The 68,894-nt window shown below is 54.0% G+C and overlaps 4 protein-coding genes and 1 long non-coding RNA gene across 7 annotated transcripts in view; 1 reads left to right on the forward strand and 4 right to left on the reverse strand.

Annotated features, from left to right (window-relative positions):
• Positions 1-1,513, reverse strand: part of LOC116575952 — a 4,915-nt gene extending 3,402 nt beyond the window's left edge. The window contains exon 1 of the mRNA XM_032317569.1: positions 1,456-1,513. Coding sequence (XP_032173460.1) covers positions 1,456-1,513 — 58 coding nt within the window. The remainder of the gene's footprint in view (positions 1-1,455) is intronic.
• A 3,892-nt stretch (positions 1,514-5,405) lies between these two features.
• Positions 5,406-16,751, reverse strand: SLAMF8 (SLAM family member 8). 3 transcript variants are annotated; one of them, XR_004280169.1, is made up of 6 exons: positions 15,709-16,749; positions 13,074-13,382; positions 9,641-9,946; positions 9,456-9,560; positions 7,532-8,624; positions 5,406-7,405 (listed from the first exon to the last, which is right to left on the reverse strand). XR_004280169.1 is itself a non-coding variant. In XM_032318665.1 (5 exons), exons 1-5 carry the CDS (start codon positions 15,797-15,799, stop codon positions 8,560-8,562), a joined length of 876 nt encoding a protein of 291 aa, XP_032174556.1. In that variant the 5' UTR covers positions 15,800-16,749; the 3' UTR covers positions 5,406-8,559. The 3 variants fall into 3 exon arrangements, 2 of the variants coding, with proteins under 2 accessions (XP_032174556.1, XP_032174555.1); XM_032318665.1 differs by having other exon boundaries at positions 5,406-8,624; XM_032318664.1 differs by lacking the exons at positions 5,406-7,405; positions 7,532-8,624 and adding an exon at positions 8,641-9,394 and having other exon boundaries at positions 9,437-9,560; positions 15,709-16,751.
• Positions 16,752-25,458: 8,707 nt separating this feature from the next.
• FCRL6 (Fc receptor like 6) lies at positions 25,459-26,607 on the reverse strand. Its single transcript, XM_032317570.1, is given in 6 exon segments — positions 25,459-25,785; positions 25,787-25,934; positions 26,036-26,080; positions 26,083-26,193; positions 26,196-26,318; positions 26,433-26,607. Coding segments are annotated over 6 exon segments (801 nt in total). The 3' UTR covers positions 25,459-25,586.
• A 23,974-nt stretch (positions 26,608-50,581) lies between these two features.
• DUSP23 (dual specificity phosphatase 23) lies at positions 50,582-55,798 on the reverse strand. The gene is made up of 2 exons (XM_032318917.1): positions 55,416-55,798; positions 50,582-54,871 (listed from the first exon to the last, which is right to left on the reverse strand). The coding sequence occupies exons 1-2, from the start codon at positions 55,680-55,682 to the stop codon at positions 54,686-54,688; spliced, it is 453 nt and encodes a 150-aa protein (XP_032174808.1). The 5' UTR covers positions 55,683-55,798; the 3' UTR covers positions 50,582-54,685.
• Positions 55,799-60,640: 4,842 nt separating this feature from the next.
• Positions 60,641-68,894, forward strand: part of LOC116576612 — a 9,191-nt gene continuing 937 nt past the window's right edge. The window contains exon 1 of the long non-coding RNA XR_004280224.1: positions 60,641-61,150. This is a non-coding gene — a long non-coding RNA (uncharacterized LOC116576612). The remainder of the gene's footprint in view (positions 61,151-68,894) is intronic.

The following is a 68,894-nucleotide window of genomic DNA, read 5'->3' on the forward strand; positions in this document are numbered from 1 at the left end:
CCCGAGCAGCTCTGAGCTCCCTCAGGCCCAGAAGGCTGCCTGAGCCCGGCCGCGGGCGGGTGGCACCACGGGAAGGGTGCCGTCCAGACATAAAACCTCCCGGCCCGAGACTCCTGGCTTCCCCAGCGGAGGGCATGTCTGGAGAACAACCCCTCACTGTCCGCCCGCACCACAGCCCACCCCCTGGGAAAATTCCAGAATTATGCTTGTGACCCTCGATTTCGTTCCCTGCAAGGCTGAGGTGGGGGTGCTCTGAGGTCCGAGGAGGGAAAGGTCCTGGGGATGGGGGTCCCTGGGGTCGGCTTCAGAGCTTGGGTAGGAGGGCAGGGTGGATAGCGGGCCGTATTCTCCCTGGGAGGGGCAGGAGGAGCCTGGAGAAAGGGGAGGAGTGCATGACGGGCTCGGGGTCAGGGGGCAGCCGGCTACCTGGGACGGAAGGTGCGGGTCGGGCTGCTGGTGGATGAGTCGTTTCCCCCATAAGGCCTTGCTGGGGAGAGGCCAGGCACGTGTCCTCTTGGATGCTGGCCAGAGAGGGGTAGGGGTGCGGGTGAGGAGGGTGTTCCCGCCTCCACCTTCAGGCTGAAGAACCGCATTTCTTCTGCTGAAAATCGTCCAGTGAGGCCTCATCCCTCCGGGACTGCAGCTTCCTCTCCACCTTACCCTGCCTCCCGACCCGGTCAGCATAGGACCCTTCCTCTTCTGGGTAGGGTGGCGGACCAGGAGGGAGGCACCGGTCTCATGGCCCGGCTGAGGATTTGCTGGTCCCTCAGGCAAAGAGGCAGCTTGGTGATGGGCTGTTTGCGTGCCCTTCAAACTGTGTGGTTGGACAGCCTCACGGGAGGCTGAGTGTGAGGGGTCAGGATGTCCACTAGGGCCAGTGGCGGCCAGGTGGCCACGGCTCCAAGGGATGGGCCACAGCAGACCGCCAGTCCCCTCCTCTGCCCACCTAAGAACACCCGTACCCCAGAGCCCTGACTCCTGCACCCCTGACTCTCTGCCCTCCCCTCCCCGCCCCCCTCCCCCAGGCACTCACTGACCCCTCAGGAGAATATGGGACATTTCCGGCCCGGAGTGGCCGTGTAACACAGATATTCCCTGTGTTGCCCACTCCAGCTCGTGGTTGAGACCCCCAGGCAGGCAGGGGCTGGCCTCCATTCAGGGGGGCTGCACCCTCCCTACCATTTGCCGAGGCACTCCAGAGCCTTCTCTCACCAGCCAGCCTGACCCTGAGGTGTCGGTGTCGTTTGCTCCCCGTGGCCTTGACCCGGCTAGAGCAGAGCAGCTTAACCCACGCTGGACGGTTGCGGTGACTGTCGCTTCCCGGAGGTGTCTGAGCGTGCCTGGGGCCCCTCGCCCGGGAAAACTCTCCGGAGCAGCCCCGGGGGCTCCACGTGGGCGGTCCACGTGGGACTCAGGACGCCTGGGCCCTGGGTAGGGGAGAGCGTCTTCCCTGACCCCTGTCCGCAGCCAGGCTGTCCCAGCGTCCGTCTCCGTCAGCTTCCCGCGCGGCCATTCTTCACGAGGCCGCCCGAGGGAGCTTTTAAACATGCAGGTCTGGTCCTGTCCTTTCCCTTCTTAAAACTCTTCAGTGGCCTCCTTTCACGTGAGAATTAAATTTTAAATCCGACCGTGTCCTACCAGACCCTGCACGGGCTCGCCTCTGCCCTTGCCTCCTCCCTGCGCGCCCCTCCTCACTGCCCTCTGGCCTGGGGGTGGAGGCTGCAGACACCCTGCTGAGCCAGGAGCTTTCCAGAGGGCCTTTCAGGGGGCCGGTCCTCAGCACGGCAGGCCTCCCCGCTCTGCTCGGTGACACTCGGTGACTCCTGTCCCCGCGGGGCTCTGCGTGGGCCGGTCCTCGGAGACACCTGTGTATCGCCCTGTGCCAGAACCAACTTTCTCCCTCGTCATTCTTGCTTGCTGTTTTCTCTTCTTCTCTGTGGAGCTTAACACAGTTTTAATTAAACATTGTGTGTAGTTGTATTTTTTAAAGGTTTTACTTATGAGGGCACCTCGTGGCTCAGTCAGTTGAACCTCTGCCTGCAGCTCAGGTCCTGGTCCTGCCCCGGGTAGGGCTCCTGGCTCAGCGAGAGAGCATCTGCTCCATGTCTAAGCTCCACACTGAGACCCACAGATCCAGGATTCTGGATTCCTGGAGCGTGTTCTAGAAAAGCAAGAGAGAGCTCCAGGTGGAGGGGGCTCAGCTCCATGCCCGTGGGGGAGCGTCCCGGCACTGTGCGCCCAGGGCAGTGACCCCCTTGCCTGGGTGCCAGGGGGTTACTCTCTGTGCTCACGGCCTCTGGGAACAACTGGACAGAGCTGGGACCGGCAGACAGCCTGCTCTACCTGTTCTTGTCACACACAAGCCCCAGAAGAAGGGACTGTCCCGGAACAGCTGCCCCGAGTCGGCTGCGGCTCTAGCGGCTGACTCCTGCCTTCCTTCGGTGTGCAGCTCCCTCTTGTGTGAGTCCTAGGTGAGCGCTCTGCGTCCCTTTTGTGTTCTACCAGGAGGGGAGCCTAGGGACAGACACCTGCCAGCCTGGGAACACTGGGAGCCCACACCCTGATGCCGTGCTAGGACACCTGCCCAGGAATCCCCCGGCCTTATCTTCTTCAATCCCTGCTCAGTGAAGCTTTGCTCCCAGCCAGAGTCTCCGTCCCTTCCTTGGCTTCCTTCGGGGACCTGCCTGGCCTTCCCTGGGCACAAAGTTCTCATAGGCCAGGAGATGACTTTGGGCACAGGCTGGGGGCCGTATTACCGTTGTTGGCACATTGCTTCCCCCATCGGCTGTGAGCTCTTTGGGGGCGGAGGTGGGGGGAGATTCCAGTATTCAGACTTCTTGGAAACCCAGTGAGTGCTGGGGCGCCGGGGGGCAGCGGGTGAGTGGACAGCACTGACTGAACGGACACCAACGCACATTTCCTTCCCTACCTATGCCAGTTCATACTTTTATCCTTGATTTTGTTAAACCAACCCCCCTCTGACAAGATGTTTTCAACCCTCCTCCATCCCCTAGAGGGAGGATTCTTGACCCCAGCTAAGCTGATCAACCTAGATCTGTTTGTTGGGAATTTTAACCTCCAGGGAGCCATCAGGGAACAGAAACAGAACATATTTATTCCATGGTGGCCCTGAGGAGGTTGCCCCTAAGCCACCTGGCTGTGTCCTGGTTCCTTGGTGTTTTCTTTGGTTCTTGAACATGATGCCCTGAATGTTTGTGTCCCCCTCAAGTTCATAGGCTGAAAACTCATTCCCAAAGTGATGGTATTTGGAGGTGGGACCTTTGGGAGGAGACGAGGTCCCGAGGTGGAGCCCCATGAGTGGGGGGAGTGCCCTTAGAAAAGAGACCCTGGAGAGCTCCTCACCCCTTCTGCCCCGTGAGGACATAGTGGGAAGCTGGGTGTCTGTCCGTGAACCAGGAAACAGGCTCTCACCAGACCCCGAACCAGCCAGCGCCTTGACCCTGGGCTTCCCAGCCTCCAGAACCACCAGCAATAAGCGTCTGTGGTTTTTAATGTGCCCAGACGACGGTATTCTTTTACAGCAGCCTGAACTGACAAGGACCCTGGGCTACTACAACTTTCTGAACATTTCCTTCTCCTGCTTTAGTTAAAACCAGAGCTGGTTTCTGTTCCTTGCATCCGAAGAACCCCGATGCCAGGATTTTTCACTTTATTCTTAGATATTCCGAAGAACAGGATCGTTCCAGCGGCCAAAGGTGTAATACTGACTTATTTGGCTGAAGTCGTGCTGTTCGGCGCGTCCTTGGCCGTGACATCCCTCCTTTCTGCCGACCTCGCCTTCTTTTCGGCTCCGATGCCTCCCCCGAGCCGCACGCTGTGGGCAGGGCAGAGGAAAGGAGGCCGGAAGGAGTCTCGGTTGCAGGAAGCTGGCGTGTTTCCCACACACGAGTCGACTCCGTTCATTGGCCTCCTTTATTCCATGCGCCACTCATTCTCTCCATCCGCCCTTTATAATTCGTTTGTGACGTGGGGAGGAGCTTAGGGTTGTCTACGGCAGGAATGGCTAATAGGTTTCGTCTTGACTCCCAACCTCAATTAATTGGCCCGAGTCACTTGAGCGTCGTGCTGCCTGTGGACTCCGCGGGAAGAATGTGTCCCCACTACTCCTGCATGCCCGACAGGGTCCCGGAGGGCGGGAGTCTGTGTGCACGTACCGCACGTTTGTCCTTCCTGAGCTAATGCAACTCCCCACCTGATGGGAAAAGTCTCTCGTCTGCCACTGCTCTGAGATGGTTTCAGCTTCAGCACGTTCACGGAAGCCGCTGGCCTCGTGTGGGGCTTCCTCCGTTTGTCGGAAGTCCTCCCTGGCGGTATAGGGTGCAGGGGGCAGGGCTGGGCGGACGAGATAAACCTCCCCCTAATTCCGCTTCTGCCACCGACCAGTTACGTAATTATGAGGAAAAACAGTTTCTCTGGACCTCGGCTTCCCGCCTGAGAAATGAAGAACTTGAACTGAGAAACCACAAGATTCCCTTCCAGTTGTAAGATCCTATTACTCATGTGAGTCATCGTCTGCTCTCGGGGGCCCTATCCAGGGGCCTCTGTTGTACATCCTGGCGGTGCGAGAGCCGTTCAGACCACAGGGGGACCTTCCGAGTCCTTTGTCGTAGGCTCCGTAGGACCAGTTTCTTTAATCGTTTTTTCACAGGGTGAGGTCTCTAGACTTTTCTCCATGTGGGTCATTCTCTTCTCGACCCTGGAGCTTGAGTATCCCTGCCACTTGCCACATGCTCGGCCTGCTCCCCCGTCCCTGGCAGACGGGACCCACGCAGACCACGGCACAGCCCGAGGGGAGGCACCCGCTGAAACCTTCCCGGGTCTGGGGGTGGGGGCGCGGCGCGGCTCCCCTCATGCTGCAGCGGCAAAGCTGTGGGGAGCCGCAGAGTCAGAGCCGGAAGGAGACGGTGCTTGCCCTGAAGGCCACTTACTGACCAAGTGTTGATTAACCGAACAGGTGCTGCTTCTGAGCCAAGATGGGAGGAGGGTTTCCCAGAGATGTCGTTTGCCAAAAAAGTTTTTAAAAAGATTATTTATTTATTTGAGAGAGATCGTGTGAGCAGAAGCAGGGGGAGGGGCCGAGGGAGAAGCAGACACCCTGCCGGGCAGGGAGCCTGATGCGAGGCTCCATCCCAGGACCCTGAGATCATGACCTGAGCTGAAGGCAGACGCGTCACCAACTGAGTCACCCAGATGTCCCTATGAAAAAAACGTTTTTAAACAAGGCCCTGGGTATTCCTGTCTCTACTGATGAGAACAAACGCGTCTGTCTCACCCTTGCCTTTTGCTACGCCCCCTCTCCATTCTCGCTGACGTCACGTCTCGTGACCCCGACGCCCTAGCTGCTCTTGCTTTCAAGCTTTGCACAGAAGGACAGGTACAAAGGCTCGTGTTCAAGGAAAATTTAACGAAAACAGAGAAAAGCAAAAACAGAGGGACAGGGTTCTGGTCTGACCGTGAGCCAACTGGAAACAATGGTGGAAAGGTTGTCACGGGAGGAATCTGACTCCCAAACAGACAGGGGTGCTCCCGGCTACGCTAAGCCGAGGGACGTGTGCTGTGAAGCCCCCAGGGTCCCACGTGCGGTGGCCCCAGGCCCCCACTTGGATCTTTCCCATTCCACTCTCCCCCACCACGCCCTCTCTGTTTTCACCAGCCAGCCTGGCCTCCACTCTATTTTTTTTTTTAAATTTTTTATTAAGATATACTGTATTATTAGCTGCAGGAGTACAGGTCCACTCTATCTTTTGAAAACAGTAACCGCGCTCCCCCTCCGGGGCCTTCGCACCTTCTGGCCTCCAGGCTAGTCCCGCCACCCACGCCACGGTTCTCTCCACTGCCTTTATGAGACGGGCTCCCTCTCCCCGACGCATTAGTCTCTAGACTCTTACTCTGCTTTCTCTCCTTACGAGAACCCGTCAAATCTGACACACACTTCCTTGCCTATTGCGTTCCCAGCGTATAAACTCCATGAAGGAAGGACCTTGCCTCACTCACTTCTGGTTCCAGGGCCTCAAGCTGGACCCAGCGCACGCCGAACCGTCCATCGGTCCTCGCTCTGTGCGAACGTCGCACCATCAATCCCAATGCTTGCCGCACAGACCCTGCTCTCTCAGAAGCATTCTGAGTTTTCTGGTGGGGGGGGGGTTCATCGTCTAGTCCTTGACAAGTGAATCACGAGGGGTGGGAAGAGCCACGTATTCCAGCAGCACGGATCCACTTAAAAAGCCCGGGTGTGCCGCGCCATCAAACCACTTAATAAAGTCACTAAGAGGGAAGTCGTGGAGGGAGCACTGTAGGCCCCAGAACTGCTCTGATCTGACGCGGGGCCCAGGGGACGAAGGGAAGGAAGGAAGGAGTCAGCGTGTGTGTGTGTTTGCCCAGAGTCCCCACGGCTCCTGGCCGGGTCCCCGGCTTTCTCTTTCACATCATTTTGAGGGACCGAGGACAGCTTTGCCTACGAAGCCAGTGGCCACAGGGACAGCCTCCAGGTGACAGGAGAAGGCAACACTGGTTGCCAGGTTGGGGGGTCCGGTGCACAGGACAGGAGGACTTGGGGGAAGGTGAGGGGAGAAAGCGGGCACAGGTAAGGCAGGAGGAAAAGACGAAGCCTGGAGACCAGTTGTGGACTGAGCAGAGCCAGAAGGTAGGGAGATCGCAGAATGAGTTGAGTAGGTGAGGGGGGTTGTGAATCTAGAGGCCGACTGACCATTTGATGAAGGTGAAGTGACTGCCCAGCTCCTGGGGGACGGAGGGGAGACCCTTGCCCAGGACTGACCTCCCGGGCGGAGCGATGGGAACTGTTCTGGGAACACACCTCACTCCCTGCCTCTGTTTCTTCAAGGCCGCCTTCCTCTCTAGTACCAAGCCTTGAGGGAGGTCCCAGAAAAGAATCGGGGTGCACCTGGGTGGGAGTAACGTGAACTCGCCAGCCACGAACCCCCAAGTCCAAGTTTCCAAAGGCGAAGTCCCAGAGTTTTCCCAGACAGAACCACTTATTGGCAGATGCTGTTTCAGCCTCAGCACCTTCACTGAAGCCGGGATGGCCACGATCACAGCTTCCGTCCCACATGCTGCTCTGAGACAGGGACCTTGGCCGGCTTTGCACGGAGGGGTGGGCCTTTGTCTCTTCCCCGTGAGCACGAGGGCATCTTCGGCTGGTGCATCTGAAAATAGTGTAGCAGATTCTACCAGGCCTCCGTCCCTGCTCCCTCCGCACTTGTTTTCCGCTCAGCTGTTCTGGCTCCTCACCCTCTTGGCCTCAGGCAGAGGCCCTCAGGCTGAGCTGCTTTTCTTGAAGCCGTGCAAGAGCTTTCTGTTGGCTGCGGAAAATTTAATACCTCTTTCGTGGTCGCTGTGCTGGACAGAGCAGAGAGGACCTCAGGTCCTGCAGGAGGCACAGTGGTCGGCAGAGATGGTGAAAATGTCATTCGCGAGGTGTTACCTGCAAAATGGCCCCCACCCCAACCAGGCTATGTCAACCATCTCTTGATTGTCTCCACCTGTGAATTACCTTTGAGGGGCCACAAGGTCAGACGACCTCATAGTCCTTCATGCTGGAAAGAGAATCCTGTCCCCTGCCTCTCACCTTCATCCCTTTCTAGATCTTTTCTTACGAGAGTGTCTCAGGCATCAAGAAACATCAGGGTCTCAAACTACAGGGGCTGGGCTGGGGCCAGAGCTGGAAGCGGGTGGTTCAGAGTTTCTCTGTTAGTTCAGATGTCTAGTGTCTTTTAGCGTCTGGGACCCAGACTGGAGGCAATCCTTTGGTGCCAGTTAGTTAACACTTGCTGTGGTCTGCGAGGGCTGCCGTAACAGGATATCACAGAATGAGTGGCTTCAACAACAAAAATTTATTTTCTCATAGTCTTGGATGCTCAAAGCACAAGACCAGGGTGTTAGCAGGTTAAGTTTCTTCTGAGGCCTCTCTCCTGGGCTTGTAGATGTCTTCCTTCTCTCTTTGTCCTTCCGTGGCCTGTTCTCTGTGTGTGCATCCCTAGTGTCTCTTCCTGCTTTACAAGGACTCCAGTCATAAGGGATTAGGGCCCAACCCAATGACTTCATGTAATTTTAATCTTCTCTTTGAAGTCCGATTTCCAAATACAGTCCTATTCTGAGAGATTGGGGATTAGGACTTCAACAAATGGACTTTGAGGAGACAACTTCTGTCTGCAACAATACTTCGTGAACCATGGTGGGGGTGGTGAATGCTTAGGACCATCAACGTCCCTGTGGATCCTGGAGAACTTCACGTGTCTTGGAGGGCATGGTCTGTTATCTTGCCCGAAGCAGAGCCAGGAGCAGGATGGAAGCGGGGATGGGGTTGGGGGGGATGTGGAAGGTTGTGCTAGTGTTTTCTGTTGGGCAGCTCCCAGTGTAGTAGCTGTCTAGGCTGCTCCCAGAGGTGGGACAGAAGTCTCAGTAGAAGCACAAGGCCCATGGTGGATTCCAGATACCAACGTGTTCCAGAGCATCATGGGCTTGGGCAGTGCGCTTCCTGATGGTCCAGGCAACAGTTTATGTCCGCCTTCATCCAGAACCCTACACAAGGGGGTTCTCTGTCTCTGGAGTCACTCTGTCATTACAGACGTCCTTCTGCTTTTTCCCTGGCAAAGAGATCAGAAAGTTACCCAATGATATCTGGACTCTTAGCATGCTTGGCTTGGCCTGAAGCCATCCCAGACAGCCTAGGGTGGACATCTCCACAGAGCCCAGGTCTGTGGGGTGTTTCTGTCAGGGGCAGGACATCCTGAGGTTGAGGGAAGGGCTAAGCAGGAGGGCCAGTTCAGAATCCAGCCACACCTCTGAGTTTCCCTGCTCTCTTCTCCTTGAGAAGGAGGCCTCATTAACCCCTAGCCAGAAAGTTTCTTCCTTCAGAGGCATTCCCTAGGAATGGTAGGCAAGAGTGGGTTGGGATTCATCTAGACTTCCACTCAGCAAACCTTTATCTGTACCAGCGTTGTTCCAGGAACCATTGCTAGTTGCCTGGTGGGGTGGTAAGGCAGCCTCTAAGGGGCGGAGAATTCAGTGGGTGAGTTAAGTGCAGTGAGGCAATGGAGATTAAAGGAAGAACACCCACTCTGCCCAGACCAGGGGAGGAGGTCAGGAAGGCTTCCTGGAGCCGGTGTCCCTTGGAGATTGTGGAGGACAGAGTCACATGAAGGGGGGGGGGATTGGGTGGGAAACCATGGACAGGGTGTTCCAGACAGAGATAATGGCATGTGCAAAAGCCTGAAGAAATACACAAGACAAGAGTTCATTTGAAGAACTGCAAATGAGGCTTCACGTAGATGGATGTGATTGGACACCAGAGTAGGAGTCAGGAGATGTGTCGGCAGAGGTGAGGAGAGCAGACCATCTGAAGGAGGAGGTCCAGCGTGTTCTCCTCCTCCGCAGACCCCTCCTCCACACACCTCTGGCACCGGCAGGACTCCTACCTGAGTAGCAGGGGTGCCAGGCAGAGAGGAGACCAGCCAGGGTCAAGAGCAGGGAGACGGGCACCACCACCAGCAGCACATCTTTGTAGGAGGAATTTCCTGGGGCTGGATATGAAGGGGGCAGGTCAGAGAGGGGCTTGATTCTTCACAATCCCTCCACCACTGGCCCCAGGCCTTTGGCATACCTGCCTCATGATGGCAGCTCTCCCAAGGGGTGACGGTGGCCAAGTCCCAGCTGACAGGGTTAGAGACAATGCAGGAATAGGTCGTGCTCTTGTCTCCTGGTCCCAGTGAAACCCTCAGCACCTGTCCGTCCTTGAAGAGGTCGCTTGGCTCCATACCAAAGTCAATGGTCCCTTCCCGTCGCCAGCTATAGGTTATGTCACTGATGTTGGGGGCCCAACAGGACAGGAACACCTGGCAGGTCTTGGGTGGCTGAGTCTCTCCTGGCACAGCGATGAATACTTGTACTACGGGTCTGGGCACCACATCTAGGCAAGAACAGTGGAGTGGGCATGGGTTACAGTGATGCTGGGGAGGGCATATCGTGCCAGCCCTGGGATCCATGCAGTTAGAGGTCACCTCTGACCAGCCCACTCTTGCTCCAGAACATAGTCTGGCTTCCCATTGCCCACAGGACAGAGGCTGAATTCCTTAATCTGGTATTCAAAATCCTTCATGACATAGTTGATGTCAACCTCTGTAGCTGTAACCTCCTGCTGGTCTTACTCACCTACCCTGATTAATTTCCTGTTCTCCCAAGCACACCATACTTTCCCATATCCTGGGCGCATTCATCTGGCTCAGCTGTGCACGTATGTCTTTGTCTTCTCTTCCTCCTAGGAAACTCCTACCAACCCTTCAAGACCCAGCTTGAGCACATAGCTTGCTTTTCAGATCCTGAAGCCTTCCCTGACACCGCAGGCTCGGAAGACTCCAAAACTCTGTCTGTCCTTTGTCTTAGCACTTTCCTCATGACATATCAGGCAGACAGGTGATAGGCACCTATTAAATCAGGCAAGAAGACAAACACATTCCTGGACTATTAGAGCTTACAGTTTGGTGAAGAAGACAGGTGCTGACAAGTGACTGAATAATTAAGGAAATAATTACAAGGGTGCAAACTGCGGGGGAGACCAGGGGGTGGGGGGTTCTGTTTCGTTATGTTCATAACCCAGCTCTCTAGGTGCTCAGACACCTGGACCGGTGAACACATTGGAGTTTCGGCCTCCCTGGCAGAGGCTCGCCTTTTCTGTGTAGGTTGATGAGTAAATCTCGAGTCTCCGTGGCAATGGGGGCCAGCGGGAGAGCATTCTGGTGACAACGGGAGGGCTCTGTCTCTGACAGCATTCCAGAGTCAAGCAGAGTAAAACCTCATTAATGCCAGCTCAAGCTGGTGGGATTTGTGATATGGAAAAGGAAAGATTTGCTGGGCACCCTAATAGTATAAACAAAGATTACCGTGTGTGTATGTGGGGGGGATATTTACACTACTTAGGAGGACAAGCTGCTTCCAAACACTATCAGGCACAGTAGAAACACCCATTGACATTTGTAGTAACTGATCTGCTAATTCAAATCATTCTTATCTATTGTCAAAGCAGAGCTCCCAAGGACGGCGGCTGGCAGCGTCGTGCAATTAGTTCTAATCATGCTATGTATTTGGAAGCAATAAAACAGCAATTTCCTTAAAATCTGTAATTCAGATGCTGAGAACAAGGCATTTGAGAGCTTAGTGGTGTGGGTGCTGCGTGTGTTATCCCATTCAATGTCCTCATTTCACACGTGCAGCAGCTGAGACTCAGAGCAGGAAGAGGCTCCAGGGCTGCCTGTATGGTTGTGGAGGTTATTCACTGCACAAGGGCCCTGGGCTAAGGGGATAACCAGTGAGGGTGGGGCTGCTGAAATCCAGCCAGTGCTCTGCCTGCCAAGCCGTGCAACTGGGTTCCGGGCTGCGTGCATCCAGAACACACGAATAATGGCGTGCTGGCATCCTGAGTGGCTCACAGACAACCTGCTAGCTGTCCCTGGGCTAGTGGTGGGGGTGGTTGGGGTCCTCTCTCCTTCCCGGTTTCCTGAATTTCTCTTCCTCACTGTCTTCCTCTTCCTAGCTGTCACCCCGACTTTTCATTCTTAACACTAGACCTTTTTCTCCCTATTGCCCTACCAAATTTCTGAGGTTTTACTGAAATAGTGATTTGGGGTACCTCGCATTCTTTTTCCAAGCCATTAGGCAGATAAATGAGAGCTAAAAGGCCATTTTTTTCCCTTGATCAGCAATAAATATGGTGGAAGGGGAGGCAGTAGACGTGGAGATAGAGGTGGTGATGGTGGAGGTGGTAGACATAGACGTGATGGTGGTAAAGATGATGGTGGAGAAAGTGAAGGTTATGGTGAAGGTGGTGGAGGAGGTGATGGTGGAGTTGGCAGTGATCGTGGAGAAGGTGGAGGTGATGGTGAAGTGGTGGAGGTGATGGAGAAGGTGGAGGTGATGGTAGTGTTGGAGGTGATACTGGAGAAGGAGGTAATGGAGAAGTTGGAGGTGATGGAGAAGTTGGAAGTGATGGTGATGGTGGTAGAGCTGATGGTGAAGGTGATGGTGGAGGTGATGGTGAAGAAGGTGGAGGTGAAGGTGTTGGTGGGGAAGGAGATGGTGGTGGAAGTGGAGGTGGTGGAGGTGGAGGTGATGGTGGAGGTTATGGTGGTAGAGGTGATGGAGAAGGTGGAGATGATGGTGATGATGGTGGAGGTGATGGTGAAGAGGGTGGAGGTGAAGGTGATAGTGGAGGTGATGGTGATGGTGATGGAGGAGGTGGAGATTGTGGAGGTGAAGTTGCTGGAAAAATTAGCTCGCCCAGTGCCCGGTGAAGCCAGCCACCCCAGCTGAGGTGTTGACTGGCTGCATGGACGAGTCTGGCAAACCACGGGGAGCAGAAGACCACTCCCACTGAGCCCCGCCACCCTGCAGGTGGTGAGAAATTAAAATAGCTGTTTTCAGGCAGTAAGTTTTGGGGTGGTTTGTTTTGCAACAATGAATAATTGAGAGCACCCATGAATGTCATATAGTTAAAAGTCTCTACGTCTAAAGAACTCTTCAAAGCAATATGAAATAAACATTCCATGCTTCAATTATGTTTTAATTTTTAGTAAAAAAACATTGTGCTATAGTTTGATTGGAAATACGTTTTTTCTTGTTAGTGTTTTGTCTAACAATGGCACATCTGATAACCTTAGCATTCTGGAGTGTAGGCCAGACCTCCGTCTTGGATGTGTTCCCAGATGCAGTGTATCCTGCCTTTGTGGGCAGCTATGTGTACTACCACTCACGACGCCCATTTGATCAATGAGAAAGGTGAATGCTCGGGAAGCTTTGCATCGTGTCCAAGGCCACGGAGCCTAGAAAGGACCCCGCTGGGATTCGGGCAAGATCAGTGGGTTGGCAAAGCTGGGCTGCCTCACAGAAGAGGGCACCTGGGAGTCCCTGAGGAGCTTTCTCAGATGTGTCCCAAATCAGCTGCAAGGCCTGAGGCCAGAGGTCTCCCCAGCTCTCGGGACACAGGACCCCTTTCAGGAACTTTCTTTGTGGGCAGCACACAGTCCAGTGTGGGGCGTACTCACCGTACACCTTGAGCTGCAGGACCTGGGTCTGGGACCGACCGCCCGTGTCCACCAGCAGCACGGAGAAGTTGCCACTGTCTCCAGACTCCAGCGGCTGGAGCTCCAGGCTGAAGTTGCTGTGCAGCTGGGCTCGGCCCAGGAAGCGGGAGTGGTACAGAGTCTCTGGGGTGCCCCGGAAAAATGTGGCCAGAAGCTCCTCGGAAGGCCAGAGAGATCTCCAGATGGCCTCTCGGACTTGGAAGCCGGAAGGGCGCTCTGCCACCAGCAGCACGGAGCCCCCAACCTGGCCATGCACTTGTGCGCTGGAGGCTGCAGGTGGGAAGAAATGCTGGAAGAACGGAGCCCCGTTGCTGCCTGGCCAAGGTTCCTCACCCCTCCCGGGCCACGCTCAGGCACCCAGCTAAGCGGCTGCGAAGCACACTCCCTCCACCTGAGCAAGGTACACTGCGCTGGGGGCTGGGAATAAAAGCACAAGGGACAGAAGCCTGCGTCTGTGCTCCGGGCTCACAGAGGAAGCCCGACTCGAAGCATATTATTTAGGTCCCACGATGGGGAAGAAGCGATGCCCTGGGAGAACACACGTGCGGCAACGGCCTTGGGGGCTCCGAGAAGTGGTGAAGCTGAGACCAGGAGGAGGAGAGGGACCAGACAGGTCGGGTGGAGGAGGGCTGTGCGGGGCAGGGATGGGGAAGTGTCGCGGACCGGGGAGGGAAGCCAGCGGGCAAGGGCCTGGAGAGCATCCGGAGCTCCTGGTTCTGGGGACTGAAAGCAGCTCTCTGCAGGGGAGGAAGACGCTGGCCTGCGGAGTGGGTGGGAGTCAGCTCCTGCAGCACCTGGGCTTCGCACTAGAGCCCTGGGGGGGGGCCTCGCACAGGGTTTAAAGTGAGGGAGTAAGAGGGCGAGATGCCGGTTGGAGAGCCGCACCAGCAGGGGTGTGGGGGCACTGGGGCAGGCCGGCCTTCTCCTGGGCCTCCGCCTGCGCCTGCGCAGTGATGGGGGCGGCTGAGATGGGGAGGAGCGGGAGGACTTGTGCAGCCGGTGCGGTCTGGTCCTAGGTGTGGTCTGGGGAGGGACGGCGAAGGCCAGGGAGGGCACCAGGGACCCACAGAGCGCTGTTCACCGTGGTCCAGAGCAGGAGGAGAAGCAGGCTGGCAGTCGGGGGGATGCTGACTTTGAGGGCTCTGGGCGGTGCCTTTGCGGTAGGGAGGCCCGACTCCCTCGCTGTCCAATGCTGCTCATCGTTGAACACCCCCTGCCTCTCTTGGCTTCCCCATCTCGCAGGGGCGGGGGTCCGCACTGTTTCTCTGCGTGGCCTGCAGCCGGGGGTGCTGGGTCCCTCTGCCGTGATTGCCTGTGGCTGCGGCAGGGGCTGCCACGCGGGACCACGGGTTCCTCTTGTCTTCTTCCTACCCCCACGCCCACACCAGCAGGAGCGTGGAGGAGACACTCAGCGCATTGTACTGGGTGAAAGACAGGAGTCCCCGAGGAGTCGCCGGGCCCGCGGCACGGGGGACGCAGGGGCCGAAAGCAGCACACAGCTCGTGTGGAACGTGCCCAGGCCCTGGGAGTGGGCTCGAACAGCTGCGTGCTGGGGGGTCACTCAGCCAGCCCCCCGCCTGTCTCACTGCCCTCCAGGTCCGGCTGCAGCAGTTACTGCGGGGGGAGACCTGGCCTGCACAGAGCACAGAGCCGGATGCTGGTCAAGGCTCCTCGGTCTGTCCTGCCTGAAGTCTGCCGCAGACCTGCTCTGTGACATCAGCCCCTGGCCCTGGTCCCTTCTGTGGTCTCAGCCCCGAAACAAGAGGGCGCAGCCAAACGGTGGGACGCATCCGGTTTACCGTTAAGGGGCCTTTTTGCCTTCCATATCCCAGGATTTGAAAGATTTGTGCACCACACAGGTTCTTTTTCCTTTGTGAGGATTTCCCACACGTGCTTGGATAGGCCCAGGTGAGGGACATTGGCCGAAGTCATCTCCAAGTCCCTTGGAGTCCCTGGTGGGAATCTGGGCTCCTTTGACTCCTGCCCCCTGGCCCTGCAGTGCTGGTCCCTGTCACGTGTGCTGCTTGCTAACCGCGGGGGGAGGTCAGGCAGCAGACAGGAAGGGGGATCGCGGGGGGTCGCCCTTCCCACAGCGCACCCTTCCCACCTGCCAAGTCCATGTGCTCTGTGTGGCTCGCTCTCCCTTGTCGCCCTCCCCAATATCCCCCTCCCTTACACAGACCTGCGGGGAGCAGCCTTGGCTTCCCCCAGGCTGAGGGAAAGGCACCCATCCTTGTCCGAGCCTGCTCCGCCCTAACCTCCTTCTTCTCAGACTGTATAGAATTCCTTCACCCTTCCCACAACTGAGACTTTCCAAACCACCGGGACCACCAGCCTTAGTTTTGAACGGCCCAGGGCCACGGAAGAGCTCGTGTCCCCCGGACGTGGACGCTGCTACGGCCTCCACTGCCTTCCACCCAAGGAGCTGCAGAGCTTGGCTGGGTCCATCCTCTAAGAACATTCTTCAGTCTTCCCTGTCCCTCCCCAGCCCCTGGGCTCTCGCTGGGGATGGGGTCCCTGCCCAGACGGCAGGCAAAGGGCCCTGGGGGGAGACACCCAACTCTCTGAGGACAGGCCACACACTGGCCCCCCTTACCTTCCCAGAGAAGCAGGCTCCACAGGGACCACAGGGCCATCCTTCTCCCGAGAGGCCAGCAGACTCCTTCAACAACCCAAATCCAGAACATCTGGGGTCAAGTGGGTGTGCGGAAAAGGCTGTGGTCCTTCTGGAAAGTCCCATGTTCCAAAGGAGGAATCTTTGACTCAGAACTGGATGCCCCGAAAATGAAAGTCTCCAGAGGAAAGTGGAAGTTGGCCCCGGCCTGGCTGGGCTTTTTCAGGAGTGGATTCTTGTAAGTCAGCCTCTTCCATGTGCCCGTGGTTGGCCAAGGCCGTCGCCGGCAACAGATGCCTCAACACAAGCCCACATCCTCCGTTTGGACCCGCCAGCCTTCCCTGCATCCCACCGGCCCCACGGCCGGCTGCTTTCCTGCCGTAGCCACAGAGAACCCTCTAGATTGCAGTTCCCTGTGTTACTTCTCTAAAATTCTTCTGCACCTCCCACTGCCCTCAGAAAACAAAAGACAAAACCCTCAGCTTGGTGTACAAGGCACTCCTAAGTTCAACTCCAGTCTGCTGGCCCGAGCTGGGCTCCCCAGCCCGCTCTCTGGCCATGCGAAGGCAGGACGGCCTCTCCGGGGAGCACCCACGACACCCCACGCTCTGTGCTCGCTCTTCCGGCAGGTGCACTGCTCCATCCGGTCCTCAGGACCAGGGACCAGGCATGCCGCGGCCGGCCAGCTCCCACTCAAGCCATCCCGAGCCCCATGCCGGCCGGCTCTCCGCCCTCGGCACACTGTCTCGTGGTGGTTTTCTGGTCTCCACGGACTGCTTGCCAGCAAGGTCTTCACCTACCTGTGCCTGTGTTCCCCGTGGTGCTCGGCATACCGTGGGTGTTTCCTAAACATTTGCAAACAAGATCGTGAATTCTAGACTTCTTGAGGGTCTTACTGATTTGAACCCGGAGCGAGGTTAGCCCCTTGCAGAGGTCATGAGCGAGAGCTGGGGCGGGAGACTCGCCCCGGGGAGCCTGGGCCCCTTTGCCAGCGCTGCCCCTCCTCACCCTGCGCCTCTTCTCACTCCCAGTTACACGGGCCTGCTTGAGTCGGGGGAGACTCTGCAGCAAGACCAGGGGAACCCCCAAGAGACACGCCAGGCTCATGAGGTCTCGTCCCGCGGAACTCCTGACCTCGGCTTGGGACCCGGCCAAGAGCGAGGCAGGCACAGTGGCAGGAGAGCCGGGGGACCCTGGGTTAGACTTCCTGCTCTCCAGGGCCTCACAGCCCACGTGTAGAAACAGGATATGCCTGGAAGGAAGGTCCCCGGCAGACAAGCACGGCTCTGGCAATGGGCAGCGGGGTCTTCTCGCTGCAGAGGGGGTGGGGGAGAGGTTCCTGTGGATGTGGGCGGGGGGCACATCCCCCAAAGTGGGCTTTGAGCTGCACCTTGATGGTAGGCATGAATCGGACAGGCCGAGAGAAGGGGAGAGCCAGGGGCTGGGGCAGGTTCTGAGTAGGAAGTAGAACCGAGTGGGCACAGCCAGATGGGGGCGTGTCCCAGGTGGGCTTCTGGGGTGATGAAGGAGCGAGGGGAGGAGCCCCTAGGGCTGCAGTGGGTAGGAGTGGAAAGGGAGGTTGAGGGTTTGCTCATAGAGGCCTGGAATACTGGCCTAGGGACTAGGCTTTTGTTCTGGGGGCAGCAGCTCTCCGCCTTGCGGGACTCAGCCTTGGAGACTCTGGTTCCGTGGGGCTGGGACAGGGCCCGGTAATCTAGTCTGGCCCGTGCGCCGCTCCAGGTGACTGTGCAGCTGGTGGGCCGAGGGAAGGCTCTGAGAAGGTCTGCTCAAAGGGAGGGGCTGTGGCCCGCTGCGAGCTGAGCGTAGCCGGCTGGAGGAAGGACAGCGTGCAGGGCAGGTTGGCCGAGAGAGAAGAGGCAGGAAAGCCTGGGTAGCGGCTGTTGGGATGGTCTGACTGGAAGAGGAAGTAACTATTCAGAGTAGAGAGGAAGGGACAGAGCGGAGTCAGGGGCAAAACTGGGAGCCATCTGGCTTCACGGTGGGAGGCCGGGGGGCGGGGATCCCATCCGTGACCCCGCTGTGAATCCCGTCCTTCTTGCGTCACGTGTTTATTGAGCATCTACTTCTGTGCCAGGGGCTGGGGACCCAGAGATGAAAGGCCTGGCCCTGCCCTCAGGGAGTCTGCAGTTTGGGTGAGGAGACGGAGAAGGTAACCTGCTAATTACAGTCCGTGGGGCAAGAGTGCAGGTAAGGGTTTATTTAGGATGGGGTCTGGCGCATAGTCAGCTTTTAAAAAACCCTTAACCATTGGGACTAACTGGCCAGAGAGGGAAGAGCGGAGGGCAGGTCCATGCAGAGCAAGGGGGCTCGGGTGGGAGCAGCCCCCTCCCAGACTGTCCCAGACCGGAAGCTCGTGAGGGCACGTCTGCACCCCGCCTGGAGCCAAGGACAGGCTTCCCAATGGGGGAGCCCTCCAAGCCCGCGGAGAGGCGGATGGCGTGATGCTGGGCTGGCAGGCCTGGGACCGGGAGGGTGTGGAGGCAGGAGCTGGGCCCTTGGGGGGGAATGTGGGCAATATAGACGCGGAGTTCCCGCAGAGAAGACAGTGGGGGGCCACACTCCCTCCTAGTGGACTGGACCTGCGTAGGGTCCATCCAAGCAGGGGCGGAGTTGCCATCGTCCCAGCCTCGCATCCCACCTCACGCCCTTCTCCTGGAGGGGGATTCCGGGGACCTGGGGAAGGGGGAGGAGGAGGTTGGTGAGGGTCCACAGACATCCGCCCTCCGCGAAGGGAAGAACTCCAGGCTGTGGCAGCTGGAGAGAGACAAACAGGGCAGCTCAGGATGGACAAGTCGCGGGGACAGCTCCCCCCGCTGCGGATCACTGGCTCGGAGCAGGATAATTACCCCGCCACCGGACGATGCGCTGGAGTCACTGGGCTGGGAGTTCAAAGGCACCACTCCCACATTCCTTAATGAAGAGAGCAGCCGGCAGCTGGGCCCTTCTGGAAGCCAGGGAGTCGCCGTGGTTCGGGGCTCTGGCTGCCTCGGCCCCTCTCCCCTAGCCCCCCCTCCGCCATGGGCAGGGGCGGGAGCAGGTGTGCCCGGAGGTCACGTGTGCTGCCTGCGCTCCATTCGGGGCCAGTGGAATCGGGGTGTCCTGCCCACTCACGCTTGTCCTTGATTCTTGGACTGGCTTGGGGACAGGCTAGGGCCACACCAAAAGACAGGAGAGATGCAGGAGGGACAAAAAGTGAGACGGGAGAGAAGGGGGAGAGAGAGAGCAGGCAGAGCTTCCAACAGGAAGGGAGGGCACCCAGCAGGCTTCCTGGGAGGAAAGGGGGCTCCTCTGAAGGGTGGTAAGGGGTGGGGGCTGAGAGGCCAGGGGGACCACCGAAGCCACATCTTTATGTCTACATTTATGTCCTCGGTTCACACAGAGAGAACCACCTGCCCGCACGGTCTGTTGCCAGACGCCAGGCCACCGGGCACCAGCTGGCCCCAAAGGCTGCCCTTGGTGCGGCAGCCCGTGCACACCACTTCCCCATCGGCCCGCTCTGGCAGCAGAGGTAGCTCCCACATGCGTGAAAACAGGGAGCCCGACCTCCCCTGAGATGCCACTCTCATGCCTGCACTCATGGCCCTGAGCCCGAGTGCCCACAGCACCTGCCGTGCCCGCCCTTGTCCTGGCCTTGCTGGGGATGCAGAGAGAGAGGAGCGCTTGATCTTTGATGCGTGAGACCAAGGTGCTCCCAGCAGGAGAGGGGAAGAAGGAGACAAGAAACAGCCCTGTAGAGGCTGGGTGGGATGGTCCGAGGCTTCGTAGGGTCTGCATTTGAGGCAAAGATACACTTTGCCAGGGAGCTGAAGGCAGGCTGCGTACAGGAGGCAGACCACCACCACCGAGCCCCACAGAGGTAGGGAGGGAGGAGCTGGCGTCTCCCTCACTCGCTCAGCAAACCTCTGAGGAACCTGCCCCCTGGGCCCCTTCGGCTGCGAGCAGGTGCAGCGTGGGAGGGGCCTGCTCAGCCCGGGAGCGCGGGAGCGCAGCAGTGGCGCGGGTCTGTGCCAGCAGTGCGGACGGCGATGGGAACCTGCGTTCAGGGCGCAAGACATCCCGGTGTTGGATGAGAAAGCCTGGGTCTGCCTTGTCCTGTGCGTCTCGTCTGTGGTGCCTGCCCCCAAGGTCCGTACCAGTGGATGCTGGTTTAGGTAAAAATGTCAAAGACCTCATTTTCTAGCCAAATCTCAAATAAACCTAGAATGGAAAGAAATCCCAACCTCTGCAAACTGCCTGGCGCATGCTCCATTTTTGTGGTGTGTCTCTGAGGTGTTGGGCCAAGGACAGGTGTCCAAGGGCACCTTCGGACGCCGCGGTCCTATGGATGGTCAGACCCAAGGCGGCCAGCAGAGGGCAGCCGTGAGCCCCCGGTGTGCGCCCCCCTCTCCCCACAGGCGCAGCAGCACGCATGGCCGGCCGGGCTCTCAACCCTGCACAGAGCCCTTTCTGTCCTGTTTACCTAGGAAGTGATGTGGACCCCCACAGCCCCGGTCCCTGCGTCCCTAGAGCAGGCTGACAACTGGGCGCTGCTGGAGGAGCGTCTGCTTTTGCTCTGACTTGGAGAGGAACTAAGAGTGCGGAACCTTTCGGGCGGTGGGGTCTGCAGGGTCTGTCCCTGGGGCCCCGGGAGAGTCTGTTTTCTTCGCCACCAGCGTCCTAGCGTCCTCCAGGACCAGCAGCGGGTTCCTGCTCTGAGCACCGGCGAGGGCCCTGGGACCCGCTGTGCTGCTGTCAGGCCGGCGGTGGAGAGTCTGGGGAATTCTCTGAAACCTCTGCTTTCTCTACTTGCTTTTTGCGGTTTTTCTTTTTCTTCCATTTTCTTAGTTACTGTTCATTTAAAAAAATCATAGCCCATTCTTTTTTAAGCTAAGGGGAAAGGATACTTTGGCTGTGCAAATAGACGCAGAGGTGGGGGAGGGATTCTGGGGAAGACACAAAGAGGAGAGGCCAGACACAGGTGTGCACGTGTGTGTGCGCACGTGTGTGTGCGAGCGTGTGTGCAAGACTGTGAGTCGGTGTGTGAGAGGATGACTTCTCACCTGTGTCAAAGGAACTGTTTTTCTTTATTTTGAATCCATTGTGGAACTACTCTTTTGTAGAATATGATAAAAGCCATTTACTAAAAGAAGAAATAAAAAGAGACATCCAAAGGATGAGCCCTACTTTTTACGATTGTATTAAACAAACAAAATCACTCTGTGAGATTGCTATAAAATCCACTTATCCTGCCCTGCATTGGTAAGCACCATCCACAGACAGACCCCAGTGTCACTGGTGTGGGGCAGGGGGCAGGTGGTGCGAATGCTCCGGGAAGAGCTGGTCGGGGGGAAAGACTGGCAGGGCCAGCTCCTTCCCGCTCCCCATCATCGCTGTCTCCTTCAGGAGCGGTCCTGCCTTTGACTTGACTCTTTATAAGGGGCCAGCCTGTTTACAGAGGGCGTGGCCAGGCTTGGCTTCAGCAGGTGCTTCCTGATGGACCAGTGAGGACCCTGGGCTTCTACATGATCTGGCCTGTGCTCCCCAGCCTGACAGAGGAGGTGGAGGGGAGGGGCCCTGATGTTTTCTGTACCCGGACTGGACCAGTCCGGTGATGAGAGAGTGGGGAGGAAGCCGAAGCCGAAGAGGCTGGGGAGGAGGCAGGTCTGATGGCGGGTGGGAAGCTGGGAAATGCCAGCACGGGTTGTCTTAGCAAGTTCTCTGGGTCCTCTGTCCTATCCCGTGATGTTCCCAAAGGCGAGTGGATGAAGGTAATCCCATGAAGTGTCTTTTGGAGGCAGACCAGGCTTTCTAAACTTTAATGTGTTTATAGAGCAAACACAAGCAGGGCGAACTGCAGGCCGAGGGAGATGCAGGTTCCCCACGGAGCTGGGAGCCCGATGCACTGCGGGACTCCATCCCAAGACCCTGAGCTGATGGCAGGTGGCTAATGCCTGAGCCACCCAGGTGTCCCTTACAGATCTTCTTTAAATGTGGATCATGAACAGACACTTCTCCAAAGGAGACATCCAAATGGCTATCAGACACATGAAAAAATGTTCATCATCACTAGCCATCAGGGAGATGCAAATAAAACCACATTGAGACATCACCCTACACCAGTTAGAATGGCCAGAATTAGCAAGACAGGGAACAACATGTGTTGGAGAGGATGTGGAGAAAGGGAACCCTCTTACACTGTTGGTGGGAATGCAAGTTGGTGCAGCCTTTTTGGAGAACAGTGTGGAGATTCCTCAAGAAATTAAAAATAGAGCTTCCCTATGACCCTGCAATTGCACTACTGGGTATTTACCCCAAAGATACAGACGTCGTGAAAAGAAGGGCCCTGGGAGATGCAAAGGCACAATTCTGAGTTCCCTCCGAGAGCAGGCTGGACAGTGGGGGTAGAGAGTCTGAGAGAAAGTCAGTGGAGGCTGCCGGAGGTCTCAGGCTGGTGTTTTTACGAGGCTAATTCACAGGTCTGGACAGGGCTGATTGTTAGAGGATGTTTCCTTTGAAAAATATCCCGGAGGGTAGGTAGGGTGGCCCCACGGGAATCACAAACTCGGAGGAAGCAGGGTCAGAAAGGAGGAGAGGGCCCAGACTCACCAGTCAGGCTGCTTTTCAGGAGAAGGAAAAGCTGGTAACTTTGGCCACACGCTGTGCCAGACGCCGGGCCGGGGAATTCAAACACGACGTCGACTTGACAGCGCAGTGCCGAGCCCAGCGACCAGCGTGTAGCTGGATGACCAAAAATCCTCCTCCCTAACTCTTTGGTGTCCGACATTCTTTGCGACCGTCCTGCAAGGGCTGATGCTATGACGTCATAGTATCATATATAGATGAGGTGACTGAGGCTGGAGAGGGGACTTCTCCAAGGTCACACAAGGTAAGGGGTAGGGACCGATTCTTAATCCAGGTTTACCTGCTTTTTCTTGGGCATGCTGCCTCTTGGAAAGCAGGTGCTTCCAGAACATTAAAAATTAGCTCCTAGGATAGGGATTGGGTCATGGGGTTGATGCCTGGCGCCTAAGAAATGTTCATTATCTCTGACAGCAAGAAGGCAGCAGGATCACTGGCGGGATTGGCGGGAAGGGAGCTTCCTATAAAACCAGCAGGGCATTTACGGAAATTCCGAGAGGCTCCTGGTTGTTAAACACCCCCCTCCCCCCCACCCCGTGCTCACTCGTCAGGGCTGTGTTTCTGGGCCGCCATGTGCCGAAGAGCTCCGGGAATTCGACGGACCTCTGTTTCACGTGGGGTGTGACAACGGGTCGTAAAAAGGACGAACTGCCGTGGCACACCTAGGCGAGTGCTCCTTGGACGTGGGCCCCTTGCATGACGATACACGGGGCTAGTGACACCATCGTTGGCCCAGATGTTTTGAAAATTGCCTTTGGAGATACAGCCTGTTACGTATCTTTGGTGGCGGCACGTGTTTTGTTTGTGGGGGGAGTGGACATGCTCTCCGGGGGTGGTTAAGCGTCGTCCAGACCTGGGTGTGCAGAACGGAGCGGCTGATCTCCTGTTTTTCTTGTGAAGCTTTGGAAAGGGGCCTGAAGGTTGTTTTCTGTGTGACATTCTCAAGGTTCTGTGCCTCGGAGTTTCGGAGAGAAGCGGCCCAGGAATGCCCACCAGGAGACCAACTTTCCTGAGAGACAGGCTCCTTACTACAGGGGAGCCCCGCTGCTCCCAGGTTGGCAGTGGGCGTTGGGCCGGGGAGCGTGGGCCGGGCAGCGGCAGAGCCTCTCCACGAAGAGGGATGTTCTTTCCCTGCGAGAGGCTGCTTCCTCTTGAGGATCTTTCCCCAGCGACTGCTCCCCACCACCCTGTCTGCGGCTGGGAGGGAGACAGCTCTGCTGTGCTGCTCTGTCTTGAACGCTCTGACCCGGGAACAGACACAGCCGTGTTCCTGAGGCCAGGTGAACGGCTGGGCCAGGAGGAGGCGGCTTTACTGCAGGTGCAGGGATGGTGGCGGTCACACACCTTCGGCTCCTGGTCTGCGGCTCCGGCTGCCTCTCCGCCTAGCCGCGGACCTGCCTCCGTCTTTCTCCTACTGTGCAGATACGCCTTGAAGCAAGGCAGCCGGCAGGGACACCCCCTCCCCACACCCGCTGAAAACTAGAGGGAAGGTTTGTTGCCCAAAGACAGCTAGAAGGGGACAGGAAGTTGGAGGCTGGCGCGAGCCCTAAGTGGGGGCTGGTAAAGCAGGGCAGGGGTCCAGGGCTGGGAAGGCTGGCCAGGCCTTTCAGGTAGCCCGGCTAGGGAGGAGCACTTGGACTGCGTGGCGGGGTGGTCTTTCTCACAGAGTAGCCGGGCCCAGCTCCTGAAAGACTCATCACACCGTCCTTAACGGAAGGAGCTGCCGACTTGAATAAGTAAACGTAGCTTTGGCGGTCTACGACAGCAACCACTTTCTCCCCTGGCAGGTGGAAAGTAAGAATGAGACCCCTGGGTGGGCGGAGGGGAGAGGCTGGGGCTGGCTTGAGTCTCTGTCGGTGGGTTTGGAGAATCAGCTGGCACCAGAAAGCTTCGGCATCGGCAGCCCTGAAACGTGGCCCGAGGTGAAGCAAGGTTCGAATAGGAGCACGTGGAGGGCTATCCAAGGTGACTGCTGTGAGAGCCCCCCACCCCCCATTCCTGCTTCATCGTCATGGCCGGACGGGAGCGCGGGAGGGTCCGGAATCCGTGTAGACCAGAGGGAGAATGTCCCGAGCCCCACGAGGTATCAGCCCAACACGTTAGTAGCACGTGGATGTCGTCTCCTTCACTGAAAGACAGTGACCCCAGGAGGGAGACACTTGATGACTCTTAGAGTGAACGGGCCCAAGTCACAGAATTAGGAGACAGCAGTGCTGGGAGAAGCCATCGCTCCGTCCTCTCCGCCGTGTTTCCTTTCTGAGGAGGGAATGTCCACCGAGCCCTCCTTGGTCCCAGGACCGGACAAGAGGGTGCGTGCTCACGGCACAGAGACGGGCACTGGGTTTTCTTCCTTCCTTCCCTCTGCTCAGCAGAGCTCTGGTCCGACTGAGCTGGTGGCCTGGGGTTGTCCTGGCATAGTCGACAGCCACAGAGTGTCTCGCAGACATGAAGGACTCCGATGTGCACCACATTTGGCTGCTGAGAGTTCCCGTGTTTGATCTTCCTTTCAGGCCCGGGTGTGCGGTCGTGGCTTTGTGCATCTCTGCGTGCCTGTGGGTGTGAGACAGTGTGTGTCCGTGTGTGTGTGTTTTGGAAGCGGTTAGAGTCCCTCCATGGGCTCCTTTGTGTGACACCCGAAGAGAAGTTCCTCCTCCTACCCAGCACCCGAAGAGGAAGCAGCTGGTCCTCTGAGATGCTCTTTAGAGGCTGGGCTGCCTGGCATAGGGACTCAGCCGCTAAGAAAGTCACAGAGGTCACTGATCGGTTTTTCCCCAGGGTCTGAGGTACGCCACAAGTGCAGTGGTGGCGACCAGCACACCAGGCAGGCTCGCAGATAGACAAGGAGCCAGCCAGGGGCTGCTGGTGATGGCAGACAAGCCCCGAGGACCCAGGGGTGAGGTGGGGTGACCACGAGCACTGAGGACGGAATTCAGAAATGCACCCCAGACGGGCACGGAGGAGGCAGGATGGCCGGCATCAGGGGGAACGGCGTGGCCCAAAGGAAGCTTGTAGACAGAATGAGGGTGGTCCAGGGGACACCAGCTCGGGCAGGCAACACCGCTGAGGACCATGGACCCACCCCTGCCCCCCGTGGAGCTCTCCCTTCCCCTCTAGGTTCAGTGCACAGATACCCAAGCAGGGTCCATGCTCCCTCGCACAGTGCAGGGGGTGGGGGGTGGGGCACAGAGCGGGAGACCTGACCCCTGCCTGCTTCCTGGGGCTCAGAGCCCGGGTGGGGGACAAGACATACCATTCAGGGAGAGTGTCCTGGGCTCACTTGTCTCATTGGAGACATCGTTCTCGGCCTGGCAAGAGTAGCTCGCTGCATCCTGCTCTGACGTCACAGTGAAGGGGAAGGGGGCGGCTCTTCCGTGGGGAGCCCCCTGGCTCCCCAGGATCTCCCCGTTCGGGTGGAATGACTAGGATCGGAGGGGAGCCATTCTGGGTCTCACAGAGGAGCTCCCCTGCGTCCCCCACAGTGAGGCCTGTGGACCTGGGTCTCAGGATGAGCCGAGGCCACAGGAATTGGGCAGCACATGGGGTGGGAGGCTCAGCTCTACTTACCCAAGCTCCTGGCCCCTCCTCCCCGGGACCCCTTTCTACGGGCCCTGGGTTCCCATTACCTGAAGCTCAGATCCCTGGGGAGTGTCTCCCTTTCCTCCGCACTTACCTTGTTCCCTCACCTCCAGCTGGGGGCTCTGTTTCTGGACCTGCTACCCTCTGCGGTGGCCTGATACCAGTAAAGCCCAGAGGCTCCCTCCCAGGTTTCTGGGAGGCAGAGCTCTGAGTGGGGACCCTGGTTCTGCGAGGTGCAGCCATCTTTGTGAAGGAGAAGAGGAGTCCCCAGGCCGACCTCCGGGGGTGCAGCTCCGTCTGGCATCTCAGGGTCAGTGGGCTCCCCTCACGGCGCTTGTCCTGAGGTGGGAACAGCTCTGGGGAGAAGCAGGCCCAGGCTCAGCGGGGACTCCTGAGTCCTGAGTCACCAGGGGCAGGGGTGTAAGTTGGGACATGTCCCAGGCCACAGCCCCGTGTCCCATGGGACACTGTCCTTGTCCCCCAGGACCCACCTCTCAGCTGTACCCCACACCACCAGAACCAGAGCCAGAGGGTCTTGTCGGTCATCCGGTCCCCAGAGGGCAGGGTCTGGCCCAGGGTCTCTAGGACTGAGTGGCTGGGCTGGTTCGGGGTGCTTCCACGGCCCAGGGCATCCCCCTGCTTCCCTGGGTTCCAGATGTGCCCCATGGGGGTGGGCATTTGGACAGCGTGGTGGACATCTCAGGGCTCTGTGATTGGCCCAGCATTCCGGGCCGGCAGGAGAGCTGCTGGCCTCTAGGGACCAGATCCCTGAGCAGCACCCCAGCCCCCACTCTCCCGACCCCCGGAAGCTGGTGACTCACCTTGGACTTGAAACGTGGTCGTCTCTGACCTTTGTGTGCCTAGGTGCAGGAGGAAGCTTGCCTTCCCAGCGCAGCTGTACTGGCCGTTGCTGTCCCGTGTCGCTGTCCCCATGGGCAGAACCTGTTTGGCCTTTGGGTCACGGAGAGATTCCCCGTCTTTGTAGAACGCGGCCGGGGACAGAGCTCCATTCCTCCATCTTGGCACTGCAGACTCAGGGTGTTGCCCTCAAACATGGGGTTGGCAAGGTTCGGAGGTACAACCAGCCTGTGAGACACAGGAGCGGGGACCCATCAGCCCATTTTCTCCCTCCGTCCCCAGCCTCAGGCCTCCCCTGGGGACAGACGTTCCCGGACAGCACGTGCACGGCCGGCCGCTCCGTGCCGGGCCTTCGCGCCAGACCGCGGCAGGGTCTGCACTGTCCTTCCCCTCCTCGTCCCGCCTTCCTCTTCCCTGCTCTTCTAGACCCTCCCCTCCCCTCCCCTCCCCCACTCTGGTCTTCCCTCCTACCTCCTCCGCGGCTCCTTTCCAGCGGCCCTTCCAGCACCGCCCAGCTTGGGTTCACTTAAATCCTTTCCGCCCCTTGTTCTACCTCCTTCCTTCTGACCCAGGTCTCTCCCCGCGGACGGGCTCCTCGCCGCCGGGCTGCCCCATGGCCACTCTGTGCATCTTCCCCTTCCGAGCACAGCTGCACACAGCCCACCGGCCGGAGGCCGGAGCGGGGGACGTGGGGCGTTCCCCTGCCTGGGCTCGCTCCTGCTTCCCTGGTCCGCGCCCCCAGGCCAGGCTCCGGTCCCTGCTCGGGGTTTCACTTCCACCACCGTCCTGGGGAGGGGCCTGTCCTGTCTGTCCTCCTTCCTAAATGCATTCTATGGCCTGATGTGGACAAGAGACAAGCTCCCAGGGGCCCAGCACCCTCTGCAGGGCAGTCCCAGGCCGGCCTGTCCCCAGGCCATACTTCTTTGACAAGCCAGACGCCGCTGGTCCCAGGCAGCCTCAGGAGCCAGGCCTGAGAGCTGAGAGCGATGGTGGGGAAAGGGTGGGAGCCCCAGCACAGCCTTTGCCTGGGTCTCTCTGGGTCCTTAGGACCCCTTTCCAGCCCCGCCAGAGGCTCACGCAGAACTGAAGTTTGAGCCTTGCTTTTGCCGCTGCTCTTTCTAGCAGCGCGGACCACGGGTTTGCGTCCTGCCCAGCACCCCTCACCCCAGCCTGGCACCACAGAACGTGTCCCTGGCCGTCAAGATGTTCATCGGCGAGCGTTTTTCCTACTTGACAGGAAGCTCCGTGGAGGTCAGAAGGGACTGGAAGACAGAGGGAGCTGAGGGACAGAGCTGCCTTCTCTGAACACACAAGGGACAGAAGGGAGTCCGGGGCCTTGGTGAGTGGAGAACCTAGGACTTTAGAGCCACTTGGAGAGGAGGAGACAGAGGTCGGTTCCATTTACAAGGGAACAAGATGAGGCCCAGAGCCATGTACTGGGAACCGAATCACCTAGAATTACTCTCAGCCTGAGACCATTGGGGTCCCAGGTCCCATTTCTGCCTGGGCACCAGCCAGGACTCCTGAGCAATGGGCCTAGTCGGCTGTTCTGAAGATGTTTCCAGGGGACCCAAGGGCCCATCAGTTAAGCTTTGGGCCAGAGTCGTATCTGGAGTTGGAAGAGACATATATAAGACTCACCGGTTTGTCCAACACAGGGAACTGTAAGAGAACAGAGTGATAGAATGAGGGTAAGCAGCATGAAGAACTTCTTCACAAGGAGGCCTGTCGCCTCGGGAATGGGTGCTTATATCCATTCAATAAACCAGCCACCCAGTCCCCTGGGCACCTATTCGTTCAGCCACCCAACAACTCAGCCACCTAACCACCCAGCTACCCAGCCACTGAGCTACTGAGCCACTCAACCACCCAGCCACCCAAACACCCAGCCCCACAGCTCCCCAGGCCCCTAGCCACTCAGCCCTCCAGCCACTCCGTCCTCCAGCCCCACAGCCACCAGCTTTTATGTTGGATCCAGTGCCTAGAATCCTCTGCCCTATCTCAGTTCAAATGTCACAACCTGAGGTCTTTCTGGGACCCACAGTTGAAAGAATCCTCCTCAATCACTACTACAACCCCCCACTGTGTTATCCTCAGAGCACTTGGCTCTGTTGAAGTTATCTTATTCTTTAAATTGCCTACTTGTTACCCCCCTCTCCGTCTGTCTAGAATGTAAGCTCCGCGAGAGCATGGACTCTGCCTGTCTTCTTCACAGTCATGTCACCTGCGCCTGGGGTCTGTGCCAGGAATAGTCTGTGTTCCACAAGCCTCTGTTAACAAACACTCGCAGGCTTTCCTCTGTGCCCAGCCACGTGGGACAGGGCACATGAAGTAGGAGACAGAAGAGTAGACCCTTGCAAGGGGCAGGGGGCGGTGTCCGAGCTCCTATCTGCACCGGCAGAACTCAGACAGTGAAGGCAGTCCATGCCGTCTGGTGGCCTGATCTGTCCACAGAGCCCTGAGGGCCCAGCATGGAAGTGACAGCAAAGGAGGTGAGAAATCACGAAAGAATGAGGGACCCGGCCTGGCGGCTCGAGCAGTTGAGGGATGACAAACACGGAGCTTGCGATTCTTTATATGCGCCCCTAATGCTTCTAGGTGTCTGTCTGTCTGTCTATTTATCATTTTGTTATTTTTTAGGATCTTATTTTTAAGTAATTTCTATACCTAATGCGGGGCTTGAACTCACAACCCTGAGATCAAGAGTCACACGCTCTCCTGAGTGAGCTAGGCTGCTCAGAGCAGAATTTTTATTTTTATTTAATTAAAAATAAAATGTTTAAGTAGGGTCCATGCCCCAGTGTGGGACCTGAACTCATGCCTGTGAGATCAAGAGTCACATGCTCCCGTGACGAAGCCAGCCAGTGCCCCTAATGCTTTTAAATGAATGAATGAGGAGCAAAAGTGGCCTGGGAAGGCGGCCCAAGCCACGGAATGACGGCGGATGAGGGATGGGCGGCGAAGTGGTGGGGACGAAGTGGTGGGGAGTGTTCTAGACTTTGGGACAAGGCGTGAAGCAAGGAGTGGCACATGGCCAAGCACAGTACGGCCAGCTGTCCTCAGGCTGCATCCTTTGTGGGTGGAGACCGTCTCACTGGGGGCTCGAGATGTGCCTGTTTGGCATGTGACTCACACGACGTCACACTTGTTGTCCGCACGGCCTGGGACCCAGACGGAGGCTTTCAGCTTCACTTCTCTGCTCAGCTCGGGGCTAGCTCAGCCACAGGCTCTCGGCGTGTGCAGAAGGAGGAGTCTTTCTTGCCACCCCCTCCACCTCTGCCTGGCCCCATCTATACACATCTTTTCCTCTGAGCTTGGTGTAGTAGGAAGCATGCAGGATTTGGAATCCCAGGACCTGAACTTGACTCATGAACCCATCTCTTTCCGTGTGAGCTTGGATGCACTGTTTGAATCCCAGTAGCCTTCCATTCCTGATTCTTTCTATATGATAGGAACCACGACAGCCATTTCCTCCTTAGAGAGCGGTCGCTCAGAGTTTCACTCCCTGGAAACGTGGTTACTGCCTTCACTGAAAGCAGAAAGAAGGCCTGACCTCGGAGTGACTAAAACGTTGCAATGTAGTGATGCCCTCTTTCTTTCCTCTCTTTACTGGAAAAACACCTCTGCAGCTTCAAAGTGATGAGTAAACAGGGCTGAGGGCATAGAAGCCTACAAGGCAGAAGGCATCCAGAGAGCAGAGGGACACTCTGATGACCTGCTGTCCAGCACTGTGAGAACTGGGAGCTGTGCCTGCAGACCCAGTGTCTGTGATGAAGATAGCTGGCTGTGGGATACGCTGGGGGGTGGTGGCTGCATTACAGTCCTCTTACTAAGGGGACCATGGACCCCAGTTTGTTACAGACTGAAATGATGTGGTGACACAGCCATTGCATAAGCCGCACAACAGAGTCCCGGACAATGGAGGCTGCAGCCCAGCCGACCTTGGTGCTACTCAGGCCGTGGTGGGGGGAAGGGGAAGGCCCAGCTCCTGGTCCACTGACCAGGTACATCAAAACCCAGCAGACCAGGATGATGAGCAGGGCTGAGAAACCATTCCCCACTCGAAGGGTCAGGAGACGCTTATCTGAGAAAGGCACAACAGAGTAGGGATACAGTAGTCTCCAAATAGTCGTTGAGTGATGCTTAAAAGAGGGTGGGGGAGACTTCAGGCAGAAGTGGGACTGATTCAAGGGAATGAGAGAGACCAGGGAAGCAGGTTTCAGCAAAGCATGAAGGACTAGCTCACAACAGCTCGAGAACATTGGAAGAGGCTGCTTTGCCAAGCTGTGGCTCCCATGGTGCTAGAGAGTGGTGGTGTTGTGGGAGCTCTGAGACACTTGGCATGGGTGGTGTGGGTCTACAGAGGGTGGGTTCCAGTCCCGGCACTGAACTTGCTAATGCTCAGCTCAGCAGAAAGTCAAGGTTCATCCCCTGAACTTCAAATATACCTTTAGTGTATAGCCGTGGACCAGCACGTTCAGTGTCGGGGACCCTGGCCTCTCGAATCTGTGATTGTCAGTAATAGTATTAGGCACCATTTGTTGTGTGAACATACCCCACCTGGCACTTGAAATGAATTTTATTTTCCTGTCTACTTGCTTAGAACCCGACCACAGCCCTGCTGGTGATATTGCAGTGGGACGGAGAAAGGAGCTCCAAGTGGACGTGGGTTTGCATCTCTCTGTTTTGCTCTTGCTAGCAGGGTGATTCTATGCAAGCTTCGCAACCTTTCTGAACCTCAATATCCTCAATTGTCTAATAGGGATTAAAAAAAGCCTGTCCTATGATTCTAAAGGTTAGATGTGATACACACTATAAAACAGGCCTTCAGTGCTTTCTTCTTGGTCTCTGCCCACATCTAAGAGGAAATAGCAGCTCTGCACTGAGGGAAACTCTGTTCCTCCACATCTAGCCCTGGGGTCCCAGCATCTTAGGCTAGGTTTCTGGGGTCCCCAAGCATCGAGTGTGACTCTGTTAGGTCTGGGTTCTCTACCACCCTGTCCCCTAGTCAGCCAGTTTTTCACTCTCTCCTCTTCATTTGTTTTCTTCCGTTCAGATCATGGGACCCAAGCTAGAAAGCACTGGGACTTTATCCATTCAATTCCACCAAGGTCTGGTCCTTTTATAAGGTAGTGATTTGCCCTTAAAAGCCTTTCCTCTGGAGTATACCCAGGTACTAGGCCATCCTGATCCTGCCCTTGGTATGACCACTAGACTTTTTCACTTGTCCAAATGGCCATTCATAAACACGCAGGCAACAGTGACCTGGCGGGGGGGAAGGAAGAACACTGAGGAGAACAAGGGCCTTCCTCACAGGGTCAAACTCCCACAAACTCTGTCTAGGAAGAGATCATATTTAGGAGTGGTTTTGCTTTTCTGGTTCAATGAAAAACAAACAAACAAGCAAACTACTGGGACCAAGTTTAAAACAAAAAATAAATTGACTCAGAAATTGTAAATCGAAGTAAAATGTATGCCGAGACTTGTTCCTTCTGAGTAGCGGGTAATAGTGGCTAAGACTGAGTTGAGTCTGGGGGGGTCTAGTGACCCTCTCCCCACCCCCATAATTCTCTGTTATTGGAGGAACAGGTTTTCCATCGCTGGAAGGGGTGACCGGTCCTGGGGAGATGGTCAAAGAGAGAGTTATAGAACAGGGAGAATGGATTTGATCCTTCAAACCAACCCCAAAGACCAGTCAGACCAAAACAGACCCTCCATCTCATCCCCAACAGAGAGAGGACACAGGCAGAAGGGGGAATAGCCAGTTTGTAAAAGGCTTTGAACACTCAGAGCAAAACCTCTTGACCAGAGGAGGAGGCTGGTCATGGTTGACTGCTTCTAAGAAAACACTGAGGCTTCATAACAATACATCTTTTTGTAAAAGCCCATTCCCTATTTCTGAGCAAAATACACAGAACTGCCTTTTCCCATTTCCCTGATCCCTCCAGCTTACCCCCTACCCAAAGCCTTCTTTCCTTCTATAACTTCATTTTCCTTTTGAGACAGCCTGATGAGTAGTTAAATCTTATTTGTTGGGGTAAACATGTCAGTGGGTCTCAGAATGTGATTTTTCTGCCTCCCTAAATTAGCTCTGATACTTTGAAGACCTGCCCTTCCAAGTACCAAGGAAAATGGGATGGGAACAACAGGGAGGCCCCCCACCACACTGTATTTCTGCCACGCACACCCATGTGCACACAGTCATTTGAAGCTCCAGCCATAACACCCACTTGAATCCAAAAAAGTAAAACAAGAAGTCCCATAAATGACTTAGAATCTTTGGTGCCCAAAAGGGAAAGCTCATGATTGGTGACTTACCAAAGCACAATCCTGAAGCACACCATGGGGTCTGGCCTGGCACAGAGGAGGGACATAGGTCCAGCTAAAAGCATATGGAAAGTCAGGGTGGAGGGAAGAGCATCAAAGCCACAAGCCCAAGGGTAGGTGAGTGACCCCCATGATGTAGTGGTGTTACTGCTTCATACACCAAATAGAGGAAGTGGGGAAGAAACTTTAAAAGTTCCAATTAGTATTTCCTCTTTGGTGAAGGGGCATTACATAAGTGAACTTTCTTCACCATGATGCACAAAGGAGTCAGGTAATTTACTAGTAAGCACTTTTGAACCCTCTCTATGGCTTTGAAAAGCTTATGCTAATGAACCAAGATGGGACAAGGCTATGGAAAGATCCAGAGACTGCCAGAATTTATGTGATTTCAGTATCATTTAGCTTGAAAGGCAGCACAGTTCTGCAAACACTAAGATCATTCATTCCCCACCCTGTGTGACCTCCAGTTCTCCAAATTTCCCTCCTATCCAATGAGAAATGTGTCTGTCTGTACATTACAATGAGGTGGAAAAGTGGAATCCTGAAAATGGTCCATAGGATCACCTGCTCAGGAGGCACTCAGGGGTTGATGAGGTCAGAGTAGAATGGGCTGGAAGTTCTGAATCTGAGGTTTTAGGACTGTCAGGTTATTATTTTGAGAACTGTTCCTTAAAACATACCAGTAAAAGAGTAAACAGGCAAGCCACAGGGTGATGAGATATTTTCCATACACATGGGTGAGAAAGGACCCATAACCAGAATATAAGATTTTTAAAAGTCATTAAAAAAAGACCGACAACCCATTGGGAAAATAGGCGAAATAACTGAACAGGTAATTTACAAAAGTAGATAACCGAGTGCCAAATGAACTAGAAAAAGAATCTTGACTTCATAAATCACCGTGGAAGTGCAAATTTAAACTAAATGAAACACCACTACATTCCCCATGAGAATGGCTAAAACTATCAAGATAGACAGGCAAGTGCTGGTAAGGGTGTAAAGCAGCTAGAAATTTTGCACACCTCCAGTGGGAGTGTAAATTGGTATAACCAGTTTGAAAAACTGCATGACAAAATCTGATTGAATCATAAAAATAACTGCTGACCCAGCATTTTCACTCCTAGGTCCATGCTAAACAAATACATTTATATTGACACCAAAAGCAGCATCACTTCTAATAGATAAAATCTGGAAACTACTTAATGAGCCCTCAACAGAGAAGGAGGCCACACGTCCTCACCTCCTTTGAGGACAGAACATGGGATTTTAAACTGAAGCATGGAAAGTTGGGTAACATATAGGATGCACTTTCTGACAGTAAGGTTTTTCCTGGAATTCTTTAGGTGAGAAATTCCACGCAGCCTGGGAAGAATTCAGTGTTCTTATTGTCAAAGACAGGAATGGACAGTGTGAACTTTCTAACTTTTTGTGCTCTAGATTCCCTGATTCTCTGGAAGTGGGAAAACAATGACACTGGCAGGCACTTCTTAAGTGACTCTATTGATTGGGAGAGAGGTGGACATGGTGAGGAAGTAAAATAGGAAATGGATATCTTATCCACTTGTCTCAAGATATTAACATTTGTACATTTCCCCCTATTGTTCTCTTTCTAGGACATCTCTTGACTTGAGTTGTCTATGCCTTTGCTCAGCTACAGATCCAGAGTGTGGAGAATCAGCGCTGCAGGACTGCAGCTAAGGTAGAGATGGGGCAAACTGTCTAGCTTGCAAGCACTTACTGTGCTTTGCGTGCAGAACAGTTGAAGCTTCTACCCTATCTGCTTCTACTTTCACCAGGTTCTGGCTTTTTGGGTGTGTGAACTTTTCCTGACTTCTCACTCTACCCCTGAACAGTGAGATGTCACTGTATTTTTAAGGATGTTAGTGGAATTGCCTTTCTGAGCTGAGCTTGCTGCATACCATTCTCTTGGGGGAGGAAGGTGAAGTTAGAGGCTGCTGCTAGGTTAAGGATCTTCCAAGACTCAGGCTGATCTTGAAATGAGATGGAGATGGGTTGGGATAGGAATGAAACCTATAATACCAAAACTCTAAGGAAAATTCAGGGCTAAAAAGAGGTGCGGAGGATAATGGGGGTGGGTAGGATTCTCATCCAGATAGGGTTTGTAGACTTAATAGATATAGAGCATTCCATTCCCAAATAGCAGAATACACATTCTTTTCAAGTGTACATGAAACATTTTCCAGGATAGAACACATGTTAGGCCACAAAATAATTCTCAACAAATTTAAGAAGCTCAAAATCATATTAAGAATCTTTTTTGATACTAGAAATCAATTCCAAGAAGAAAATTGGAAAAAGCATAAACATGGAGGCTAAATAACATGCTACTACTAAACAATCAATGGTCAATGAAGTAATCAAAGAGGAAACAAAAAAATACCCTGAGACAAATGAAAATGAAAGCACAACATCCCAAAATACATGGGATGCAGCAAAAGCAGTCCTAAGAGGGAAGTTCATAGCTATACAGGCCTACCTCAGGAAACAAGAAAAATCTCAAATAAACAATCTAAATGTAACCCAAAGGAACTAGAAAGAGAATAAACAAAGCTCAAAGTTAGTAGAAGGATGGAAATAATAAGGATCAGAGTGGAAATAAATGAAATAGAGACAGAAAAATAGAAAAGATCAATGAAACTAAGAGCGGCTTCTGTGAAAAGAAAACAAAGTAGGTAAATCGTTGGCCAGACTCCTCAAGAAAAAAAGAGAGTCCACATAACTAAAATAATAAATTAAAGAGAGGTTGTAATGGATGCCACAGAAATACAAAGGATTGTAAGAAACTACTACACACAAGTATACACCAACAAATGGGACAACCTAGAAGAAATGGATAAATTCTTAGAAAATGTAATCTTCTGTGAGATTAAAAGTCACTTATGGTTCTCACAAAACAAACTGAGGGTTGCTGGGGGGAGGGGGTTTGGGAGAAGGGGGTGGGATTATGGACATTGGGGAGGGTATGTGCTTTGGTGAGTGCTGTGAAGTGTGTAAACCTGGTGATTCACAGACCTGTACCCCTGGGGATAGAGTATTATGCCTCCATCAGAAAGGATGAATACCCAACTTTTGTAGCAACATGGACGGGACTGGAAGAGATTATGCTGAGTGAAATAAGTCAAGCAGAGAGAGTCAATTATCATATGATTTCACTTATTTGTGGAGCATAACAAATAGCATGGAGGACATGGGGACTTAGAGTGGAGAAGGGAGTTGGGGGAAATTGGAAGGGGAGGTGAACCATGAGAGACTATGGACTCTGAAAAACAATCTGAGGGTTTTGAAGGGACGGGGGGTGGGAGGTTGGGGTACCAGGTGGTGGGTATTATAGAGGGCACGGATTGCATGGAGCACGGGGTGTGGTGCAAAAATAATGAATACTGTTATGCTGGAAATAAAAAAAAAATCAGAGGTCAAAGATATCAAGTGTCAATGTTCTAGGTTCTTAACATTAAACATTAGTTTTTAAAGACAAAAAAAAAAAAAAAAAAAAAAAAAAAGAAAATGTAATCTTCCAAGACTGAATCATGAAGAAATAGAAAATCTGAACAGACTGATTTCTAGTAAGGAGATTGAATCAGTAATCCAAAAATTTCCAGCAGATAAAAGTCCAGGACAAGATGGCTTCATGGGTGAATTCTACTGAACACTTAAAGGAGAATTAATACCTATTTTTCTCAAACTATTTCAAAAACTTGAAGCAGAAGGAAGACTTCCAAACTCATTTTATGAGGCCAGCATTACCTTGATAACAAAATCAGAGAAAGGCAACACACACACACACACACACAGACACACACACACAGAGACACACACAGACAGACACACACATTACAGGCCAATAGCCCTGATAAACACTGATGCAAAAATTCTCAACAAAATATTAGCCAACCAAATTTGACAATACATTCAAAGGATCACACTCCAGTATCAAGGGGGACTAATTCCTGGGCTGCAAAGATGGTTCAATATACACAAATCAATCAACATAATACACCACATTAAAATGAAAGATAAAAATAATATATGCAGAATAGATGCATCAATAGATGGAGAAAAAGCATTTAACAAAATTCAACATCATTTTATGATAAAAAATCTCAGCAAGGGTGGTATAGAGGGAAAATATCTCAAATTAATGAATAAGTAGTAACCCACGGCTAACATCATATTCAATAGTAAAAAGCTGAAAGCTTTTCCTCTAAGATCAGGAGCAAGACAAGGATGCCCATTCTCGACATTTTTTCTTAAGATAGATTTATTTATTTATTTATTTATTTATGAGAGTGGGGAAGGGGGAGACAGGGAGAGGGAGAGAAAATCTTAAGTAGTCCTAGCACCAACCAGACAAGCTATCAGACAAGACAAAGAAATAAAATGCAACCAAATTAGAAAAGAAATAAAACTGTCACTATTCACAGACTGATACTATACGTAGAAAACCTTAAAGACGCCACTAAAAAATTATTAGAACTAGTAAGTTAACTCAGCAAATATGTGGAATACAAAAATAATATACATGAATCTGTTGCATTTCTATACAGTAATAATGAACTATCAGAAAGAAAAATTAAGAAAATCCCATTTATAATTGCACCAAAAAGAATAAAATACATAGGAATAAATTTAACCAAGGAGACTTTTACCCTGCAGATTATAAGACTTTGATGAAAAAAATTGAAAAAGACACAAAAAATGGAAAGGCATACCATGCTCATGGATTAGAAGGATTGATATTGTTAAAATACCTATACTCCCCAAAGCAATCTACAGAGTCAATGCAATCTCTATCAAAATACCAATGGCGTTTTTCACAGAACTAGAAAAAATAATCCTTAAAATTGTATAGAACCACAAAAGTCCTAGAGTAGCCAAAGCAATCTTGAGGAAGAATAAAGTGGGAGATATTATGCTCACTGACTTCAAATGATACTACAAAGCCATAGTAATCAAAACAGTATAGTGCTGGCAGAAAAATAGACTTGGATCAGCAGAACAGAATAGACAATCCAGAAATAAACCCACACTTACATGGTCAATTAATCTTTGACAAAGGAGGGAAGAACATACAATGGGGAAGAAAACAATCTCTTCAATAAATGGCATTGGGCAAAATGGATAGCTACATGAGAAAGAATGAAACTGTACCACTTTCTTACACTATACACAAAAATAAACTCAAAATGGATTAAAGACTTAAATGTAATACCAGAAACCATAAAACTTTTAGAGGAAAACACAGGTAGTATGCTTTGGGACATTGGCCTTAGCAATACACTTTTTAAAGATTTATTTATTTGAGAGACAGAGAGAGAGAGAGAGAGAGGAGAGGGGCAGAGGATGAGAAACAAGAAGAGATGCAGATTCTTTGCTGAACAGGGAGCCCAATGCAGGGCTCGATCCTAGGATCCTGAGATCATGACCTGAGCTAAAATCAAGAGTCGGATGCTTAACTGATCTGAGCCACCCAGGTGTCCCTTATCAATGTATTTTTGGATGTATTTCCTCAGGCCAAGGAAACAAAAACAAAACAAATGTGACTGCATCAAACTAAAAACCTTCTGGACAGCAAAGGAAACCATCAACAAAATGTACAAATAACCTACTGGGAAATGATACTTGTCAATGATATAACTGATAAGTGGTTAATATGCAACATATATAAAGAACTCATACAACTCAGGGTGCCTGGGTGGCTCAGTCAGTTAAGCGTCTGACTTCAGCTCGGGTCATGATCTCAGGGTCCTGGGCTTCCTGCTCAGCAGGGAGCCTACTTCTCCCTCTTCCTCCGTCTACCATTCCCTACTTGCGCTCTCTCTTTCTCTGTCAAACAAACAAACAAACAAATAAATAAATAAAAACACTTAAAGAACTCCTACAACTCAATATATAAAAGATATGAACAATCTGATTAAAAAAGAGGGAGAGTGAACAGATGTTTCTTCAAAGGAGACATGCAGATGGCCAACAGACACAGGAAAAGATGCTGAACATCATCAGGGAAATGTGAATCAGAAGCACAACGACTTATCACCTCATGCCTGGTTGGAAGGGCCTATCAAAAAAACACGTGTTGGCAAGAATGTGGAAAAAAAGGAAGTTTCGTGCACTGTTGGGAATACAAAATGGTGCATATGGAAAAGAGTATGGAGGTTCCTCAAAAATTAAAAATAGAAACACCATATAACCCTGCAATTCCATTTCTGGGAATTTATCTGAATAACATGAACATATTAATTTGAGAATATATGCACACCCGTATGTTCATTATAGCACTATTTACAGTAGCCAAACTGGGAAGCAACGAAGTGTCCATTGATTGATAAATGGATAAAGAAGGCAAGATACTTTTATACAATCGAATGTTACTCAACCATAAAAAGAATGAAATCTTTCCACTTTTGACAACATAGATGGACCCAGAGGGTATCATGTTAAGTGAAAGGAGTCAGAGAGAGAAAGACAAATACAGTATGATTTCACTTATACATGAAACCTAAAAACCAAAGCAAATGAACAGCAAAAAACTTGAAACAGAAAAAACTCAAATACAGAGAACAGTCTGGTGGTTGCCAGTGGAAGAGGGTTGGGAGATGGGCCAGATAGGGGAAGGAGATTAAAAGGTACAAACTTGAAGTTATGAAATAGACATGATGGGGTACAAGGTACAGCACAGGGGGTATAGTTGATACTATGTAACTAGTTGGTGTGTGACGATAGATGGGAGCTACATTTACCCTGGTGTACATAACATCAGTGACTCCCGCTGTTGTGCAGCAGAAACGAATATAATACTGTATGACAACTACACTTCAATCTAAAGAAAGGGGGTAGGGGCGCCTGGGTGGCTCAGTGGGTTAAAGCCTCTGCCTTCAGCTCAGGTCATGATCCCAGGGTCCTGGGATCAAGCCCCGCATCCGGCTCTCCGCTCCACAGAGAGCCTGCTTCCTCCCCTCTCTCTCTCTCTGTCTGCCTCTCTGCCTACTTGTGATTTCTCTCTCTGTCAAATAAATAAAATCTTAAAAAAAAAAAAAAGAAAGAAAGGGGGTACTTAAATCCCAGGTGTTCCCATCAGCCTGGGTCAGCTGTGAGGAACAGGGGCTGCTGAAGACAGGGAAATCCGTTCCGCTTGCACGAGGTGGAGGGGAGAACACAGCAGCTGGGATTAGGGGCAGCTCTGGGCGTGGGGACAGCACGGTGGATCCTGGAGCTGCTCATCTGAGCTTCAGAGATCCCTCCAGACTAGAACCTGGTGAGACCTCAGGGTCTTTGTGTCTAAGGTGAATGAATGATTACCTTTGCGTCATTAGGTTGTTGTGAAGGTTCAGGGAGAAAATGTGAGTGGTGCTGCCAGAGCTTCCCGCAGCCACGGTGGAGATGTTCCCTGGGCTGTCCGGTCGGCATCTGGAGCCTCATGGAGCCACCCAACTCTTGAATCGGCCAGAGAAAGCGAGGAACTGAAATTTAGTTGTTCTTAGTTTTACTTAATTTAAATGTAAGCATTTACAGGTGGCCAGTGGCTGCCTCACTGGACGCTGGTAGTGGCTGGCAGGTAGGACGGCTTGATGGGGGTCAGCTGCAGAGAAGGAGCCAGCCGGGAAGCCTGGAGCCTCTGCAGCCTGCCCCCCACCTGGGCTTTTACTGGCCTCGTCCTTCGAACAGATGCGGAAAATGGGGGGGGAGTCTGTGAGGGCAGAGCCAGATTAGGCACGAAGGTCTGCGCTGGTCTGCAAGGGAGGGTCACTTGGAGGTGTCTCATCACCACACTCACCCTCCTGGCCTTCCGCACCTTCCTTCTAGAAGCAGCTGGAGGGAGCCCAAAGGGTCAGGGTCAGGGGAGAGAAAGCGGGGACGGGGGTGGTGGTGTGGTGGTGGGGGTGGTGGTGGTGGGGGGGGGGGGGGGTGGTGGGTGGGTGGGTGTGTGTGTGTGTGTGTGTGTGTGTGTGTGTGTGTGTGTGTGTGTGTGTGTGTGTGTGTGTGTGTGTGTGTGTGTGTGTGTGTGTGTGTGTGTGTGTGTGTGTGTGTGGTGTTGGTCTGCAGCGACCCCTTGTGGCCACTTGGATCGCCGCCGCACTAGGGAGCCGGTTACTCCTGGAAGGTCATTCTTAGTCGGCCCAGCTTCCATTTTTCACAAAGCCCAGCCTTGCCTCCCAGAGAGACAGGCTTATACTCAGTACAGGCTTTGTGCTTTTTATTTCCAAAATGCCTCCATGACTCTATTTTGCCACACTGCCTCGTGATTGTTTCATTGTCTTTCTGGATTTCCGGTCTGTGACCTCCTCAAAGGCAAGGGCCAGGTCTAATTCCTGTCTGTGTCTCCAGGCCTCGCACGCTTTGAGCTTCAAGATACACCAGACATAACTGTTAGGAGTTCTGAGGTCAGATCTGGGTTCAAATCCAGGTTCTGCTGCTTACTAAGCAGAGGACCTGGGGGCAGTGGCTTTAATCTCCCTGAACGCAGGTGTGCCGCCTGTGACCAGGCCATGATGACCTCTGACTTCCAGCAGCGTGGAGAGCATCACGCTGCCGCACACACGACATTCTGCACACGCGCTCGCCTCTCCACCCAGAAGTGAACCCACACTCCGTCTTCTTAGGAGCCGCGTACTCTCAGCGTCATTCTAGCTTTTCTGTCTCGGCATATCCGGCGGACGGTGTCTGTTCTCGTTCTGTCTGTCTGCTCCCATCGTTCCTGCAGACTACCCCAACCTTTCTTAAGCACCAGGCACCAAGGCACGGCAGGGCCCTCCTGGTTTTCGTCCCTGTTTTCTGGCCGCACTCCTCTGGCTCTCTCAGCCTCCCTCCTCGGGCAGCTTTGAATGAGTTCTGTGGACCCCGTCCCCAGGACCTTTCTCTCTGTGCTCTGCCCTCTAGCACAAGTATTCTCATCTGTGATCGTGGTCTCAGTGACGGCCTCTAAGGCAATGAGTCCCAAGAGCGTCTTTCTAACATGTTCTGCAATCCCGCATTTGGGGTATGAAACAGCTTACCTGGGGGGCGAAATGTAATGGGTGTGCAGGACGGGAAAAGTAAGGCATGGAGATGGGGGTGGGCTCGTGATTCAAAGGAGCAGCACAGATGAAGTGGAGGCCCTCCAGGGAACTGGCCACCTCCCCTGCTGAATTATTTGGATGCTAGGCTCAGGGTCAACCGAGCACCTTCCTGTGGGGGAAACTCACCTAGCATCCACTGATTAGGAACGCCCACCATGCTTCCCCATCTGTGTGGCAATGGGGCGCATAGAGAAAGTTCTGTTTAGACAGAACACGGGGTAACAGGATAATAGGCACGGGGTCTTGGAGGCTCCTTAAACTCAGTATGTCAAGACTGGACCCAGCCTCTGCCTCCCAACCTGGTCCTTCCCTGTTGTCGCCTGTGCTGGTCGGCGGCATCACTCACCAGCCCCCTGTGCAAGTCAGAAACACGGTGTCATGATTCTGATTTGCCCCAAAGTGCAAATGAGCTCAGCAAAAATGTTCCCCCAAATATGACCCTTTGGGATGACAGTGATCAGGGCTGTGTGTGTGTGAGCACACACGCTTTGTATTTCTGTTGTGTATAATTTCCCCACTGCCCCCCACCACGGCCAGTCTGGTGAAAGCCTGGTCAAGGCCCAGATTTCAGTTTATATAACATTCGTGATGACTGTGTCCCACCCAGGTGGGGTCAGGTGCACACACATCCTGTGGCTGCACATAGCACGTCCATCTGTCTATCCGTCCATCTGTCCGTCCGGCATGGATTTCTATCGCATGCCTCCCCCCAGGACTGCCGGCTTGCTGAGGGCACAGGCCACGTTTGTCTTGTTCACCAAAGGCGGGTGTAGAGAGTAGGGGACAGCTCTGCAGAAGGGCTGGAAGCGGGTGGAGGCACATTCTTTCCTGGAGATCGGGAAGAAAAGCATATATAATATATAGTTAAGGTGATAAATTGGATTTTTTTTCGGTTCCCTGTTTACCACTGTCAAGCGTAATCTATTTCATGCATTTGTACAGAATGCATAAAATAGGTCAGATTTCATTTTCTGCAGGTTGCATATTTTCACCCCAGTTCCCTGGGTAGACGTGGAGCCCAAATGGAAGCGGAAAGGCTGGGAGATGTGTGCTTAGGGGAGGTGGCCCTAAAGGGTTTTGCACGCTGGGTGTGGGAGCTGGATGCCCGGGGGCGAGAACAAACTCAGAGGAGGCAGTGAGACGTTTGGGCAAGAGTGGGGCATTTGCAGGTGGTCAGACAGGAGCCCCGGCTCGGCTGCATCATCCTGGGGCTGGGGCTTTGCTCTGTTCCCTCCTCTAAGACCTCTTCCCTGCCTTCCTCTCCTCTCGTTGTTCCCCCGCTAATCCCTCCTGCGCGCCCGTCCTCAGCTGCACACGCACCAGCAGACGTCCTCCCCAACGACACAGACCTCTCCCCTGGCCTGGCTCGCCCCCTTGCAGCTCCCACCCCACCTTGCCCCTCCCACCGCAGCCGGCTTCTCGAGGGTCAGCCGTGTCCACGTCTCCCCTGCTGCGATCACAGCCCCTCCTGTCCTGGAAGGTCTGGCTTCCACGGCCACACCTGACCCACCTCGCTCAGCATCACAACGACTCAGTTGTGGCAGTTCCCACCCACTGAGCTCCAACCCTCTGAAAACTGGGCTCCGCGGCATATTCGAAGGCTGAACCCTGCTTCCCTCCCCAATGGCTTTTCTTCCCTGGCGTCCATCCTGCCCCTCCTGCCCCACCTCCCTGGCCACTCCTTCTCAGTCTGTTGGCCGGAACCTCTTCTTCTTGACACTGCATGGTGGGCGACAGGTCCTCCAGTGCTGTCCTGGGCGCCCTCCCCACCCCCGCCCTGTCCCTTCTGTCCACTGCCCACTGTGCCCTAGTCCAGTGGCTTTAAACCATGTGTGGTGGCCCCAGATTCCTGTCTCCCGAGGTGACGGCCTCTCCTGTGGACTTCAGACAGGAATATACAGGAAGGCCCTCCCCCTCCCCTGGGGGGCTCTCGAACATTCGGAATGCAGCGTGCCCAAGCAGAGCCCTGCCTGCCCCTCCCCCCTGGGGTAAAAGAACAGCCGACGCAGACCCCCACGCCAGCGCTCCACTGCCCTCCTCCTACGCAGCAGTGACCCCAACAGAAGCTCCAGGGTCACCCTCGCCAGGATCGCTCCCCCAGTTCTATAGGCCCCTCTCCAAAGTGTGCCTCGGAGCCCCTCACTCTCCCCACCGTCACCACCGCTGCCTCCTGGGAGCCCTCACAGCTTTGGCCCTTGCTGCTGGGAGAGCCTGTTTCCCTCCTCCTGGCCCCCGGGCTTGCTCCCGTGCATTTCCCACACGGAAGAAAGGTGCGAACTACTCAGGATATGAACAGACCCAACGTAAATACCCTCTGCTTGAAACTCCCACTGCCTCTCCAGCATGTCCCGTTGTATCCTGCGGACAGGCCGGGCCCTGTCTCTCTCTCCAGCCGTACAGGAGCCGCGGTCTTCTCCCTCTGTGCTGGGGACGCCCTCTGGGTTCGCCTCCTTTCCTTTCTCCTTTGTGCCCTCGCTGGCTCTTCCCTCTACCTGGGGCTCCTCCTGTGTGTGTGTGTGTGTGTGTGTGTGTGTGTGTGTGTGTGTACAATGGTATTAAACATTCTGGAAAGCATACTGGAGGGCACCTGGGTGACTCAGTCGGTTAAGCGTCCATCTTCCGCTCAGGTCATAATCTCAGGGTCGTAGGATCAAGGCCCATGTCAGGCTCCCTGCTTAGTGGGGAATCTGCTTCTCCCTCTGCCCCTGCTGCTCCTTCTGCTTCTGCTCTCTTGCTCACACTGTCTCTCTCAAATAAATGAATAAGATCTTAAAATAAAGAAAGCATAAGGGATAACAGAAACACCTGGGTACCCAACCCCTGCTCTATTTAATTCCAAAATGTCATGTTTGCCTTAGGTTTTTGTTTCCTTAAATAAAGTAGTACGGAATCACCTATAGTCCCGCCCCTCCCCCACCGTCCTGTCTCCCCTCCAGAAGTAACCCCTGACCTTGGCGTCTGCCATTGCCATGTCTGTTTCTACACTTCCATGACACATGTGTGTCCGTCTGCAATAAACAGTATTTGGGGCAAGTTGAAAGTTTACGTAAAAGGTATTTTATTGTGGGAGGACGGGGCAGGGCTCGGGCGACGGTCTGTGCTGACCCACGTGGCTCTGGCTGACACTCCCGCCGCCACCAGCCTTCTATCCGGTACACGCTCCTCCTAGGATGGATAGTGTGCCCCCTCCGGTTTGTGGCCATTCTGAACGCCGTGCAAAGAACATCTGTACACGTCTCCCTTGGCACGTATTTGTTTCTCCAGGGTAGACCCTGAAAAGCAGCATTTCGGAAGAAGAGCGCTGGTGCCTCTCCAACCTCGCCAGCGGGCGCCCGGTGCTCTGGGTGCACCTGCTGCGAACTGGGCGCCGTCGGGGCTGCCGCGCTCGGCCTCGCCGCCAGGGGGCCCCTCGCCGCTCGCCGGACCGGGGCCGCGCCCGCACCTGCCGGGCCGCGCCCGCACCTGCCGGGGAGCCCAGAGGGCGGGACCGGAGCCTGCTGCGGGCGCGCTCCAGCCCTGCGTCTCTGCGGGACGTGGCCTCAGTCCTTCTCCCAACTAACTCCTGTCTAAGGCGAAAGCTGTACAAACCAACAACTTCCCGCCTTGAGCTCAAACCGACGAGGCCCCGGGATGCGAAGACAAACACCGGCGCGCTTCACGGGCAGAGAGGACAATGCTGGCATTTTAACGGGGATATTCGCTTTGGACTTTTCTTCTGGGGAAATAAAACGTTCCAGAGTTTGCCTGAAGTTCTCCTCCCTAGGCCTTCACCGACTCTCCCCCACCCCAGCGCTCCAGCCGGCTCCTGTGTTGAGTCTGGTGGGGCCCAAGCATTAATTTTATGCCCTATGTCCGCATCTGCATTTGCTTTTATTCACACGAATGGTTCCGTACCATATCTCTGCAGGTTCCTTTCGTAAGTGTCCAACGCCGTTTCCGAGATAAACCTGTGCTGAAGCCCATATACCTAGTTCACCATCCATCCATTGTCCTAACAATTTTTTAAAAAAGATTTTATGTATTTATTTGGCAGGCAGAGATCACAAGTAGGTAGAGAGAGGGGGGAAGCAGGCTCCCCAATGAGCAGGAAGCCTGATGCAGGGCTCGATCCCAGGGCCCTGAGATCATGACTCGAGCTGAAGGCAGAGGCTTTAACCCACTGAGCCACCCAGGCGCCCCTGTCCTAACAATTTATTTCAAAATCGTTCTCAGGGTCGGGCCTTAAACTGCGCTGTGCATACACTCCAGGACAGCAGATGGTTTTGCTTTTTGTTCATGCTCAGCTCTGAGCTCCTAGAAGTGTGCCTGGCGTGTAGTCGGTGTTCAAGACGTGGTGCTGGGTTTGGTGAATAAATAAGCAGCCTCATTCATGGTGCCAGGCTGCTCACATGCAGAATTTGTCCAGAAGATACATACAGATGTGAAGTGACTGGAACTTTCCGGCGAGCCAGCCACATCACTCTCCAAACCTATTGTGCCTATATGCGTATCTTCCGGCAACATGAGTGTTCCCTTTCCCCCAGCCTTGGCAACTTTGGTGTTTTGAGACTTGGTAGATGTGCATGTCCAACCTGATATATATATAAAATCATATCTTACTTCTATTTTAATTTGTATTTCCCGAACTCCTTTCTGATTGCCCCCCCCCCACCCCCGCACTGCTGTCATGATTTCCTTTGTGGCTTCTGGGTTATCAGATGAGCAGAAATATGGATCGAAGTGGGTTGAAGGTCACCCTTAAGCTCTCAAGGGTACAGCCTGACACCTGCATGGGCCCAGAGCTCTCCTTGCAACCCAGGCTCCTTCCCTTCCTGGAGGGTTTGAGCACAAGTGCTGGGCCAGATCCAGGACCCACAGGACTGAGGAGCAAGCTTCGGAGGCCGCCCACCATCGCTGTCCCCGCCTGGTTCCGTCTTGAGCTCCTCAGGCTCCCATGAGGGAGAAGAGGGAGCCCTGGGTGCCCAGGCTGGCCCATTATTCCCTAGGTCTCCCTCTGGGGAGTGCCAGTCGCAGGTGCTCTGGGGCTCAGGGTGCTTTGGTGTCCACGGCTGCCTGGGCTCCTCTGAGGGCCTGCGTGTTCCCTCGGTGGGGGCAGCCTTCGGGGACCCGGCATCGCTCGCCCGTGGCACACACCGTACCCTGCCCCTACTGGAGAACATGCCACCCAGTCTGCCTGGCTCCTCTGAACTTGACAGACTGACCACCACTGGGGCAAAAGAAGACAAGTTTGCAGGTCAGGGGACAGACATAATGGGAGCCGGAGGTACAACTAAGGTAGAAAGTTTGAGCTCACAGGACGCCCTTGGCCTGGGGACAATGGGGACAAATACCATGGCCCTGGACTGAAGGCAGCTCCCCCCCTCCCCCCACGGACCTTTGAATCGGTGAACTGCGTGCACACCAAGACTTGAGATGTGGTGCCAGTGAACCAGCCAGGGCAGTGGGCGCGGGAGCCGGGCCAGCGGCCATCTGAAAGATGCGTTCCGGCACGCGCAGATGACACTGGCTTGAGATCCTTTCCCATTTGAAAAGCATTAAAAAGTCATAACCAGCGAGCCCAGAGGGCGAGTGTGGACTTAACAACCCCTTTACTTTCTTTGGCAAAGCATTAAAGTCATTAACTTGCAGCAAGCAGGGAAAGTAGGTTCTTACTTAACGCGTATCTTCTGAAAAATCTTAAAAATCAGCCGCGTTGAGACCTTGTCTCTCTTTGGCAGCGCTGAATCATAAAGCACCATCCTGTCGCTCAGAAATGGGGCCGTTCTGTCTGGGTGCAACTTGAGACAAATGGAGGCCAGCGAGCTGTCCTCCGCTCAGGCCCGTGGCGTCTCCACACTGGAGACCGGATGTAACCCTGACCCTTCCATCCATCCACCATCTGAGTCCAACCCTGTGTTTTCTGCTGCCCCTGGGAGGGGTTTTTAGCTCCTCCCAGCATCTACCCCCGTCCCTGTGGCCACCCACTCACCTTGCCCACCTCTCTAAGCCGCCGTGTGTGGACTCTGCACCTGACACAGACCCCCAGCAGTTTAACAACACCTACCCTGTGTATAGATCCCTTGGCTCTCCAACGCTAACATCCGCCTCTTACGGAAGGTGAACTTCCTGAATCTGACCGGACACACTCCTCTTTTGTCTGCAATCATGCCCACATGGCTTAAGTATTTATGTCCTGGATCTTGGCATCATACTTGCGGACATGCACCTGTCATGTACCCCCCCTGCTCCCCCCAACCCCAGATGATGCATCCCCTGGATTTATCCCGCCCGGCTCTGCGTCTCTGGCCTGTGGGTCCGGTGTCATGTGGTTCTCGTGCGTCCGAGTGCCAGGCGTCGTGCTGGGCGCTCGCAGCCTGGGCACGGTCTTTCGACTCCAGCGGGAAAGGGAGACATTAAACGATGAGATGAATCATAGGTGAGCCAGGGCCCGGGAGGTATAAGGACAGATGCTTCGGGAATATGTGTGAGTATGTGAGGGGGTGGTTGGAAACCTTTCCCCGGGAAAGGGTGTTAAGCTGAGACCAGTGGGGAGTGGGAGTTGGGAGCTGGGCAGAGTTGGGGACAAATGTCTCCCCGGCAGGCTGCCCTGACTGTCGTGCGGAGAGAGTCGAGGATGCCTGGCCGTGTGCAGAACTGGGGCAACTCGGCAGGCTGGCTGGGCCAAACCTCACGCGTGCCCAGGGTCGTCAGGCCTGCGTCTCAACCGGCTCCTGTGAGCTGATCGCTGAGCTCTTGAGACATCCTGCCTGATAAGAAGTTCTCTGTGGACCTAGATCTTGGGCCAGGCAGAGGGTCTGTGCTCACAGTGTGGTGGTGAATATGCCGGGCTGCTGGGGCCATCACGACTGACCTCTGCGGCTGGAGCCTGAGCGCCTAGGGTCAATTTGCAGGAGCTGTGTGCCCACGGACCCGCCCCCAACAACACCCCGGCACCCAGGTTCAGGGAAACTGCGCCGTTGGGTGGTATATGTTTCCACAGTCTCGGGAGAGGTGTGTGTCCCTGGGATGCCCCTGGAAGCCCGTGCCTGCTTTGCTTGGACTCTGCCCCGTGCGCCTTCCCCTTTGCTGATTGTCATGGTGTCCTTTCACCGCAACAAGCCATTACTGGGAGGAGGGCAGCTCGTCCGTGAGTCCCTCTAGCGAGGGTGGTCTTGGGGTCCGCTACCCGGGGAGAGCAGGGAACAAGGTCTACAGCAGAGGGAGGAAGGAGCTGGAGGAAGGGACTGGCTTCCTTGGGGCCTCACAAGTCATGGTCAAAATGGCATAGTCCTCTCTGCGGGCTTGACCTCAGTGTGGTTATTTAACCCTGTCCCACGGCCCAAGGCTGCATCAGCCCCAACTAGACCGCATGAAGTTGTCTACGGGAAACACGCCAGTTGGCGAATTTGTGGGCTTGCGGAGCCCAAGGGCACATGGAACGCCCTGCAGGAGGTGAAGCGCGTCCCCAACCCATGGGACAGCCACACTGAGGACTGTCCGCATGTCCCACCTTGGGTTTGGAGCGGAGTCCCTGCTCCATATGTATCGGTCGGGAAGAGACAGCGGCGTCTTTAGCATAAAGGTAGAGGGAGAATCCCAGAACCGTTCACCTTGCTGAATCCTACATACTGAAAGCTCAGAGGTGACATCACCAATTCGTTTCATGATCACATAACCATGGTGACAGAGTAAGTCATGGGAAAAATAGGGTGGGAGAGTGGTTGAAGCAATTTAAGGAATTTATTGGCACAAAGGATTCCGTTATCAAGGTTGCAAATAAGTCATGAACTTCAGGCGTGGACGTGCGCCGTGCCACTTTCTGCTTGCTTGGACAAGCATGCCGCCTTCTCAAGAGTATGACTTGAATCCAAAATAGCTGGAGAAAAATTTAAAAGTAATGACAGAAGTGCTCATATAACTCATTTCTTAATCAATAGGGGACTATCGTTTGGATGGAGCGGGAGGTGTGGGGGCGGAAGCCTGCTGGGCTGGTGGCCGGGCTGCAGGTCGGCACTCCCGGGTCAGAGCAGCACTGCCCGTCTACGGGGTGGGGGCGGTGATCCCGGGTCCCACTAACGGCCTGTGAGTCCCAGTGCCTCGCTTCTGGGGGACACAGAGGCTGCTGTGTACTTTGCAATGACAACAAAGTCTCGTCTCGGCTCCCAAGAGACAAGGCAGTTTATAGTTAGATAAACCCAGGTTTGAATCCTGTTCTAGCTACGTGACTGTGTGTGCAGCTCAAACCCTCCGGGCCTCAGTTTATTCAGACATGCACTGGGCGTTATAAGAAGACCTTGTCCGTAGGGTTGTTTGGAGGATTAAGTGAGATGATGTCTATAAAGCACTTGGTACAGTGCCTGGTGTGCATTAAGGGCTCAAATAACAACAACGAAAACCGAAAGGATATTAGAGTTTTTAATAAATCATCAGACACAAGAAGACATTTGCAAAGGCTCAGTGCCATCGCTGTGTGCCTCCGGATTGTCATGCTGGGTGAGGACGACGTCTGCTCTGAGTTATGTAGTTGTGGAGGGGACGAAGTGACCTGATGAGTCAGCTTCGCTATTCTGGACTTAAATGCTCGGGCTGCGTTTTCAGGCACAGCCCATAGCTCACATGTGTTGGCTCTGGTGTCCGATGTTTACTCCCTGGGCTCCTAGGAGGGTAGGGATAGAAGCCATCGGAGGCTGGGTTGGTCAGATGGCCCTTGATGCCAAGCTCTGACTAGGAGGGCAGATTGCCCCGTGTCACCGGAGCCGGGGGAGGTCCTGGCGGGAGGGACATCTGGATGTGATCCCGGCTCTTTCACTGCAAGTGTGAGGCACTGGGCAAAGTCAGCCAGTTCCATACACCTTAGTTTACCCCTGGAAAGGGAAAAATACCTGATCTGCAGAGTGGTTGTAAGGATAAAATGACACGATGTGATGATGTACATAAAAACACCTGCCCTGTGGTGGGGCTTCATAAACACGACGATTGTAACCGTCTAGGTAAACAAAGTACAGTCATGAACAAGGGTGAAACACATTAGTGGTAACTGGTGTTGTTCTGTGACAAAACGATCCTGTGAGACCAACTCGGTTTCCTTCTTGGAAAGAACGCGACACAGTCGGCAGAAGGTTGGACTGGAGGCTTGGCAAATGAGTGCAGTTCATTCTGGGAGATGGTTGATGATTTGGATCAGATCCCGGCCCCCGTGACATGCTCATCCCTGGGAAGATCTGGAGGGGTCTTGGGGGGCGGGCAGGGGCGCCGTGCAGGAGGAGTGGGTTTCCTTCCCCTGGGGGAGGATGGGGAGGAGCCGCCCCGCGGGTCAGGTCTCTATGTGTTTGGGATGGCAATAGGGTGCTGAGGAGGCTGAGCTCCAAGGGAGGTCTGAGGGGTGGTGGCCACGATGCAGGCTGATCTCCGCAGCAGGAGGCTGTGTGCTGGGGACGCATGCCTGGGGGCCAGCTACAGAACCTGGGGCCACAGAGCAGAAGAACCTGTGTGTGTGTGCACGGTTGGATCAAGTGGAGGCAGAAGGACCAGGCCCGGGACGAAGGGTCTCAGAGCGGCCGGTGCCCCTCCTGTCCTGATGCCAGTTGCTTCCGCATCAGGACACTTCTCTGGGAGAGGAACCAAGGAGGTGACGGCTGCAGCGCCCGAATGACACAGAAGGACGTCTTCCCTCCCGGCAGGGAACTCAAGTCACATTGCAGACAACAAACATGAATGGAACTTTGAAGACACGGGGGTGTGAGTCTGTGTCACTGCAGCTGTGCCCCCCAGGCGCTCATGGAAAATAAACCCTTCCAAATGTCAAGAGGTAATGGTGTCTGTCGCCATCCTGGAAAGCCACCCAGTGGGAGGGGTGGGCCCGGAGCTGGGAACTGGGCACCGCTCAGGAAGGTGAGTGTTTGATGCTGTTTGGTCCTTTCTCCCCCACATCCGAGGGAGAAATTCCCAAGCATGTTCCCATGGGAAACGAGAGCTTATGGTGGCACCTGGTGCTTGTTGCTCTACTGTGGTGGTTCTCAGCTGGGACCAATTCTGTCCTCCTGGAGGACGTCTGTCAAGGTCCGAGCACATTCTTGCTGTCACTTCTTTTTTTTTTTGCGGGGGTGGCGACATGCTACAGGTATCTAGTGAGCAGAGGTCAGGGATGTTGCTGACACCACACAGCGCAGAGGAGAGCCCACAACAAGGAGGTCTCCAGCCCCAGAGATCAGCAGCGCTGAGGCTAACAGACCCTGGTGCGAGGCGGCGTGAAGGTCCTCTGTCCTCTGTCCGTGGACGTGGATCGTTCCTCACACCCATCACCTCGGTGAAGGCAGAATGGGGAAGGGTCACGGCCAGCCTGGAAGCCTCGTGCTGGCCATGGACGGGAGAGGAGGTGGGAGCAGGTGAAACATTTGGGGGTGGGGATGAACCCAGAAGCAGCCTCAGGCTCACCTCCCGAGGTAGATGAAGGAGAAGGGCAGAGTTTTCCATTTCCAGTCAACTCTTACTTATTTAAAACCGATTTCCTTAAGCACATAATTATATGTTTATTTCCCGGAGGAACTCTTGAGGCAGCGGAGATCTGCTTAAATTATGGGGACGGAGGCTGCACACAGGCCTCTAATGGGGTTAGAAAAATGTTCTGTCTCCTTTGAAGGAGCCTTGGGAGGAAGAGAAGGGCAGGTTCCTCTCCTGCAGTGCAGAGATGTGGGGCGGACGGAGCTCGGGAGCTCGGGAGGGCACTGAGTGCGAGGACTGGTTGTCCCACCTGCTGGGGCAAGAGCAGAGCTGAGGGAACTCTGGGTGCAGCGTCAAGCCTCCGGCTTCTGGTTTCCATCCTGGTAGGCGGCTGGAAGGCATCCAGGAAGTGGGCCGTCCGCATGCTTCCTGCCTTCACTTGCACGCGCACACACACACACACACACACACACATGCATGCTCCCCTTTGGAAGGGGCTGTGGGAGGCTTCTGGGAAGCCGTAGGTAGGGTGGGGGGGACTTCAGTACCTCTCTGTGCAGTACATCTCTGTGCAGCTTCCCACGTCTCTGTGGCAGCCTGTGTGCCTGGAATTGGGGGCTCCCCACACCCCCCGACCTGGCTGGGCTGGGTGGGGACGGAGGGAATAGGATGGCCAACTGAGTCCCTAGCTCTGACACACCTCGGAAGAAAGGTGGAGGCATCTTACAGCCTGCCTCCCCCTCCCAGAGACATAGGGTGAGACTCTGGCTGATACGATACTGTGTGTGTTGGACGGGCGCTGAGCTGGACGGGCAATGGTGCAAAGGAGAGAGATCCATCAGGAGCAGGTGCCTTAGACCTGCCTCTGGCCTAGGCGACCCAGGATGGGGGCCTTGGGGGGACCCTGGCCTCCTCCCACTCTGTCTCCCCTGCCTCTGGGAGGCACGTCTCTCACAGTGCCACCGTCTGAGGCTGGACCTGGTGTGCGCCATCTCCTCCAGGAGGCTGTGAGTCATCGTGCTGGACGGGGAAGCCTCCGCACCTAATGAAGCCCGGGGCACGCAGTTGGGCACTCGGTCCGCGGTTCCTGATGCATTTCTACCTTGTCCAGCCCGCCTGTCATGGAGCAGGCCGAGGTCACAGCGAAGAGAGTCTGTCCAGCTGGTCTGCCCCACCCATCCTGTCTCTCAAAGCCCAAAGCGTGGTGCCAGGGCTGCTAGGATGGGGCCCAGCTGGGAGTGAAGGTAACAGCTGAGCCACAGCCACGAGTTGTGGCCCTCAGTGTCTTCATTCAGCCACCAAATATCCTCTCGGCACAAGCACCCCGGCTAGCTCAGTTCCAGCCTCACTCAGTGTGAGGTGTGGGGCGGCATAATCGGCCGCTGCTCGCTCGGGAGTGGAGCAGCCCACAGCTGGTGGGGGGCACCCAGCCCTTGGGAGCTGGAGACGGAGGTTACCTGTGAGCACCAGGCCTTCTCGGTCTCGAGAGGGCTAACAGATGCCACACAAGGGGGTAGAGGGGCCTTGACTTCGGTGGGGGGGTTGTATCCGCAGGGGCTCTCCTGGTCTGTGGGCATCAGAGACCTGGGGCTGCTGGGAATTTGTGCCCTTTTCATTGGTCAGCTCCCCTGGAGACACAACAGAGATCATCAGAGAACAGAGTCTCAGCACCTTTCAGAGGCAGAGGGCCTGCCCACCCTTCCGCTTTCCAGAAGCGTGGCCTTGGGCTGGAGGCTTAGCTGCCTCCCCCACAGGACAGGGAGGGCCCTGATGGCATCCCCAGGTGGCAGGGCTCCGGGAGGCTCGGCAAGCTGCAGGTGTCCTGCACTGTGGGCTGGTTCTCAGAACTTATTTATTCAGGGAAGCAGCGGAGGGAGCCCTCCGTCCCCCAGTGCAGCTGCCCCTGTCTCTTTGGTCAGGACCTGCCTGCAGGGAACAGCTGCGCAGTCTCCCAGTCTCCCTGGCCAGCCGGAGCGGCAGGGCTGAGCGCTTCAAGGGCCTGTCCGCGTCTCCGACCCCTGAACACGGGGGTCAGGGCCTGGGGCGCAGACTGGAGCTGAGGCCCTTCACTTAGTCCGCTGGTAGAACTGGAAGACGGCTTTCTCCTGCTCGTAGGTCTCGATGGAGCCAGGTCGGAGGCGCCGGATTTCAGCGATGGCATCCCCCGCGGCCAGACCCCGCTCCTTCACCAGGTAGCAGGCAAGCATGGTGCCGGTGCGGCCGAAGCCCAGCGCGCAGTGCACCCCCACGGCCTGGGAAGAGAGAGAGCTCGGGAGGGTGGAGCCCGACGCCCTGCCGGGGGGCCCCATCTCCTTGTCCCCACACCTGCTGCTTCTGGGTCAGGCCCAGGACCTGGCAGGGGTCTACGGCTCTCCGGGGCGAGAAGGGACATCGCAGTCAGGGAGTGCTGTCCTGCGCCCGGCGGCCTGGAGGCCGCCCTCACCTGCCTTGTAGTTGGTTCAAGGGCTGGGCCCCTGGGCTGCCTGCCCCCGGCCCTGGGCCGGCTTCTTTTGGGTTTAGAAACGTGGCTCCCGTCTATCCGGACGGCGCGGGGCTCCGGCGAGCGCCCGGCGGCCTCTGCCTTCCAGCCTCGGCCCCTCAGCTCCCAGCGCTCGCTGCTTCCCCGCGGCTTCGCCCGCGGCCTGGGTCCCCAGCCGCCCGTCGCGTCCCCGCGGGCCCCGCCCCCGCCCGTCCCCGCCCCCCGCGGACCCGCAGGCCCCGCCCCCGCCGGGCCCCGCCTCCGCCGCGCCTGGCCCCGCCCCCCGCCGACTCGCAGGCCCCGCCCCGCCCGCTGACCTCGCCGCGCGCGCTGGCCTCGTCCACGATGCGCACGAAGCTGTCGATCTGCTCGGGGGCCGGCGGGCAGAAGTCCGGGATGCGCAGCCGGTGCAGCGTGAGGCCGGGGCAGCTGTCGCCGTGCGGGGGCCCGCGCTCCGTCAGGGACACCAGGTGCCGCACGCCCTGGTCCAGCAGGAACTGGTAGTGCGCGGGGAGCCGCGGCAGCGCCAGCCCCGCCAGCCGGCCCGGGAGCACCCACGAGAAGTTCGGCGGCTGCGCGCCCATGGCCGCGGCAGGACACGCCGGCGCGCCGCCCCCTCGCGTCCCGCGCGCCTCGGCCCCGCGCCTCCTACCCGCGCCTGCGCCCTGAGACACGTGGGCTCGGCGCCCCGTCGGGCGACGCCCCGCTCCGCTGCGGGGATTGGCTGAGCCGTCTCGGGGGCGGGGCCGGAGCGCGCTCCCTGGAGCTCTGAGTGACAGGACGGGCGCGACCCGGCCCCGGTCCTGAGCAGCGCGCTCGTTGACTGGTTAGATTTCAGGACTGGGCGGGATTACCGCAGCGGTGCGCACGGGGATTGGTGGAGCTACCCAAATAGCGGGGAGGCAACCCACAGGGGAGGACGAGTTGCCTAGTGCGGAGGCGGCGAGCGGGGCCGGGCTCTGCTGCTCCCTGGCGGCCGGTGGCGGTTATTACATCAGTGTCCACGGCCCCTGCGCTCCCCAGGCCTGGCCTCCTGGGGGTCTGACTTCCTTCATCGTGGACGCCCAAGGGTTCCTTCTCTGGGGGAGGAACCGCCTCTACGGTGACTGACTGGCCCTTGTCAGTGACTTGGTGAACCTGTCCAGTAAGGGCGGTCTCCACTGTGCGAGGACTGTTCTCCTTGTCCATGGCTGGGATTAGTCAGAAATACTGGCGGCATCTGCTGCCCTGAAGTCCTGCCCGGGGTAGTAATCACAGTCCAGTGATGACAGCGACCCACGACACAGAATGAACGTTTAGTGAGCAGTCGCTATATGCCAGACACTATTCTTAGCACTTTACCCGTGTTGACTCATTTAACTGCCACAGTAATCTGATGAGGCAGGTTATCTAATCCCCCTGCTTTTTTTTTTTTTTTTAAAGATTTTATTTATTTGTTTGACACACAGAGAGATCACAAGCAGGCAGAGAGGCAGGGAGAGAGAGGGGGGAAGCAGTCTCCCCGCTGAGCAGAGAGCCCGACGCGGGACTCGATCCCAGGACCCTGAGACCATGACCTGAGCTGAAGGCAGAGGCTTAACCCACTGAGCCACCCAGGTGCCCCTAATCCCCCTGCTTTACAGAGGGGAAATGAGGCTGCAGAGAGGTTCGGGGACTTGAGCAAGGTGAGTCATGGTCTGGGGACTTGAAACCAGACAGCCTGGCGCCGGCATCTTTAAGGCCCAGTATCGTTTCCTAAAGTTGAATCGAAGGGGAGGATGCCGCCTCTTCACAGGGCCGTCCTCGCACTCCCAAATACCATCTGTGTTAAGCTGCAGGACTTCTTAATTTCTCTTAACATTTCATGACTTCCAGGCTCTCCTTCTCCGGTGGGGAGACCAGAGTTCCTCGGTGTTGTTCGTAGAATGTAGGGACCCAGCTCTGAACACTATGTCTTGGCTGGGATCTAACCTCCCTGGGTCCTCATTTGAAATGTGCTTCTAGGGATGCAGACTAATTATAATTATGAAAATAGTTAACCCTTGTTCAGTTTGCTTGTGTACCAGGCCCTGCACCAAGGGCTTTCTGAAGAACCACACGTGGATGGTATTTTTGTGTCTTTTTGGTCCACACGTAATCTGAGGCTTAGATAAGCTGGTTAACTGGGCCAAGGACACGTGACTAGTTTGTGGCTGGGCTGGCGAGCCAAGGCCTCTCTGAGTCCAAGCCCAGGGCACTTAGCTGTAAAGACACTCCTCTTCCCCTGTCTCCACCTGCCCCGACCCACATTTGACCACTTAAAGATCTGATTCCAGTAAAATGGAAAGGAATTTTTCTTCCTCCACGTTCAGAGGCTCCCCTGACCCTGTAAAAATCCAGTTACCAGTTGCCCAGATGAGGCTAAAGATTGCCTCCACCTACCCTTGCCAGGAGCCAGGAGCCAGGAGCCAGGAGCCAGGAGCCAGGAGCTCTGCGATCCCCCCTTTCCTCCCCTTCCCTGCGATCTGAGCCTTGGCACTCCCACTTCCACCAACTCCTGACCAGTCTTCCTGCCCATCCATGTCCATTGCTGCCCCCCCTTGCCTGCTGTGGCTCCCAGGGTCGCTGGCTGTGCGGGCTCTGGAGACAAGACTCTGGCAAGGGCACCTTTCAAGTTGAACCTTTCTTGGTCCCTTTGTCTTGCTCTTCTTTCTTTGCTGCCTTCACTCCCCACACCCTATGCCGCTTCCTCTTCTCCTTGAGATCTACCTCAAAACCTGTCTTCTTCAGAGGGAAGACACTTCTGGGGAGGGGGGTGGGGATTCTCTTCTCCCCTGAGCCCCTAACTGTGATTTTCCACTTGAGCAGTTTCCTGCAGGGGAAGAAGTGCAAACCTCCACCTGCCTGGACATCCTTAGAGAAAGGTTAGTTGGGTCACACTGTAGGAATTTCCTCTGCCTTCGGCTTGGGTTGTGATCTCAGGGTCCTGGGATCGAGTCCCACATCCGGCTCCCTGCTCAGTGGGGAGCCTGCCTCTCCCTCTCCCTCTGCTGCTCCTCCTGCTTGTGCACATGCTTTCTCTGTCAAATAAATACATAAAATCTTAAAAAAAAAAAAAAAGGAATGTCCTTCTACTCCACAGCTGTGCCCCTTCCTTTCAACAGAGCCTGGGTGAAAGGGCCCAGCGTCCTTGCCTTGGGCTGTGTCCCATGGTCAAGCATGCTATTTAGTTTTTTGTCTTGGGTCTGGGGAGTTTTGAACTGAAAAGAAACCCCCCCTGCGATGTATTTTGGCTCAGACCTCTCTGATTTAGCTGTGCCGGCGCTCTGCACACTCCTCCCCCAGCCCAATACCGATCTCCGTTCCTTTCTCCTCTGTAGAGTGTTACCGGACCCTCAGGAAGATTTAGCCTTTTTCTGTGCTCACTTCTCCCAGGAGTGGAAATATGTACTCCCAGGAAACTGTTATTTCACTGGATGAGGGTTACCTCTGTGTGGGAGCCAAGGCTGCATTGTTCCATCTTTGAATTCCACAAATCTAATGCACGGTGCTCAAAAATGTTAAAGGAGTGAATAAATGAAGGAAAAAAAAGGAACGCAGAGGGGAGACTGCCCATGCACGCTTCTGGGGCTGTATGTGAGTGTTCGGCACTACAAGACGATGCGCGATGGCTTGCTTCTTCCACGCAAGGCATGTGGCTGTGTTGGGTGTCGTGTAGCACCTTCTCAAGGGGCGCGTTTTACCTGCCTGTGCTTTTAAGGAAAGAATGACTGTGTCAGTATGATCCTGGCTGTGTCTGATGGCTATTTTTGTAAAAAAGGATCAATAAGCCTTGCTCTTCGTTGAGCTCCTCTTTGGTTGTATGGGTGTGTGTGATTGCGGGTGTATGTGAATGCGTGTATGTGTGTTGAGGTGGACACACACATTCCTGGAGAACGGTCTGTTGACACTGATGCTGAGCCGAGTAACAAGCTGACTGTCCCTGACTTGAAGGAGTTTACAATGTGCTGGAGAGGGTTTAGACTGCAGTGTAATTGTTCTCATAACGTATAATAAAGCACTGAATTACTCATCAAAGACAATCAGATAATATGTATTAAAAAGTTAATTGTGCAGTAAAAATAACAAGTGCTAAAGGAGTCAGTGGGGGAAAGATAAGCTTGGGTTAGAACGACCAGAAAAGTCCTATGAAGACAGGAGTCTTCCTGTCTTCTGGTTGTTCTGTCCCTTGTGAAGCAATAGAAGTAACTTTCCTTGACAAGCTCTACAGTACAGATTTGGGGGAATCCTAGCTCCCCCTTCCCCAGTCCATAAAAATATTTGACCTACTTCTGTTTTATGTTGAGGTCCCAGTTTCCAGTCTGGCTTGATGCCAGTGGCAGTTGGAGGGGAAGTCAGAGTCAGAGAATTCCTTGCTCCAAGCTGCTCTCTGTGTCCCATCATGGCAAGGGATTGCTTGGGGCTGAGTTCCTGGGCCCTTGGACTATAGTCAGAATTCTCAGTGACTTAAGTATGCTGATCCTCCTTTGTGTAAACACATTTCACACCTGGAACCTGATGATTTGGAAATTGGATATGAAAGGGGGTGGTGTGAGGTCAACCTCCAAGATGGCCCCAGTGAACCACCTCCTGCCTTGTCTGGTCTTTTCCCACACTGATAGAAGTGTAGCCGGCAAAATACAGTGGAAGTGATGGCGTGTGACTTCTTAAGTTACGTCATAAAAGAGCTTGTGGTCTTTGCCTTGGAGAAGCCAGCTGCCATGTTCTGAGGACAGTCAAGGAGTCTCTCGGAGACATCTGTGTGGTAAGGAACTAAGCCTTCATACCAATGTCACGTGAGGGAGCTAGCTGTTTTGGAAGTGGATCCTGCAGCCCCGTTAAGACTTTAGATGGCCAGAATCTGGACAGTAGCCTCACAGATTCCCTGAGCCAGAACAACTCAGCTAAGCTGCTCTTGGATTCCTAACCCACAGAAACCATGAGATAATCATTATTCATTATTTGAAGCCATCAAATTTGGGTGTAATTTTTATGCCGTGACAGGTAACTAATATGAGGGGACTATTCAGATGGAAGAAAGGAGGAGAAATAATTGCTGATCAACTCAAGAAGTGGGACAAGAACAGCTTTGTTTTTGCACGAGAAAGTTATACCATAGACAGCTGTGGTCCAGGTGTGCGTACGTTTGTTGGGGATGCGAGGCGGTGATAGGCTGGTGCAAAGTTCCTACATTTGGAGAGTCGTGCTGTGCAGAGGGTGGGGGCAGACAGCTCGACTGTGGGTTTTGTGTGTGTGTGTGTGTGTGTGTGTGTGTGTGTGTGGTGTTGCAGCTGTGGGGGTTTGTGTGATAATCATATAGTGAAGGATCATATACACACAGGAAGTAGGCAATACAACGGACCCTTCACCAATCAGTTCCATTGCTGTAAACGAAGAGTGGAGACATCCTGCCATCCCGTGCATGCCCGTCAGCCTGGAGTGTGGAGGCTTTGACGTGATCTGGGTGTGGCCAGATTTCCTTGGACATTTTAATCTAGGTCTTTCCACAAGATGGCACTGATAGCTTTTCCTTGTTTCTCTTTGTCGTTAGCTGAAAAATCTGATTTGTACCCTGCTACAAAGCATTCCATGACTGAAATCTCGCAATTGACCAGTCGATGTCTTGTATTTCCGACAATTCTGTCACCTTCGTGGCACCTAAATGGTCCTGTAGACCATTGCAGGAGCCCACAGAGAGTCCATGTTGGGATGTTGGGAGGTGGGGGGCGCCTTAGAGCAGACGCTGTGATTGGAGGAGCTGGAGATGGGGAAGGACATGTGGACTGGCTTTGGTTTTTTCAAAGCTATCAACACCGGGCAGGGGAGAGCAGAGTCAGAGAAGAGGGAGCTCTCAGGTAGCAAAGAGCCACCTGTGAGATGGAAAACCTTTCAGGGAGCTCTCTCACATCTGCTGTTCATGCTGCTATAGCCTTGGCTTTGCCTGGTGTCCAGGAGGAAGAAATTACCAAGATCTCAACATTGCAGTTTTCATGGAGTGATCGTCAAAATCGGAAGGAACCTCGGATATCTCCTGGCTCCAGCTCTCTGTTTCTAGGTGAGGAAATTAACGGTCCCTTGGGTGGTCCAGACTGGGACCCAATCCATTCTATCAAAAGTCCCTGGGTCGCTACACGGTGTCACTAGACCAAACTACTTAGAAGCGCTAGGGCTCCATTTCCTCACCGACAAAATACAGATGTTCATAACAATATAGATCAGTGAGGATCCCCGAGGGGGCTGCAGATGCTAGGGGTGTGCCGAGTCCCCAGCGGCTGCCGGACCATCACCGCCCACCACATGGGGGCTGCGCCTTCCATCACCGCCGTCACCGGATGATCCGGAGCCTGATGAGAATGAAGGAAGGACTCACACTTACGTTGAGATATCTCCCGTGTGAGATGAGCGCTCGCAGATTGCTGTGGTTGGCAGAAGTTTAAGACGGCTCCAAAGGCCCACACCTTTTGGCGTGAGGATATGGCTCTCAGGATTTTGTTATGTTACTCAGTTCAGGGGGGCCACATGGGGAGGTGGCCTCTAGGAGCTGAGACTGGTTCCCGGGTGACAGCTACCAAGAACGGTGGGACTTCAGTCCTACAACGGCAAGGAAGTGAATTCTGTGTCTGAACGAGCTTGGGAAAGGACCTCGAGCCTCTCATGAGAGCGGTAGTCTGTCTGGGGTCTTAAGTTCAGTCTGATGAGACCCTGAGCAGTGGCTCTGGTTAAACCATCGTTGGACTTCTGACCTACAGAACTGTGAGATAATAAATGAACATTTCTTTACTAGGTTTGTGGCGATGTGTTACGTAGCAAGAGACAAGGAATGCAGAGGCCTTCTTTTCTTTCTTTTCTTCTCCTTAATATGCTGGTAGCCTTACTAGATCGTTGAGGTTTCTGAATTGCTGTCTTATTTCTTGTGTCTTTCCCCGTGGTTTTAAGTCTTCCAGTGCCCCACACTGCAGACTGCACAGGTCCGCTCTCCAGTGCAGAGGCAGCAACTGCAGTGCATCAGGGGAGATCAGGAAGGGGCCACATCTTCTTCCTTCTGGTCTCCTGACTGACTTCTTCTGACTGTTTTCCTCAAACTGTAACCCCAGTCGAGCAGCCTCGGCATCACCTGGGGGCTTTGAGAAATGCAGGCTCTCGGGCCCACCCCAGACCTGTGGGATCCCCAGGTGGCTCGTTTGCACACCTGTGCCCGAGAAGCCCTGGTGTAAGACACATTGTCCTGCAGTTCTGTCCCCCCTTCCTGCTTGACAGCACGAGGCAGCACCTACCCTATGACCACAGGAGGCCGTGTCTAGGTGTCTCCTCTCTGGAGTCTAGGAACTTTGGCTGAGCAGGGCTATGGTCAGAGGAACTGCCCAGCACAGGCAGAGGCCTAACTGGCCTGGGTTGAAGCCCGAGGTCACTGAGCAACCCCTAACAGTCCCTGATTAAAAGTTTATTGCTTTATCTACACGTTCGGAAGATGTCCAAGAAAAATATGCTTAGATGTACATTACCACTTTCCTGTTTTTGTTCCAAGGAAGGGCTTGGTTCTCAGATTTCCTTTCTGGAGGAATTCTTGAGGCATCATTTTCCACTCTCTCCACTTATGAAGCACGTTCCGGGCGTGCCAGAAATTGTGTGATGTCTCGTCCTCCAATTTAAGTGCCCCCAGCCTCCCCTGCAGTTAGAGGGAAAGGGGAAGGAGCCACGGACCGCCCCCGTCCCATCCGCCAGCCCCCAGCAGACCTTCCCACCCAGGCCCCATCTGTGCGGCATCTTCTTAGGACCCGTCACCTCCGTGGCTGTCTGGACTGTCGTCCACCATCCCAGCCCCTACACATTTCCCCTCTGAGCAGCTGCGGTGACTTCACAGAACACAGATCCTACTTCCAGTCCCCCAGTAATTCCTTACTGCCTTTAAGACAAAACATCCTAACGTTTGTAGACTGGCGCAGAAAGCTCTCTGGGACGAGGTCTCTTGCTAAAATATATACACAAACAAGGAAAAATGATGATCTCTTACCTCATCATATTAGTTGATATCCAAACAGAAGCCACCCCAAGTTTCCCAGGAAAGGAGAGAAGCAATGTAAGGTCGTTAAAGGTTCGCATACCTGTGGGATGGCCCATGGTAGCAAAGGTCCTAGATGATCGATCTTGGCCCGTGACATCGAAGTGAGAGGTCCTCAAAGACCTTGCCTGGAAGCCACTCCACTATAAAACTCAAGAACATCTGGAAAATTCCCTCTGATGATCTCAGTCTGCGGCACCAATATGGGGAGTCCCAAGAGATGTACCAGGCTTCTGTGAGGAACCTCTTCATGCGTTTGTCCAACTCTGGAAAATAACGGCCTCTTCCTGCTGTCAGAAATGCCTCTCCCAGCCTCTCCTCTGTGGTGTGGAGGCTTTGATGATGAGACACAGTGGTGCTAAGTTTACAACAGACGGTTCATCTGAAGACAACCGCTTTCTGACGCACCACCTTTCCTAGGTAATTGTAAGCGTACTTGTATAAGTGAGTAACTGATGTATGAAACTCTCTTTACTGTGCTCGATGTGTACATCTATATACATTTCTCCCCTCTGGCTCCTTGAAGGTTTAATGAGCTCGCTTCTCTACTTTTTTAGAGCAAGGATTCCCAGCACTGGTTTGATGACACCCTGGAGTGTCTTCATTTATCTCAGGGGGTGCCTTGAAATTCACAAAACAAGATTAATTTAAATTCATTTTCATTTAAAAAAGTAAACAACATTATATAGTAATTACAGGTACAAGTGTGTGTGTTGAAATCAAACTAATAAATGCTTGCCTTAGAGAGAAATCAGTAGGATGGGGGTGGGGTTGGGAGGGACCGTAAAGGTGGTTTAGTTTGAATCTTTTAAAAACATCCCCTCTAACTACTTCCAGGTTGGTGTTTCCCCAAATTAATCATGTTTCTCCAGTTGGGTGCCTGGGCTGTGGGGGCCCAAAGCTGCCAGTGTGGAAGTCTATCTCCTCTGCTTGCTCTGGGGTCTGGCATCCAGCAGGTCCTCAGGAAACATGCTGGGACCGACTGGTTGGCAGGGCCCAGTGGTGGTGGGTGGATGGCACGGGGGTCCCAGCTCTGGGTAGCAGCTCCATCCACATTCTAGGGGAACCTAGATGCCCAGACGGTCCAAGAGAACAGGACCTAGCCTGAAGTTCACTGCCTAATGGGACTGGCCAGAGCTTCTGCAATTGCCTTTCTGTTAATGGTTTGTGCGGATCATCAGAAAGTTAGGGCCGCTGATATTGTATGTGTGTAAACGTCAGTGACTTGCTGCTGAAGGTACAGTCCCAAGGTGATCGATGTGGGAAGGAATTCTGAGTTCTTCACGAGACTAGTCTCTTTGAAGAAGCAGAGCTGGTGGTGGGTTCAGATGCTACCTCTGCCATTTAAAGCTAAATAAACAAATTGCTTTACCTCTCAGTGCCCTCCTCTATCAAGTGGAGATCATCATAGCACCCACCTCCCGGGACTGTGAGGATTAAATGCGTTAATCCATGCAAAGTGCTTTGAACAATGCTCGGCACAGCGAGAGATCGATAAAGGCTGGCTCTCGTTGTCATCATCGGCTCGGGAGGCTCCGGTACTCATCAGGACTAATTGGCAGTGGGCATTTCAGTGAGAGAGCAACAGTGATGTCCATTCCTCCCTGCCCTCGGCGTGGAGTGTGGTAGTGACCACATCTGGTCCCAAAGAATAGGTTTGGGAACACTTCCTCTTGTCCCCTCCAGATGGGGGTAGGAACATCATTGGCTGTGCAAAGGCTAGAAATTCAGGCAGAGAATTAATTGTGTAACAAGGAAGCAAACAGAACAGAAGCTCACCGCATGTGAGTCCAGCTCTCACTCAGTCCCCTTGTTGCCCTTGGAAGGGATGTTCTGCTTCGTGGGGGACAAACAGGACAAGCATACCTGGATCCTTAGAATCACAATTGGTAGCAAGGGAAGCACCTGTCTTTTAGCATGGAGTTTTATGGCCTATCAATCCTTGAAGGCAAGACATCATTAATCAAGACACAGTTTCAAAATGTGTTCATCATTACCCGCTACTGTTGATGAAAAACCCCAACCTCTTCTGGAGAAAATGATTGATGGAAAGAGAGCCTTTGAGGCCATTAAAACATGTTCATGATTCTCTTTATTTTAGTGAAAAACTAAGTATACCTTTTCCTAGATGAGAAAGACAAATCAGGTCTTGTGTCTGGTCTTAGCAAAATTCAAATACTTGCTTTGAAATGCCAGTAATTCTATTCAATTCCTTTCCTCTTGTGCAAATACTGAGGGATAGACATTATGTGATTCTTCAGATGTTCAAACCGTTATTTAGGATCAGGAGTTCCTCAAATTCATTTAGAATTTATTTCCAGAATGGCCTCTGACCATAACAGAAACAAGGTGGACGTATTAGAGCTATTTATTGGAAATTCATGGTACCCTAAAGACCTTCAACCAGAAGAGACACCTGGTTCACAAGAATGTTGGAAAGATGGCGGGAAAAAGGTTTTGTGATAGTTACCTCTGTTTTGTAGTATTTTTGGTTCTCCAAGACTGTGGTCACTTTTAGCCTTTCTGGTGCTTGTGTTTCCAGAACTCTGTGCCTCTCCGGTTCAATTGCACAGATGTGTATACCAAAAACACCCAAGGGCACGAGACATTGGGATACATATACTTGAATGAAAATACAGGGAAAACACAAAATTTACATCTTGGTGCCGCGTGGGTTTGTTACAAACACACCCCAGGGCATCACACCTCCCAGTGGCCCCTCACACATTCCTCTTCCACGATGACACTGGGCTCAGCTGCATGACTTGTCTGGCCAGTGAGACACACACAGATGTGATGGAGGCAGAGGCTCTGAGAACACTTGTGCGCGGAGTGAGTCTTGTCCCCAAGAACCCTGAGATCACCGGGCTGCGAGGGAGCCCGGACGTCAATACCATGAGTCAGGAAAGGGCCACTGAGTCCTGTCCCCAGGGGTCCCTCACCTGAGTGCAGCTGCACAAGTGATCCAAGACATGACCTGCAGAAGGGTGACTCCGCTAACTCACAGCATCGTGACAAGTAACAAACGGTTAGGTTGCTAAGATTTGGGGAGGTTTACGACACAGAGATACCCGACAGCGACGGTGTAATAAAAACCTGTACTATGTGGCGGTGGCTCTGGGACGGGCAGTTTGGTAGAGGCTGTGGGGGCAGCAAGCAGACATCTGGGGGAGCCCGGAAAGCTGGCGCGAGGCTGGGACTGGAAGCCGATCCCAGACAACCCATGTCCCATAGCAGGGCCCCACAGTCCCGGCAGCACTGCCCCCTCCAGGGACCTGGAAGACGGAAAAGGCACCTAATGAACTTGTGGGTTTGGTGGTTCCCATTTGGGATGCTAGAGGGGTCAATTACCTTAAAAAGTTGTATTTAATAGGGTATGAAGAGAGGGGGATGCTTTCCAGGAAGAACTGCTCTGTCCAGAAGCAGAATTTAAGTCGATATGCAGGGTCTGGGGTATGCTGGTCTGGGAGAGAAAACCACTTCACATTTCCAGTCTCTCCAACTGGCAAAAGATTCTCCAAACAAGAAATGACATCAGGTTCCAGATCAAATCAAGAGTGGCTGTAAGACTTTGCAAGGACCACAGAAAGATCTCAACTGGGCTTTCTTTGCTAAACAAAAGGGCTTTTAGGAATTAAGGGCACTTTTCCCCATAGCATCTTGACATGCTGACCAAAGTAGAGGCCTGTCTCAGAAATAATTGTTGGTGTAGCTTTTGTGTAATTAAATGGAACATAGCCTGAGATGTAGAAAACCCAAAAGTTTATAAGAGAATCAGACAAGCTTAGACTAACTGGCTAGGAAGCAAGCAGAGAAAAATCACTTAGCAGTGCACATAGACTATTTGCAAAAGAAAGCCCTTCAGAGGGGGAGAGCCAGGCACCTCCAGGGAGTAAAGCCAGTTCTGTGCAAGAACCATTTCCTGCACTCAGGGTCCAAGACCCTGCAACTGTGGTCCAGCTGGATTTCAAAACTGTTATGGACCAGTGACTGCCAGGTGGCTCTCTGTTCCTCTCCCTTTAACGTGGGAGTATCTATTGGGTAGGCCATCTCAAAATTGTGTGCTCAGTATGTCTGGAGCAGATAATATTTTTTTAGTCCATGGGTCCTGAACGATGAGAAGCTACACAGGGAAATGCACCTCAGGAGGTTCAGCCCACAGCTGGGCCTGAGACCATCAGGGAATCCTGGACTGGAAGTCTGGTGCCATGACTGGATGGGAACTTTGGTGGTTTGGGAGGCATAGTGCATTTTTCAAATGGAAGAAAAGTGAATCATTGGGCCACAGCGGGAGACTGTGGCGCGTTGCTATGGCAACAACCCTCAGTGAATTATGCCTTGCTGTATTCATGCCTTGAGCAGCCCCCTCCCACAATGACTCTGGCTGTGGCTACCAGGCTTGCTTTGGTCAATGGGGCATCAGCACCTGTGACACAAGCAGAGGCTTGAGAACTGCTTTCGCTCTGGCCTTGTCCTCTTGGCAGCTGCCCTGAGACCACCGTGCTGTGACAAAGTCTGCTGAAGTACCACACGGGGACAGAGGCCCTGTCACCCCAAATAGTCCTGGTTTAGCCCTGTACCTGGCTAACACTTCTGCTAAATGTGGCTTCATGGAAGGGGGGGTGGGGCTTCAGGAAAGACCAGTGGAGAATGGCCCCGATGACTCGCAGCATCAGATCTAGAATATGTTGTTTTAGGCCTCTAACTTTGGGATGGTTTACCACGCAGAGACCGATAAACGATCCGGGTGTCCCTTATTCAGCACCCAGTTATATCAAGTAAGTTGTAGCATCGGAAGATGCTGCAAACTTGGGATATGTGGCTTTCTGAGAGTCACTGATGTTCTCTTGGCGGCTTTGTGTGCGGAAGGAAGGACTGACGTTGGAATGAGGCAGGCGTTAGAAGTCTCAGCTACCAGTGAAGATGACGAATAATGGGGTACAGTCCTTGATGAACGCGGGGCGGAAGGGAAAGAGAAAGGGCTAGGAAACAGGGAGACCCGGTGCCATTGTAGTTCTGCAAGTTACCTTTGGGCAGGTTCCTGAACTTCTGAGTCTTTGCCTCTGTGCTTGTGAAGTGGGAATGCCATCATCTGTTCGTGAGATTTCTATCGGGATTCGCTATGATAACGTGTGCAGAAGCGGGCTGTGTAATGCCTCGCGCGTGGCAGGTGGGCACTGCATGTTGATCTCTCTCTTCTTGACCTTGCTTTGTTCACCATAAAGCATTACACTGAGGAGGCCATTGGGACCTCATCCTTGAGGATCATGGAGCAGCAACTCCAGGAGGAGGGAAGCCGGGAAACTGGATCTGTCAGCCAACTGCAGGGGTAGAGGAGGATTTCTGAATTGGCGTTAGGATTCTCTCCCATGTGATTGCCTTGGTCTTCTCAACATTGTGCATTGGTTTAGTCCCTGGAACCTTCTTCCTCTCTCACTTGTCAAAATACTCTGTCCTCAGTCCCACTTCCTTAGGGTCCTGCTGGAGTACCTCCTTGTCTTATAAGTTACTGTCAAAATATGAATTCCATCTAGAAGTAGAGTCCGTAACGTGTCTCCGACATCACCCGTGACATATAAAAGAAGGTATCCCTTCTGTGGGAAATGATGATCTTACTTCTGAATCTGGGATGTGGTCAACCCAGCAAAGGCAATGTTTCCTCAGTCAGATGAGATGGTCCCAAAAAGCCAAGCAGAGGATGCAGTTGGGCACATACTCAGGACACTTCTGGAATAAAGGT

The sequence above is a fragment of the Mustela erminea genome, chromosome 17 (assembly GCF_009829155.1).
Source record: "Mustela erminea isolate mMusErm1 chromosome 17, mMusErm1.Pri, whole genome shotgun sequence".
In the NCBI taxonomy this organism is placed as follows: domain Eukaryota; kingdom Metazoa; phylum Chordata; class Mammalia; order Carnivora; family Mustelidae; genus Mustela; species Mustela erminea.

Bases quoted from the DNA above. Each gene is read 5' to 3' on its own strand.
- SLAMF8 (XM_032318664.1), bottom strand. From the start codon at position 15,799: ATGTTCTGGATTTGGGTTGTTGAAGGAGTCTGCTGGCCTCTCGGGAGA. The intron at 13,383-15,708 runs GTAAGGGGGGCC...TCCCACCTGCAG, and splicing joins GAGCCTGCTTCTCTGGGAAG to CCTCCAGCGCACAAGTGCAT. The intron at 9,561-9,640 runs GTATGCCAAAGG...CTTCATATCCAG, and splicing joins GAGCTGCCATCATGAGGCAG to CCCCAGGAAATTCCTCCTAC.
- DUSP23 (XM_032318917.1), bottom strand. From the start codon at position 55,682: ATGGGCGCGCAGCCGCCGAACTTCTCGTGGGTGCTCCCGGGCCGGCTG. The intron at 54,872-55,415 runs GTCAGCGGGCGG...CTCTCTTCCCAG, and splicing joins AGGCCAGCGCGCGCGGCGAG to GCCGTGGGGGTGCACTGCGC.